The sequence below is a fragment of the Arachis hypogaea genome, chromosome 3 (genome assembly GCF_003086295.3).
Source record: "Arachis hypogaea cultivar Tifrunner chromosome 3, arahy.Tifrunner.gnm2.J5K5, whole genome shotgun sequence".
Lineage (NCBI taxonomy): Eukaryota > Viridiplantae > Streptophyta > Magnoliopsida > Fabales > Fabaceae > Arachis > Arachis hypogaea.
This window is the reverse complement of record NC_092038.1, coordinates 6578314-6649466: the sequence shown is the minus strand read 5'-3', so window position 1 is coordinate 6649466 and position 71153 is coordinate 6578314. Positions and strand designations below refer to the sequence as shown.

General features: G+C 31.6%; 7 protein-coding genes, 1 long non-coding RNA gene and 1 other non-coding gene across 11 annotated transcripts; 5 read left to right on the top strand and 4 right to left on the bottom strand.

The window, feature by feature from the left end:
- The first annotated feature begins 3472 nt into the window (after nt 1-3472).
- On the top strand, nt 3473-8196 carry LOC112789152 (D-ribulose kinase). 2 transcript variants are annotated; one of them, XM_072232283.1, is made up of 9 exons: nt 3473-3654; nt 3795-3979; nt 4123-4266; nt 4478-4730; nt 4808-4940; nt 5177-5265; nt 5521-5798; nt 7531-7600; nt 7742-8196. In XM_072232283.1, exons 3-9 carry the CDS (start codon nt 4169-4171, stop codon nt 7937-7939), a joined length of 1119 nt encoding a protein of 372 aa, XP_072088384.1. In that variant the 5' UTR covers nt 3473-3654; nt 3795-3979; nt 4123-4168; the 3' UTR covers nt 7940-8196. The 2 variants fall into 2 exon arrangements, with proteins under 2 accessions (XP_072088384.1, XP_025686708.1); XM_025830923.3 differs by having other exon boundaries at nt 3495-3654; nt 4127-4266.
- A 1189-nt stretch (nt 8197-9385) lies between these two features.
- Nucleotides 9386-11770, top strand: LOC112769408 (putative F-box/LRR-repeat protein 9). Its single transcript, XM_025813933.3, has 2 exons — nt 9386-9843; nt 10629-11770. Exons 1-2 carry the CDS (start codon nt 9455-9457, stop codon nt 11449-11451), a joined length of 1212 nt encoding a protein of 403 aa, XP_025669718.1. The 5' UTR covers nt 9386-9454; the 3' UTR covers nt 11452-11770.
- A 2460-nt stretch (nt 11771-14230) lies between these two features.
- LOC112769405 (putative F-box/LRR-repeat protein 9) lies at nt 14231-16370 on the top strand. Its single transcript, XM_025813923.3, has 2 exons — nt 14231-14616; nt 15407-16370. Exons 1-2 carry the CDS (start codon nt 14243-14245, stop codon nt 16227-16229), a joined length of 1197 nt encoding a protein of 398 aa, XP_025669708.1. The 5' UTR covers nt 14231-14242; the 3' UTR covers nt 16230-16370.
- Nucleotides 16371-32783: 16413 nt separating this feature from the next.
- TRNAP-CGG (transfer RNA proline (anticodon CGG)) lies at nt 32784-32855 on the bottom strand. Its single transcript has one exon. It is a non-coding gene; the product is annotated as a tRNA-Pro (tRNA).
- LOC112789151 (uncharacterized) lies at nt 32807-35192 on the top strand. 2 transcript variants are annotated; one of them, XM_025830922.3, is made up of 3 exons: nt 32807-33589; nt 34320-34526; nt 34794-35192. In XM_025830922.3, the coding sequence occupies exons 1-3, from the start codon at nt 32972-32974 to the stop codon at nt 34866-34868; spliced, it is 900 nt and encodes a 299-aa protein (XP_025686707.1). In that variant the 5' UTR covers nt 32807-32971; the 3' UTR covers nt 34869-35192. The 2 variants fall into 2 exon arrangements, with proteins under 2 accessions (XP_025686707.1, XP_072088383.1); XM_072232282.1 differs by having other exon boundaries at nt 32881-33589; nt 34320-34475.
- A 378-nt stretch (nt 35193-35570) lies between these two features.
- On the bottom strand, nt 35571-40275 carry LOC112789150 (protein DETOXIFICATION 46, chloroplastic). Its single transcript, XM_025830921.3, has 14 exons — nt 39462-40275; nt 38927-39021; nt 38736-38844; nt 38520-38575; nt 38209-38264; nt 37643-37781; nt 37416-37553; nt 37263-37331; nt 37056-37166; nt 36710-36838; nt 36470-36547; nt 36310-36381; nt 36124-36183; nt 35571-36000 (listed from the first exon to the last, which is right to left on the bottom strand). The coding sequence occupies exons 1-14, from the start codon at nt 39871-39873 to the stop codon at nt 35899-35901; spliced, it is 1626 nt and encodes a 541-aa protein (XP_025686706.1). The 5' UTR covers nt 39874-40275; the 3' UTR covers nt 35571-35898.
- Nucleotides 40276-47377: 7102 nt separating this feature from the next.
- On the top strand, nt 47378-55413 carry LOC112789149 (squalene synthase 2). The gene is made up of 13 exons (XM_025830919.3): nt 47378-47967; nt 48116-48158; nt 48776-48865; nt 49127-49202; nt 49747-49816; nt 50335-50478; nt 50565-50669; nt 51039-51185; nt 53938-54013; nt 54419-54507; nt 54676-54767; nt 54854-54896; nt 54983-55413. The coding sequence occupies exons 1-13, from the start codon at nt 47773-47775 to the stop codon at nt 55049-55051; spliced, it is 1239 nt and encodes a 412-aa protein (XP_025686704.1). The 5' UTR covers nt 47378-47772; the 3' UTR covers nt 55052-55413.
- LOC140183700 (uncharacterized) lies at nt 50107-51837 on the bottom strand. Its single transcript, XR_011879472.1, has 2 exons — nt 50812-51837; nt 50107-50496 (listed from the first exon to the last, which is right to left on the bottom strand). It is a non-coding gene; the product is annotated as an uncharacterized lncRNA (long non-coding RNA).
- A 1640-nt stretch (nt 55414-57053) lies between the features above and the next one.
- On the bottom strand, nt 57054-60657 carry LOC112789148 (SH3 domain-containing protein 2). Its single transcript, XM_025830918.3, has 10 exons — nt 60262-60657; nt 59592-59702; nt 59432-59501; nt 59174-59325; nt 58699-58800; nt 58363-58563; nt 58205-58267; nt 57889-58047; nt 57707-57781; nt 57054-57360 (listed from the first exon to the last, which is right to left on the bottom strand). The coding sequence occupies exons 1-10, from the start codon at nt 60319-60321 to the stop codon at nt 57244-57246; spliced, it is 1110 nt and encodes a 369-aa protein (XP_025686703.1). The 5' UTR covers nt 60322-60657; the 3' UTR covers nt 57054-57243.
- Nucleotides 60658-71153: the final 10496 nt, after the last annotated feature.

Sequence of the window (71153 nt, the reverse complement as noted above, 5' to 3'; positions counted from 1 at the left end):
CTATTAAACAGTGTCCTAATCATACACACACTTTTATTTAAGTGATTTCTTTACTGACTTAGGCGTCGGAATTTTTTTTGCAGGTACCACACTTGGGTCCGAGTTCACGAGGATATTCCCGGTTTAGCTCAAGTTATCAAGCACACTGAAATCAACGAAAAGCCGATATATAACTCGGGAAGAGTATCCTTACCCGACCTGCTTTTTAAAAGTTTGCATCTAATAATCTCCCTATATATATATATATATATATATTAAGTATCAACAAAGATGCTATAGTTAGGTACATAAACATTCATTCGTTTTCTATGGTGGTAATGGAAATTAGATAAAGATATGAGATAAGAAAAGGAGTTTGTACGGTGAATAGGGTAACAAACATTCTGGATGAGGGAAAGAGGCAAGCACTAGAAAAATGATTGATGATTTATTTATCATTTAAAAACAATCAATCATAATCCAGATGGTGATGTGATCATAAACTTAAAAATTAGTGAAAGAAGCAGTATAAAGTTGTGTGTAATTTTTTGGGTCGTCTCAAAGGGAAGCAATTAATTAAAACGATGGGTTGGTTTTAACTAACCAACTACCACCGTTCATGCTCCACTAACAAATTAAACGACAGAACATTAGTTATCGAGTTTATTATCTTTTGAAAAAGAAAGAATTAAAGAAGGGTGGATATTATAAGCAAAGACAACTGTGTTTTTCTTCCATAGATGTAAACTTTGTATCTTACAAAATTATAAATTCAACCCATACTTTAATTTTCACTGATTTTCTCCCGTTTTATATTTTTTTTTCCCTACATCTATAATCTGCAAAGTAGTAATTACTTATTAGGGAGCTAACTTTTCCAGTTAATCTTTAAATTATTTTTGTTTTAAATTTTACATTATAAATTAAAATTTAAAATTTAAAATTTTAATTTTAAAACTTACATTTTTAAAAATTAAAGGTTAGAAAAATAATTTTACAATAAAAATAGATATTAATTATCACTCTTATATTTTGATAACATCACTCATATAAATATATAATATAAAAACTTTATTTCTAAAGTGACATTATTATAAAAAGAGAAATTCGTTGAACCAGTAATTTTTAATATTTTTTATTATTATTTGACCAATACAAACATTAAATTATTATTAACAAATAAATTTTATTAATTCATATGTACAAACTTTTAAAAAATGTAAGTGTAAACTGTATTAATTTATGGATGTAAAATTTTAATAAATATAAGTACAAATTATATATATTTTATATATAACATTTTTATAAATATAAATATAAATTTTTATTGATTTAATAATAATAAAAAATAATTATATTTACTAGTTATGTAATATTACTCTTGTACAAAAAAAAAAATATGAGTAACATTGTCGTCTAAAAGAAAATGTTGACTAAATTCTAAGAGGAGGGTTGTACTAGATTATTGACAAATAACATGAAAAAAAATTGTCGAAATTTCATTATGGGTGATGTGATATATATACGAGCATATATTAAATTACATAAATTAAAAGGTCTGTCGAGACTTTACTTAGAAGAGCAGTTGGCGAATAGTCTTTAACAAAAAAGTAAAAAGAGGTCAGAGAAATATTTATGACATCTTATCGTTTAATTAATGTAACACATTATATATCTAGCGAAACAGCTTATAATTATTGATGCATGTTTGCATTGCATGTATGCATGGAAGAGTACAAGCAAAGAATAGATAGAATGAAGAGGAATTTTGTTTCCAATTGAATCCACCTTGTGTGGATGGATGTTATTACTAGCTTTATATATATATGGCACATGCATGAGATAACCTTTTCATTTTTGAAGTGGTCCTCTTAATTTCATTTTTTGATGCTTGTGAATTGTGACTGTGACGAGAAGCTAGCACTAGCTGTCACCTCTAAATATATCTCACAACATTTACTAGTTACTAGTGGCGACTCACATGCAACTGGGGACATACATATCTATTTTTGAGAGCTTAGGTAGTTAGTTATGTTCATTCCAACAATCATAATTTTCATTTTCCCTTGTTTGGACCCAAAAATTGAATAAACGAGTTACGTTTCATGCCACAACAGCACAGGTCCCTACTTAGTTCCTTCTACCATTTCCTAATTGTACCTTCTTGCACGATCCATAGGAGATGAGAGTTGATACTCTCAAAAACTCTTATATGGATTCTAAAGTCTAAAAGTGTTGATATTTCATATTTTCGTTAGAATTAGATACGTGCATTGTGGTATAGTATTTAATAGAGGTTCGATTAAATTCACCAATATTTATTTGGAAAAAATGTAGTGTCTAGTGGCATAACTTGACTACTTATGCATAATTTTCTCCCCCTATTTGTGTGCTTTTTGTCTTTTTGGACATATACCCCTTTTCTTTTTCTTTTTATGTCTATTTTTTACGGGTCTTACAATACCTTATATTTTTTTTTTGAGTTTAGGGTTTATGATTTAGGATAACCAGTGAAAGAAAAATTGGATGGTATCCAGTATTTAATCTAATTATTGATTATTTTTTTTATTTATTTCTGGTCCTACTTATAGAATCAAAAGTGAGAGATCACACTGTATTCTGTCAAGTGTTAAAAAAGCTGAAGAGAATCCATTTCCTTTTTTTTTTGTCTTATCATGCAAAAATCATTCGCAGCTTAAAAAATTGGTAAAACTATCGCAGATAAGTTATATTTAACAAAAATATCAAAGTATTTTTCTTCATTGAAAATGATAAAAATTTTTAAAATATCCTTATCTTTTTTATCATCTTCAACTTATGAAACCACCATCCATTTTTTCTAAATTAATAGTTTATATAAATCTCCACTATCACCACAATCACCATCTTAATCTCCTTTTCACACCATAACAACACCTATTTTAGACTTAGGATGGATAGACTTAGGATTAATCCATCGTAGATCTAACTTTCATTTAAAAGTTTGTTGTTAATCAATAGATTGTTGCATAATTTGAACTTCCGACATTTACTTAAAGAGACTAATGAACTAATTACTAGATCAATCCAAGTTGAGTTATCTTTAAAAAAATTTTGTTTTGGTGTACAGCTTATCTTTAGATTTTTTTTGGTGACTAGCTTATCTCTAGATTAATTTTTTTTTTTTTTTTTTTGGTCGATGGATTGGACAACCCCCAATCCTAGGTTACACAACACACACACCTACTCACACACACTAAAGGTTCTATCACTACCCAGCTATGGCTGGGATTCGAACCTGAGATGTGGCTTCTGTGAGGCCAACATATTAGCCATTGGAGCAATGCCTCGGCCACCTAGATTAATCTTTATACATCGATAATCGCCACACATATATATACCTAATGGGCTCTATTAGGTCCATATTTTCGAAGACCCAAACTGACTACTGAGAACATGGGCCTCCGGCTCTTCTACTATACAAATTCATTTAGACGTTTTCCTCATTCTGACAAAAAACTATTTTTCTTTTGAAACTTAAAAAATAAAAAATATGACTTTCTCACTTTCTGAGTACTTAGCTTCCTCCTCAAGTCCCTTATCCGGGACTGAGTGGGAAAAGAAAGCTAAGAGCAAAAATGTCAGGCGCAATTTCAGTAACCCACCTTGCACCTTGGACATCAATCCAGAAATTTGGTACTATAACCTTTCACTGTCACCAACTTATACTAGTGATGCTTTGAACATATTATTATTATTATTATTATTATTATTATTATTATTATTATTATTATTATTATTATTATTATTATTATTATTATTATTATTATTATCAGGAAATGGATCCTTTTCTAGTAAGTTAAGAAGACAAAGGGCAGTATCAATGTCTGTGGGTGTTGAAGAAGCAAGTGAAAGCCTCTATCTGGGGTTGGACTTTGGCACTTCTGGTGCCAGGTTTGCCATCATTGACAAGGGTGGCACAATTCAGGTTGAGGCAAAGAAAGAGTATCCTCTCTACAAGGTATTTGTTTTTCTTATTATAATGGAATGGAATGTTTGAAATTTATAGTATGGTTATAATCTTAGTATAGAGGTAGGGAAAATTGTTAATTGTTAGTGATTGTATATATTGATGCTATTAAGATTCCTGTTTCTCTTGTCTAGAAAGAATGGAGAGTCATATGATTGGGTACTCTCATGGAAGGAGACTATGTTCTTGCTACTTGAAGATGTCCCACTCGAGCTTCGCAAACATGTCGTTTCGATTTCTCTTGATGGCACTTCTGCAACTACAATCATTGTTGATAGGTGAATAATGATCATTCAGTAGCAATTTTTTTAATGTAATTGTTTAGAGAGTAAAGTGGAGCATCTAAACACTTGAAAAGTCCATGCATAACAACCCATGAATCTGAAAATATCATCTTTTCATCAACAATTCCGATACTGCCTGTTAGAGTAGCCGAATCCTGATGATGCATCTGAATTCTGAAGTAGAGATATGAATCTTGTGTTGCAGGGACACTGGAGAACCAATATGGAGACCTTTTCTTTACAATGAGAGTTGTCCTGATGCACTTCCATTGGTTAAATCCATTGCTCCTCCGAACCATACAGTTTGCACCGGCTCATCCACTCTATGTAAGCTCGTCGAATGGTGGATCAATGCCGGTTCAGATAAAAAATCAGCTCTTTTGTTGCACCAAGCAGATTGGCTTTTGTGGCTTCTTCATGGGAAGCTAGGAATTTCAGACTATAATAATGCTCTCAAGGTGTTATTTAATAATCTCTAGCATTTTGTGTTGCAATCTTTATGACAGGAAACTAACCATTGTTTTGTTTTTTGCAGGTTGGCTATGATCCTGAGGCGGAATCATATCCGCCGTGGCTAGTCTCTCAACCATATTCTCATCTTTTGCCTTCAGTTCTTGCTCCAGGAACTCCAATTGCTTCTTTAAAGGAGGAAATTGTAAATAAATATGGTATGTTTCAATGAGAATCCATACCTTCCAAACTTAAACTTCAAATGTCAGTTTTGGCACCTTTTTCTTATTCCTAGCTTTCTACTACTTCCACTTTGATTTATGCCACCTTGGTATTCTGTTCTCTTTGAATGAGTAAACATTTTGTTGTAATGCAACAAAAATTTGTACTTCCAGGGTTAAAAACCTTGCTGATGTAAAATTGAAAATAATTTTTGTTGTGTGAATCCTTTCAGGTTTTCAGAAAGACTGTGTTGTATGCACTGGAACAACTGATAGTATAGCTGCATTTCTTGCTGCACGTGCCAATCTGCCAGGTCAAGCAGTAAGTTTTTTAAACTTCATCTTTTCTTTAATCACAAGTATTCATTATCTGCCATACTCTCATTATAGACACAGCTTAATCTTGTTATATAAGAAACTTCAGCTTCAAGAATGTTAAATATGTTGTTCCATTATTCATCTATATCATTATTTTGCATCTAAATCTTTCTCCTAGGCCATTTGATTAGACATTCATTCATCCTATTCTCAATTATTAAACTAAAGCTTGTTTTTCAATCATATTCTTGTTGAATAGGTCACTTCTCTAGGTTCAACACTTGCTATTAAGCTATTGAGTAACACAAGAATTGAGGATTCAAGGTTTGGTGTGTATAGCCATCGCCTTGATGATAAATGGCTTGTTGGCGGTGCTTCAAACACTGGTGGGGCTGTTCTTAGACAGCTTTTCACTGATGATCAATTAGAGGAATTGAGTGAACATATTGATCCCTCAAAAACCTCTCTTCTAGACTACTATCCCCTTCCAAAAGCTGGTGAAAGATTTCCTGTGGCAGATCCAAACTTGGCTCCAAGGTACTTAATCCTTTATGATTGTTGTTAGAATACAGACTCTTTGAAATTTAGTTCCCATATAAATTTAGCTTTGATTGGATATTGTTTTCATATAATTCAGCTCAAAATTTGTTAGAATCTCACAGTTGTGGATTATTTTTCTTTTTAAGATTTTTCCTCCTATTCTGTTTCAGTATCACAGTATGCATTATAAATTAAAATTTTGCCATTGCTAAGGTTTAAACCTTAAAATTGAATAATATTAGATGTAATAAGTGTGTAATTATAAATGTTACATGTATGAAATTATAAATGTTAAGTTAAATAAGATAACTTTGAGTTATGGTTTATAAATTAAAATTTTGCCCTTGCAAAGGGTCAACTGGTTGTAATTGAGATTTGAGGGTGGTACCAGTTCTTAAGAAAAATAACAGTATTTGAGTATTTGACTATACATTGATTGCGGGCGGGACAACAATTTATTTCATTGTTAAAATATGCATTTAATTTCACTGTGTAGGACTTTATTTGATTGGCATCTTGTCTGCCCCTTATTACTGGCTATGTCTGAGCCAATATTTGGTAAGAAGAAAGGAGGTCTTAAATTCTACATATAGAATCGGCCTTAATGATTGCTTCATTTATTGTACTGTGAGTTGTGACAAAGCTCAATTTAGTTTGAGAAAGAAGAAAGTCTATCTCAACCATGCGTGTCAGACTGTCAGGACATACTATTTAATACTCTATTAAAGTGAATGAAATAACATTTTTAAACTTATTTGAAAACATTTGTGAAAAACTGAAAACGTAAGATTGAATTGTGAAAACATATTATATATTAAAGTGTCTTTTGCTTTTTTCGACCTCGACAGGAGGCGTCAACCAAGCTTGTATCAAAATTTTAATTCGAAGAGCAGATACGACTCTTTTTGCAGGTTGCTCTTAGGATTTAGAGATCATGCTCAATAGAAGTATAAAAACAAACAAATAAATAAATAATTATAAAAAGTAAGAAGTAAGAGAACAAGTACAAACAATAAAGAATTAAAAATTGCAAGATTTGTATTAAAATATACAAAAATTGACAAGAACTTGAAAGGAAATAACAGAAAGGAAATAACATAATTGAAATGACTTAAAGAGAAAATGGAGTCTCCCAATACTTATATGGACTCGTGATTCATGTTTCCAATGTGACTAGGAATTTTTAGAATGAATGGAAGCTCCCTCAGTTTATTGAAACTTATCCTATTTATAGAGAAAAAATCCTAAGCTAATTGATATAACTTAGATTTCAAGTAAACTTGCTCTTCAAGTAGTTTTGGACTTTAAGTAGTCTTAAGCCTCAAATAATCATGGACTTCAAGCAAACTTAGACCTCAAGTAGTCTTGAATTTCAAGTAAACTTGGGCACCAATTAAGTATAAGATAATTTGACCATGAAGCCTAACCCATTCTTATTTTCTTTAACCATGGTGTGCTTCATGCATATATAATTTTCGACTTTAACTGTCGAATTCTTTTCGACATCGACCATTTGGCACAACACATACCCTTATAGCTATGGATATTCGTATAACACTAAAAGTTGTAAGAGTAACTTGCTTTGCATTGTACACCTATCTTGTCTGCATATATCTTAGTTCATTTGATTTTGCAATTAACCTGTCAAAAAAAGCAACACATGCTGCACATTCCAAAGACTCTCCTCATTTCAATTATTATTTACCTAATTGAATTCATGTTTCCGTAGGCTACTACCACGTCCAGAGGATGATGTTGAGTACTTGCATGGGATATTGGAATCCATTGCACGTATAGAGGTAATAGTGTCTTTTGCTTCATATTTTCACATTTTTAAGGACCCTTTTGGATCCAAAAAATGTTTGGGGGTCTCAGACATCATTAAATTAACCAGAGCCTAATGTAAAGGACTCTCTTGTTTTGTGTGTTATTATTTTTAGGCCAAGGCATATTCGTTGCTGAAAGAGCTAGGGGCAACGGAGGTAGAAGAAGTTTTGACAGCAGGGGGAGGATCCAAAAATGAAAAGTGGACTAAGATTCGAGAGAGGGTGCTTGGTTTGCCTGTGAGGCGTGCAAATCAGACGGAGGCTGCATATGGTGCTGCTTTGTTGGCAGTAAAGGGTCATCAACAAAACTAAAATATTTAGAAACAAAAATAATTAGTAAAAAAAAAAAGCCAAAAATTATATTATTTAACATTTATTAATTATTATAATAATTAATAAATACTAAATAAGATAAATTTTTGTTGTTTTTCTTGTTTTCTTAACATTACTCTTACTTTGTTACTTTGTGTGTAAAGGTGACAAGGATCATTACAATGCAACATGTCAATCATGTATCCTCTGGTGTGAAAAGCCTTACCTTATTTTCTTATGTATTTGATTTGATCTAATGTTTATTTCTCTTTTTTTTTGTGTGTTTATTGTTGATTAAGAGGATGAGATTAAGTATAAAACATCTTATTAATTGATAATGTAGATTAACATGACATATATTGATATAGCAAAGTCTTATTGTGAAATTAATATATTACACGGCTTCCCATCACATACTATATACTTTGATTATTAAAATATTTAAACAAATTTTAATTATGAAATTAATTATTCTTTAAATTTTTATTTTGTTAGATAAATTAATTCCGATGCAGAATGTCCATCTATCTATTATATACAAGAAATATGAAAATTTGGTGTCCAAATTCCTTTTCCTAAAATGCCATAACTTATGAAGAAAAACATTTTTTGTTATTTCAAAAATTTGAATCTGAAATCTCTTAATTAAAATAATAAATATTTACCATATTGAGTAACTTTATTTTCGTTACAATTATACATGTTTAATTTATAAAAAGATATATATTTAATTTATAAAAAAAGCCGTGCTTATATGCACTATATAGGTAAAGGGATTGATATATGAGAATTTAAAAAAACTTAAAAAATTGTCATATCTTTATAAAATAATTATGATGAGAATTATTTTCTTTTTAGAATTTGACGAGATTGATTAAAAAAAAATGAGTTAACAATTAAAATACAATTATGCTCTATGTCTAACTAAAGTTAGTTACCAGCATAAAATATATATTAAAATATATATATATATATATATATATATATTAAAAATAAATTAAATCACACATAAATATATTAATAATTAATTTTGAAATGCGAATATCTTTTTTATTAAAATGTATTATGTTCCAATTAATATGTATTACTCTATTTTAATCTTGCATTTAACCCTAATAAAAATGAAAAAAGAACTATTTTAGTTGTCAGCAAAAAACCAAAAATCTTAAATAAAAAATATGAAAATTTAGTTAAATTAGTTAAATAATTTAATAATTTTTACTTATTACCTCTATGCGATTCTGCTCTAGTTTTTACCAAAATCTTTCCATTCCAAAATATTCAATGCACCGTGACGGTAAACGTTTCAAGAGAAAGTAACGGAAAATAGATGGAATCTTGAGGATTGAGGATTGCGGAACACGAAACACGATTTTAGCTCTCGCTACTCACTAATATTTTTTAATAAGCAGCTTCATGGCAAATTGCATGAAAGAGAAACCCTAATTCATTTGTTTTTTCCTTTTGTCAACAAATCAAAACCCTCACCAGTCACCATCATCTCTTTGTTCGTCAATGCCATGGGAAAACAATCTATTATTGCGACCCAAGAACAGAATCCGTTGGGACACGTATCCGTTGTTGCGTCCCAGATCAGCCTGCTCCACGGACACGAGGAACTGGCTGGATCTTCCATACGAAATGACTCTCCTCATCATGACGAAACTCGGCGCGTTCCATATCCTTACCAGTGGCCAGAAAGTGTGCAGGCTATGGCGTAGCATCTCCTTGGATCCATTCTTGTGGCGCACCATTGACATGTGCAACCTGGGGCGTGCAAAGCATGAGGCCTACGATTTGAGTAAGATGTGCCGCCACGCAGTTGATCGAAGTCGTGGCCAGTTGGTGGATTTTGAAGTCCAGTCTTTTGGTCCCAATGATCTTCTCAATTATATTCTTGATTCGTAAGTTCAAATACTTTTTTTTTGAATAATTTTTTTTCATGGTCTGTTTTGAAAACAATAAAACTAGTGATTTTCATCCATCCGAATTGGTCGATTGGTCAGTTCATTTATCTATTTATACAAGTGTATACAACCATCTTTGATACAAAAATCTAAAATTAATCACTAAATCAATCATTATATATTCATGGAAGGTAACTGTATTAGATGTATATTAAAATTAACCATAAAATTTACATGAGAATATAAATACATATTAAAAATGAGTTAAATTATACATATATTTATACATAAATATTAATGTATAAATAATATTTTTGTTGCTAACGAATGCATGTATTATTAATCTGATTTTTAACATATATTTTATATTTTAACATATATTTTACTGGTTGAATTTAGTAGCATGAATGTAAATAGTATTTATGTTTGAAAAGGATTTAAAAAATTCAAAGCCTAGCTAGATTAATTTGAATAATCTAAGCCTTTGTATGGGCGGTTTAGAATAGTAAGATGATATATAGTTGAAATTCTATTAGACATGTTTAATTAAACACACATTGATACGTTAGATGTTAAGATTTTAATTACATAAAAATTGTTCTTTTTAGACATGTTTAATTAAACACACTTTGATATATCAGATGTTCAGGTTTCAATTGTTTTGTGTGAGTAGTTATTTTCAGCTATTTGTTTAAATCAGTATCTTCTTTATCGTCACTTTTTCTTTATATAACTTTTTTCTAGCACACATTGTTGAGCATGTTTGTATTATCATTCTACAGGGGATGTCATCTGCGATGTCTATGTCTTGTTCAATGCAATTTGCGTTGGGAGTTTCCAGAATTAAGTAAGATGGCCCCAAAGCTTTCGGTACTAGAGGAACTTGATCTTACCTTTTGTCGTATATCTGTATTGCAATTGGAAACTATTGGTCAAAGTTGTCCTCTGTTAAGATCCTTGAAATGGAGGCGTGGGGGATCCATTTTTGGAGGAAACAAAGCAGCATATATTATTTCACGAAATATGCCCCTGTTACGCCATCTCGAACTTTATGATGACCCCTTAAATCATAAGGGCTTGTTTGCAATTCTTAAGGGTTGTCCTCATCTTGAATATCTAGATTTACAAAATTGTCATCATCTTAAGTTGCAAGGGAAATTAAGGAGAAAATGTGTTAGACGTATCAAGAATTTAAGATACTTAGATGCATCCACGCAAGACTACTATCGATTTAGTTCCGGAAGATTGCTTAACTCATCAAGAGATTATGCTGATATTGCATCTCGGTTATTATGGACATCAAATGATGCAGATCAAGATGAGAATGAAAACATGTTTAAAAAGGGTGAGGGTGAGGTACCAAAAGGTTCAACTGTGGAATATGATGAAATGCAAGATTATTGGGAGGATATAGATGCTATGTGGGCAATTGGGAAAAGTAAAAGATTGCATAAAGGAAAGAAGAATAAGCCTAAAGGGTTTCAAGGATATCATAGAGAAAAGAAGAACACTAAATCCAATGAGAAGAAACATGGAAGAAAGACAAAGACAGGGAGGAGGATTGAGCATGAAAGCATGATGTGTTTTGAAAAGGAATTTTGGTAAACAAAACCAGGATGTGGATGCGCACAGTTGCTGTTCTGAAAAAACAAAAAAGATACCAGTGAATTGAAGGGCAAAAGATGTTACGAAAGGGCAGTGAAGTGAAACTCAGTAATACAATACGTAAGCCAAGTTTATTACAAACTAGTTCTCATTTTTTTTCTTTTCCGGTTTCTAACCTTTTAAGAAATAAAATAAAAAGAATTATGTGGATCTATGATAGAATAGTAGTTAAAAAAAAGGCTAAGGTGGTTCTATAATAAATTATTGTAATTATAATTGAAGAAAATTCAAAGAGAAATTGGAGTCAAAAGGTTATTGATTTAAGGCTCAAGTTTATGATTATTTTTTACTTTCTATGTTAGTTTTAATTGCAATAAATATTTAGTGGATTTAAAAAAAATTGTCATTCATTTATCATTATAAAAGAGATTTTATTTTGTTTTTTTTTTTAAATAAAATCTAAAAAAGCAACATTAAGCAACATTAATTCTTACAACCCGAATATTTAAGTTGGTTCAGAGGTTGATTGGTGTTGGACTGGTGTGACTTCAAAGGTTTATGATGTTCGTAGTGGTTATTTGTGGTTCAGTAAGAATAGTTGGGAGAATAGGAGTAATTGGCTTTGGCTTTGGCATCAACATATTTCGGAAAAGCACAAATTTTTGGCCTGGCTATGTCTTCGGGAGGCTCTTTCTACTGCTACATTTCGTTTTAAGAGGGGCATTTCGCACACGGATAGCTGTCAACGATGTTTCTCGGGTTATGAATTAGTTTTACATTGTATTTGGGATTGTCCAAAAGTCCAACTAGTTTGACAAGCTTTAGAAATCTCCGATCAACCAGTGAATTTGATGAGTTAATTCTTACATAATAGCAAACAATGTCCCTTTAAATTCTTTTCTGGTCTCTGGTGGATTTGGGGTTTGAGGAATAACGAGATCTTTCATCCTCACGAGCGACTACAGATAGGGTGATTCGTATGGCTTTATCCTTGGAAAAAGAACTCCGAAATATTTTTGAGTTGCAACGACGGTCTATCCCTTCCACCATTAGTGGCTCTTAGATTTCCCCTCAGTGGGTATCTTTAAAATTAATTGTGATGCTAGCTATCCTTGCAATGATGCTCGGGTTAGTTTTGCTTGTGTTAGCAGAGAATGGAAGGGAAGGTGGTGGCAACGAGGCTGTCTGGAAACAATTGAGAGTCGTAGCATTTTGCAAGGAGAGTTGTTTGCTATTTGGAGAGTTTTTCTTTTAGCATGGGACTCGAGACAAAAAGACATTATATGTGAGACAGACTGTGCGGAGGCTTTTACTATTGTCAATAATTTACAGGATTACTCTGGGTTTATTGATCTTTTAGTGTTAAAAATCTGAAATATCATGTCTTGGCAATGGTGTGCTGATCTCGGTTGATTTTGAGAGATGCAAATATAGTAGCAGAAATCATGACAAAGGCTGCAATGGGATCCTTTCTTTCCAAGTGGAGCTTCCGTTAACTTGAAAGAAGTTTGGGAGTAATATTCAACGAGATTGTCTTTCTTAAACAGTTTCTTATTTTTTTCTCTTAATTGTTGTTGTTTATTTTCTTTTAAGTCATAAAAAAAAGATTTTATTTAGTTTTTTAAGTGGATTTTAAATGTTTAATGGTTGTTTTTAATATAGTTGAATAGTAAATGTTTAGTGGATTATTTAAAAAGTTTATCATCTATTCATAATTCAATACTATAAAAGAGATTTTATTTAATTTTTTAAAGTGAATTTTAAATGTTTAGTATTGTTTTTAATTTGATGTACGAATCGTGTATTAGCAAGCCTTTTGAACTATTTGTATTCAGTATTTATCCGGTTAACTCGTGTTGATGTTTCCGAAAAATTGTTTACACTGACCATTTTAATTTTTTGTTAAGGACAATAAAAACATTTATTAATATATTTATCGACAATTAATTATTAATTATTTTATATATCGTTATTAAAACATTTTTTAATAACCGCAAAAAATAGATAATGGTCAGGTAATATTAATTTAGTCACCCAAAACATTTAAAATATCTTTTTTGTCCAAAATATTATTTGTTCTATTAAAAGCAAGTGCCATCAACTTAATAAATAAAGAAAAGTTTCTCTATTTTATATTAAGTTTTTTCTTTGAATAAATATTAAAATAATTATTAAATTTGAATCTGAAATTTCTTAATTAAAATAATAAGTATTTACGATATTGAGTAACTTTATATTCGTTATTATAATTATACATATTTAATTTATAAAAAGATAAAAAGATATATATTTAATTTATAAAAAAAGCAGTGCCTATATGCATTATTATATATATAGGTAACGGGATTGATATACGAGAATTTTAAAAAACTTTAAAAAATTGTTATATCTTTATAAAATAATTACGATGAGAAATGACTTATTTTTTAGAATTTGACGAGATTGATAAAAAAAAAAAGAAAAGGAATGAGTCAACAATTAAAATGTGTTATGCTCCAACTAATATGTATTACTCTACTTTGATCTCGCATTTAACCATAATAAAAATGAAAAAGGAGCTATTTTAGTTGTCAGCAATGCACCGTAACGGTAACGTTTCAAGAGAAAGTAACGGAAAATAGATCGGATCTTGAGGATTGCGGAACACGAAACACGAATTTAGCCATCGCTACTCACTAATATTTTTTAATAAGAAGCTTCATGGCAAATTGCATGAAAGAGAAACCCTAATTCATTTGTTTTTTCAACAAATCAAAACCCTCACCAGTCACCATCATCTCTTTGTTCGTCAATGCCATGGGAAAACAATCTATTATGGCGACCAAAGAACAGAACCCGTTGGTACACGAATCCGTTGTTGCGTCCCAGAGCCTGCACCACGGGCACGAGGAACTGGCTGGATCTTCCATACGAAATGACTCTCCTCATCATGACGAAACTCGGCGCGTTCCATATCCTTACCAGTGCCCAGAAAGTGTGCAGGCTATGGCGTAGCATCTCCATGGATCCATTCTTGTGGCGCACCATTGACATGTGCAACCTGGGGCATGCAAAGCATGAGGCCTATGATTTGCGTAAGATATGCCGCCACGCAGTTGATCGAAGCCGTGGCCAGTTGGTGCAGTATTTTGGTCCCAATGATCTTCTCAATTATATTATTGATTCGTAAGTTCAAATACTTTTTTTTTGAATAATTTTTTTTCATGGTCTGTTTTGAAAACAATAAAACTAGTGATTTTCATCCATCCGAATTGGTTGATTGGTCAGTTTATTTATCTATTTATACAAGTGTATACAACCATCTTTGATACAAAAATCTAAAATCAATCACTAAATTAATCATTATATATTTATGGAAGGTAACTGTATTAGATGTATATTAAAATTAACCATAAAATTTACATGAGAATATAAATACATATTAAAAATGAGTTAAATTATACATATATTTATACATAAATATTAATGTATAAATAATATTTTTGTTGCTAATGAATGCATGTATTATTAATCTGATTTTTAACATTTATTTTATATTTTAACATATATTTTACTGGTTGAATTTAGTAGCATGAATGTAAATAGTATTTATGTTTGAAAAGGATTTAAAAAATTCAAAGCCTAGCTAGATTAATTTGACTAGATTTAAGCTTTTATATGTGCGGTTTAGAATAGTAAGATGATAGCTGAAATTCTATTAGGAATGTTTAATTAAACACACTTTGATAGTCAGTTGTTCAGATTTCAATTATTATTTTCACATAAAAATTGTTCTTTTTAGACATGTTTAATTAAACACACTTTGATATATCAGATGTTCAGGTTTCAATTGTTTTATGTGAGTAGTTATTTTCAGCTATTTGTTTAAATCAATATCTTCTTTATCATCAGTTTTTCTTTATATAACTTTTTACTAGCACACATTGTTGAGCATGTTTGTATTATCATTCTACAGGGGATGTCATCTGCGATGTCTATGTCTTGTTCAATGCAATGTGGATTGGGAGTTTCCAGAATTAAGTAACATGGCCCCAAAGCTTTCGGTACTAGAGGAACTTGATCTTACCTTTTGTCGTATATCTGTATTTGAATTGGAAGCAATTGGTCAAAGTTGTCCTCTGTTAAGATCCTTGAAGTTGAGGGGAGGCGGATCCATTTTTGGAGGAAACAAAGCAGCATATATTATTTCACGAAATATGCCCCTGTTACGCCATCTCGAACTTTATGAAGACTCCTTAAATCATAAGGGCTTGTTTGCAATTCTTAAGGGTTGTCCTCATCTTGAATATCTAGATTTACAACATTGTCGTCATCTTAAGTTGCAAGGGAAATTGAGGAGAAAATGTGTTAGACGCATCAAGAATTTAAGATACTTAGATGAATCCACGCAAGACTACTATCGATTTAGTTCTGGAAGATTGCTTAAGTCATCAAAAGATAATGCTGATATTTTGCCTCGATTATTATGGACATCATATGATGCAGATCACGATGAGAATGAAAACATGTTCAAAAAGGGTGAGGGTGAGGTACCAAAAGGGTCAACTGTGGAATATGATGAAATGCAAGATTATTGGGAGGATATAGATGCTATGTGGGCAATTGCGAAAAGTAAAAGATTGCATAAGGGAAAGAAGAATAAGCCTAAAGGGTTTCAAGGATATTATAGAGAAAAGAAGAACACTAAATCCAATGAGAAGAAACATGGAAGAAAGACAAAGACAGGGAGGAGGATTGAGCATGAAAGTATGATGTGTTTTGAAAAGGAATTTTGGTAAACAAAACCAGGATGTGGATGCGCACAGTTGCTGTTCTGAAAAAACAAAAAAGATACCAGTGAATTGAAGGGCAAAAGATGTTACGAAAGGGCAGTGAAGTGAAACTCAGTAATATAATACGTAAGCCAAGTTTATTACAAACTAGTTCTCTTTTTTTTTTCTTTTCCAGTTTCTAACTTTTTAAGAAATAAAATAAAAAGAATTAATAAAAAGTAAGCACGATAATGGTGTCTTATCCCTGTTTTTCTTTTATGTTATTAAAAATTTTAGTGTCTAAACGATGGAGTGTGTGTTTAGATTACAGTTTGCAAACTTCAGTTTGCATAAAATTGATTCCATAAAATTGATTTTGATAATAAGTAAGTTTGGGTTAACGTAATTTATGTTTGACAATTTTTAAAATCACTTTTAGATGAAAAATTACTAAAAAAGACATCAATTTAAATAATTTTTTTATATACCTGCAAAATCAAAACACTATCAAAAATAATATAAAAAATATTTATCATATAAATAAATAAATACAATAAAAAAAATATAAAAAAAGTATTATAAATTTTATAATGTCAGATAAAAAAAATATTCTATAATTTTTTTAGTTATGTCAATACTCTTTAATTTAATATTATTTTAGACTGTAAATTTTCATTATTTATGACTCTATTATTTCTTATAATTAATTTTTTATTTGTTTTGTCTTTTTTTATAGGATCATAATTTATATTATACAAAATTTTGATAATAAACATAGTATATAATAATAACAATTACAAATTTTACAAAGTCAGAATAAAAAAAATTAATACAAAATAAAAACAGAGTACATCAAAAAATAGAAAAAAAATCATACAGATAAGAAATAATAAAAATTTCATAAAACCAACAACATATATCATATAAACAAAAAAATAGCATAAAAAATAAATAAAATTCATATGAAAAAATAATAAAAATATCATATAAATTAATAAAATATCTAAAAAATTAGAGCACCATCAAAAATAAAAAAAGTCAACAATATTTGTCATATGAATAAAAAAATACAATAAAATAAATAAAAAATCATATAAATAAAGCCAACCAAAAATAAAAAAAATTATAAAAAATATACATATAAAAAATAATATAGTAGGAAGAACTACAAAGAACGATCTTGAAAGTAATAGTTACTGGTATCATTCTTATAGAAGAAAATGAAGGATAGAGTTAGTAAAGAAGAAATAAATTTTTTACCTAATTTCTAACAGCAGTCAGCAACCATAAACGTGAAACGCAGACGCTTCTGCTGAACGTGCGTTCAGAGGCAGAATTAATTTTGTGTTTAGAAAAATAAAAATTACCAAATATCAAAGTAAAACTTTCAAAAAGCTCAAACTGACTTCTCTCCTCCTTCTTAACGTGTTTGCCAAACACACCCGAAGTCACGACCAAATTTAATTTGATCATAGCAGGCACATTGATAGCATAATTGGGCTTAATCAATGGTAAAATATACAAGGATTATGTGGATCTATGATAGAATAGTACTATAGTAGTAAAAAAAAGGCTAAGGAGGTTCTATAATAAATTATTGTAATAATAATTGAAGAAAATTCAAAGAGAAATTGGAGTCAAAAGGTTATTGGTTTAAGGCTCAAGTTTATGATTATTTTTTACTTTCTATGTTAGTTTTAATTGTAATAAATATTTAGTGGATTTAAAAAAAATTGTCACTCATTTATCATTATAAAAGAGATTTTATTTAGTTTTTTAAGTGGATTTTAAATGTTTAATGGTTGTTTATGGTTGAATAATAAATGTTTAGTGGATTATTTAAAAAGTTTATCATCTATATTCATAATTCAATACTATAAAAGAGATTTTATTTAATTTTTAAAGTGAATTTTAAATGTTTAGTATTGTTTTTAATTTGATGTACTAAAGCAGCAAATGCTTAATGAATTATTTAATGAGTTGCTATCTACTCTGTGAGAATTATTCTCTTTGAATTTTTCATAAAATTCTTTGAACTTATTAAAGTTACTTATTTTTATAGTGTTTTTAGACTTAACAATCTTTTGATGGAAGCCTTTTGTTCCAAACAAGTATATTAATCTTTAATTAGTCTCGTTTATATCTTTAAAAATATAACTTAAAATTAGATGACTTGAATCTATTTTGTGATTTAGAACATATACTTATTTTTATAGTGTTTTTAGCCTTAACAATCTTTTGATGGAAGCCTTTTGTTCTAAATAAGTATATTAATCTTTAATTAGTCTCGTTTATATCTTTAAAAATATAACTTAAAATTAGATGATTTGAATCTATTTTGTGATTTAGAACATGAGTTTTCTTCTCATCATAAAATTATTGAATTTTGATATTTATAATATAATATACAATACATAGTTATTATAATAGAACTGATTAAACTATCGAATCATTAAATTATTAATTTAATTAGTGGGTCACGAATTGAATATAAATTAAACTTGTTAATTCAGTTATAATTAAATAATTTTATAAAATTTTATTTTTTTATTTTCATAGTAATTTTTTTTATTTTATGTTGTATTCAATTAATTGTTATTTTAAAATTTAATAACTCGTCAATTAGTTTATATATTTATTATACTCTTCAAATATTTATAAATTTATATTTATTATTTTCTTTAAGTATTATAAAAAATTTATTATTCTCTTTAAGTATTTATAAAAAAATAACAATCATAAAAATAAAAAATATATTATAATTAATAAAAAATTTTGAATGTATAAATATAATTTAATTTTATTAATGTAATACATTTAATAAAATATATTTTTTTTGTTTTAACTGAATTTGACCGAATTGGTTTAAATCAATTTTAAACGAATTTATCAGATTTTATCGAATTTAACTAAATTTGACTGAATTAATTGCTAATCAATTTAAATGATAATCCAAACCGAAGTTAACCATGAAGGGTGTGTTTGGTAAACCCGTTTGAAGAGAAAAGGCACGTTTAAACTTATTGAAAGTTTTAATTTTTTGTTTGACTAACTTTTGATTTGGCAAACGCAGAAGTGAGTGTAAAAAACTCAAATAAGCCAAGGGAATCAAAATTTTACACAAATCTGCCAAACCAAAATCTGCTTCGTGAATCCACTAATGCATATTTATATGTAGTTCGAATCAGCCTGATTCGAACTCCATTTCAACATAATTCGAACCAGCTGGGTTCGAATTATACACAAACACATGCACACACTAATTTGAACCAGCTTAGTTCGAATTATACACAAACACACGTACATACTAATTCGAACCAGCTGAGTTCGAATTATACACTTATTAAAAAAATTAATAATTTAAAAATTAAAAAATATATATATTATTTTATACATTAAAAAAAAGCTAACAAAATATTTAATTACGAGACTTCTTTAAAATATTAATGAACTATCAATTTGAATTCCATACAATACTCTTTTGTCTATTTTTAATAGCTCATGAATATTTTTTAATAAATTTTTTTAATAAATTTATTTAAATTATACTAAAAAAATATTTGATCCTATGCAAAACAATTTTTAAAAAATGGCTTAAAAAATGTTAGGAGTACTATAAAAATTTGTAATATCCTAATGACTTAGGACATTAAAGAAATACTCTACATAGTCAATAATAATTTAGAAATTAAAGAAAAAATATTTTTATCATGCATTTACCTAAATCACTAGAATATTACAAACTTTTATAGTACTCATAACATCTTTTAAGCCATTTTTTAAAATTATTTTGTATAGAATAAAATATTTTTTAATTATTTATATAGAATAAAATATTTTCTTTCATTTCTAAATTATTATTGACTATGTAGAGTATTTTATTTAAAATTTGAGTACATGCATGTATTTACCTAAGTTATTAGAACGTTACAAATTTTTATAGTACTCCTAACATTTTTTAAGCAATTTTTTAAAAATTATTTTGCATAGGATCAAATATTTTTTTGTAGTATAATTTAAATAAATTTATTAAAAAAAATTATTAAAAAAATATTCATGAGTTATTAAAAATGGACAAAAAGTATTGTATGTAATTCGAATTGATAGCTCATTAATATTTTAAAGAAGTTTCGTAATTAAATATTTTGTTAGCTTTTTTAATGTATAAAATAAAAAATATATTTTTTTAATTTTTAAATTATTAATTTTTTTAATAAGTATATAATTCGAACCCAGCTGGTTCAAATTAGTGTGTGCATATGTTTGTGTATAATTCGATATGTAGAAATGAAGTTCGAATCAGGTTGGTTCGAACTACATATAAATGTGCATTGGTGGATTTACGAAGCAGATTTTGGTTTAGTGGATTTGTGTAAAATTTTGCTCTCCTTTATTTATTATTGTGATTTGCCCCAGAAGTGATTTTGATGTCAAACCCAAGTTTGTCAGAAGCAACAATTTCACTAGCTTTTAGCCATTTACACTAAACATCTATTTTTTCTTTACCAATTTTATCCTTCATACATGTTATTGTATTATTTATGAAATTCTTATTATTTCTCCTGATATGAACTCTCTTTTTCTATTATTTATTATTTTTATTTTTTTTGTTAAATTTTTATTTGATATTATACACTCTTATAATTGTAATTTTTGTATATTATATTTATTATTATCTTTTCATAATATGATTTATTGATCACATTAGGTAAAGTAAATTAAACAAAAAATTAACCATAAATAATAATAATAGTAAAAAACTATAGGTACTAAAAAAGAGTACTAAAAGAACTAAAAATATACTATATAAAATACATCATCAAGAACTTTTAGATTTGTTTCAATCTCTGCTACGATAAATATTTAATTTTATTATTTTTAGTATTCTTTTATATAATTATAATTCTGGTATATACAATTTTTTATTGTAATTTTTTTATAATATAAATTATGATCCCACTAAAAAAAGATAAATTAAATAAAAAATTAATCATAGGTATTAATAAAATCATAAACGTTGGATTCCAAAATAATATTAAGAATAAGATTATTAAGAGTATTAAAATAAAAATACGATGTAAAAAAAATACTAAATTTACATTTTCACGTTAAAATTTAAAATTTGAAAAAATGTAATATATTTGATTAAATACTCTTATATATATAATTTATATATTTTATTTTTAATATAAAATATATTTTGCTAATTTTTATATGTTATTTTTATTTTAATAAATAAATATTAATTTTATTATAAAATTAATTAATAAAATTATTCAAATATATAAATTAAAATAACTGGATAATATAAAAAATATTTAAGTTGACGTCTATTTTAGTAATTTTTCATTTAAAAGTGATTTTGAATAGTGTGATCCAAATAATATTTATTTTACTATAATCCATTTTGATATAAAAATAACTAAACATAAATCATTTCAATACAAACTTACCTTTCATCAAAATTAAATTTGTAAAATTAATTTTATACAAATTCTCATTTATAAACTGTAATCCAAACACACATAAAGTAACTAGATTTTTCGATCTGTCCAACCGAATTTAATAATTATGATACAATGTCAAAATATGTAAAATTCAACTTTTTCCAATCTTGATAAATATTTTTTAAGTGATTTAATAAGGTTTGAATCATATCACTGAACATAATGCATAAATTGATTTTTTCGGTATACAAAAATTTATATAATATATTTCTAAAAAAAATTACACTGGAAAATGTACATCTATCTATTTAAAAAATATATTGAAAATTAATATTTAATAAGAGAAAATAAGTTAAAATTTGACTTTACATGATAAAATCACACACATTCATTCTTTATGTGAATCTATAAAATTGCATTAATAATCATATAAATTCCTATCGGTCATATATTCTTTCGGTAGTTATATTCCTCGGAGTCCTCTTCTCTGGCCTGTTTATACTTTATAGAACCGAAAAGCTACTTTAAGATAAAATTATAGAGAGATAGAGATTTACATATATGCACACAATTATGGTGCTATATATCATAGCTTCCGTCTATGATACGAATCGTGTATTAACAAGCCTTTTGAACTATTTGTATTCAGTATTTATCCGGTTAACTCGTCTTGATGTTTTTCAAATGAAAAAGCATAAGCAGAAAATAAAAATATTAAATAATATGAACAATAAATATATTAGATGTTCATTTTATTAGGTGTATGAATAGTTATTCTAATATTAAAATTTAGATAAATAATTTAGAGGTGTAATATATTTTTATTTTATTGATAATTATTTATATTATTTAAAAAAAAACCATTAGTTATCTAATATAATCCTTCCAAAAAAATTGTTTACACTGACAATTTTAATTTGTTGTTAATGACAATAAAAAAATTATTAATATATTTATCGATAATTAATTATTAATTATTTTATATATTGTTATTAAAACATTTTTTCAATAACCACAAAAAATAGATAATGGTCAGGTAATATTAATTTAGTCACCCAAAAAATTTAAAATATCTTTTTTGTCCAAAATATTATTTGTTCTATTAAAAGCAAGTGCCATCAATTTAATAAATAAAGAAAAGTTTCTCTATTTTATATTAAGTTTTTTTTTTAATTTTGAATAAATATTAAAATAATATTAAATTTTATTAAAAATATTAGCAATAAAAAAGACATAAATATCTTTAATATAATTTTCGGAGTTTCTTTTTTATTTAATAATAGATAAAAATAATTAATAACTCGTTAAAATTAAAAAATGATATTTAATTTGTAATAAAAAATACAAATAAAAATAAATAATTAATATTAAAAAAAGAGAATAGCATCAACTTCTAACTCTATTCTGTTGGATCTCCTTTCAGTGAAGGAAATGTGGATGGATTAGTATTATGTGGTAGTTGAAGAACATTTGGAAGCTAAAGAACAAAGGTGCCATTTGAACTATATACATCAAGTGATAAAACCAAATTGAAAATTTGAGGTTGCTCATAAGAAACTAATTTCAGGCTTTTGAATTAGGTGAATTAAAAGGCAATAGCTAACTAATTTGATAAGGTTTGACAATAGCTAACATTATGAATTGTAGAATTTGACCAAGGAATCACACAAATTAAAAGGCATCAAATTAAAAAGCTTAACAAGTTTAATCTTCTGCGGATGCTGAAGCTGAATGCTGATTTTCCTTTATTTTATGTTACTAAAAATAAAGAACTAAATATTTTACGTCTAAAATTAAATATATGCTATACAGAAAATAATAAATAATGATCATTTCTATTTATAACGTATACTTACTTATATGCGCAAAAAAAAAAATTATTTTTATAAGTTAGGTATATTTATTTTATATTTGTAATGCACACTTAATTTTATTTGTATAAAACATTTTAGTTCTATTAATTTTCAGTAGTTATGCATATTTATTTCTTTATATAATGAATATTTATTTTTATTTTTTCATGATGAAACTTTCAAACTTAAGTTCTATTTAAATTTTATAAGTCACATATTTTATTTAAAAAGATGATTGAAAAAGAAGAGCACAAAAACAAGAAAAAAAAGGCTAACTAGCAAGGTGAATACAAAAGCATAAAACAAAAATATATATACGTATAGAAGAACTTAAATTAAAAATATTAAATAATAATACTACATAATTAAAAATAAAATTGATTAAATTATCTATTTATTAATAAAAAATTATATTATATCCCACATATCGTATAAGCATGGAAAATGTATATGTCAATATAGAGTCAGCTATAGTGCATAGCCATCTTTTCAAGCTTGTCTCATTTGATTTGGAAAAACTGAAAAAGTCATTCTAAATTATGAATTGATTAAATTCCTATAAATTATGCCTATTTCTCCCTTCCATTCCAAAACCAAAGAGCTGCTGTCGGATTTTTTTTAAATAAAATAAATATTTTATTCGCTAAAATATACATTTTATACTTATTTTTATTAAAATTTAGCATATGTCTTGTCGTAAATAATATAAAATTATACATATTTTATTTATATTGTAAATGAAATAAGACATAAAATAACGTAACTATAGTATGATTATATACATATTGTATAAAGACTTATCTCATTTATGATACATGTAATTTTATTTTATTTATACCGTAGATAAAATAAGACTAAACACAACTTATATATACAATTTATTTACAACAACCTTGGAAGTTATTTTTTACCCATTTTTTAAATTTTCTCCAACAACTATAATAGTTTGTGTGTTTCAATTTTTTTTATTTTTTTAAATACAAATAAAATATTTAATTTGTGTACTTTTTATAATTTAAAAAAAATATAAAAAATCATAATATTAAAATATGTAACATTATAACTCATCTCACTACTCTAAAAAAAATTATCCTTCAGAAAGATTACTCTAGAACACAGTGACCTCTAATGGTAGCAGATGTCTCATGATGGGTAGGTGGGACCTTTCAAATCAACATATCCATCATTTTCATCTCATTCCTATCGAGACTCATAAGATCGGATGCATGCTCCCTAATCCCTACAAATCTTCGTCATCACCTTTTTCTATTTCCTATTGCACCCAAACGGAAACTGTTGTAAAAAATTATATATACATATATGAAGTTATTACAGAATTATGCATAGATTAATAATATATAGGAGCTGAATTATTGTACCTTATTACATGTAAATCTTAATCAATAATCAATATTATAATTTATAAGATACTAGCAAGTTTCAACCCACGGCAACCTTTTTTATTTTCAAATATTGATATAATTTATTAAATTATTTTAAAATTATTATTGAGATAATTGTGTTTTTTTATTATTTAATATTTTGTGCGATGAACTAATTTGTCTCAGAAAAAAAAATTACTGCGAGAGAAATTACCAAAAATTAATTATGTGAAGGAAACAAAACAACTTATTTATGCTTTATGAAAATAAAATTATTTTAGTGATAGGAAGAGAAAAGAAAATAAAAACTTTCTGATCATTCTAGATTAGTGTTTTTTGTCATCTCAGTGGACAGAAAATGAAGGACAAACCCTGAAATGAGAAAGTATCTGGTAAGAGATGTTGCCTACTTGCCTTGTTCGAGAGGATGCCCTAGCCGTCAAATTCATTACTTTTGCTGTTTTTTAAAATGCAAAAAATAAAAATACTAAACAATAGAAACAATAGATATCGGATTTTTATTTTACTAGATGTATTGATAATTATTCTAATATTAAAATTTAAATAAATAATTTAAAAATGTAGTATATTTTTATTTTATTGATAATTATTTATATTATTCAAAAAAATTATTAATTAACTAGCATAATAAAAAAAAAGTATCCTGTATAACTAGAGACTAGGGAGTATAGCTCATAATTTTATTAAAAAATAAAAAATAAAAAATACCCATAGAATCCATGCATTAAATGCAGTATCCATTTCACATAGTAGTAATCATTACCTTTTTTCTTATTTCTTTATTTGTTTACTTTCTCAGCACTTTCCATTTTTTGGGTCTATCATATCATTCTTCTGTTATGCATCTACATGCTCTGACTTACGTTTCCATAGTATGAGACTATGATTTTTAATTTTTAATTTTACAGGATTACCATCAAGTTATTATAATAAGCTTCATTTTTTAATATATAAAAGTAAGGAAAGTAATTAAATTTGTATAATTGGTAATGTTATTTAATTATTTACTGTATATTAGTTTAAATTAATTTTAATAAAAAAATTCTAAAAAATAAAATAATAAAAATGAAAAAAAATTAAAAAATTATAAAAGATGAAATGATATTACCAATTTTAAGAATGATATAAAATCATTTTTTAAATAGAAGTTTATATAAAAATTATAAAATTTTGAAGTTTTATTAGAAAATCATAAAATTAAGAAAAAAATAGAGAAAATACTAATTGTATAATTTAATTAAGAACACATATTTTCTTGAAAACATTTTATTTTAGAGAAGTTTAAGTGGTCAAATGTACAAAGTTATTTTTATTAATTATATCTTTCTATATTATTTACATTTAATAAGGTTGCTATCATTAATAAAAATAAAATCACTTAGTATTATCAATATGAATACTTTTTAATTATCTACGTAAAATTATAAAAATTGACAATTATTCAAGACTAGGGAAATAATATTTATTACTTATAACAATAATTTAATTTAAGATTTAAGACCTCATATATATTTTAATTTGAGGGAAATAATATTTCTTACTTAGAACAATATTATCTAAGAACTCTTATATATTACCTAAATTTCTCGCTACTAAATTATTTTTGGTAGTTCAATCTTGGCTTAAGGTTAAGAATAATTAACTTAAACAGGCTACTTTTTAAAAATAAATTTTCATATTATAATAATATTAAGAAGTGATATAGATAAGAATAATTTTGATGATAAAGTTTTCTCTTTTTTTGTTGTATTATCTAAATCAATGTTGCTCCCTTTTTCCTATTCTTTTACAGTCATCTTAAACTAGTTCATGCATAATTATAATATATAATTAAATATTTGTTGAATTTTGTAAATGAAAATATTGTTAAATTTTTATAAGTTCATATTTTTTACTGTGGTGAAAGGCATTAAGAACATATGTTAAAAAATAAGCTATTTTATTTGTATAATAAAAATTTTAAATTTTACAAAAGTGCTTATAGAAGTAGCTACTAATAAATCGATTTTGCATAAATTAATTTATAATGAAATGTCGTTTTTCTATTAAATCAATTTAAGTTAAAACGATTTATATAGTAAGGATAAATTAATTTAACTTAAAACGATTTATTATGAATACATATTAAATCGGTTTAGTTAGATCGATTTTTATAAAGATAATTTCAAAATAAAAGTTAAAACATGATAATTAAATATTATTAGCAACTAAGCAATTTATAACAGTGATTTATCCAAAAAAAACTCAAAGTTAAATAAATAATTTCGAACGTAATTTTGAAAGGAAAAAATAACATGATCTTGAAAAGAAGAGACAAAATATTCATTTTGTTGTTCTGATAAAATTTTGAGATATCCCAATATAAAAGAAATAATTATATTATGTATACCTTAAAATTAATTATTAAAATAAAATATTAATATAAAATATATATTAAAATATAAATATATATTAAAATTAAATTAAATTATATATATTTATATATTAATATATTAATAACTGATTTTATTAGTAAATTTTAGTACATGAATATCATTTAAGAGAAAACCCCACAACCTAATCTATTAATTTCCTCTTCTATTTTAATGAGTCAAGGCCTGTTTCTTGGACAAAATCTGAATACATTGCCTAAAAGAGCAAGGAAGTGAATGCAAGCATCCATGTCTTTATAATAGTAACAAATTTTAGAGAGATGTTATATGGTATCTTTTTGTTTATATTTTTCACTTTAATATTAAAAATAGTAAAAATAATAAACAAATAAAAAATAAAATATCTTTCTTTTATATTAATAATATATAAAATTTTTTTTAATGTTTATATAATTTTTTAATATAAAATTAATTATTAAAAATAATTAAACTATAATTTAATTAAATTTATTAAATTATATAATAATTTTCAATAATCAATTTCATATAAAAAAAGGTTGATGAGTGTTTATCGATGCATAAATATAAAAAATATTATTTATATATTAAAATTAATTATTAAAATTAATCATTAATATATTTATAATATAAATATATGTATAATTTAATTTATTCTCAATATATATTTATATTTCAGTATATATTTTATACTAGTGGCTGATTTTAGTGTACACGCGGTATAACTCCACAAATATTATCTTTGATTGATTGATTTATAATTTTTAATCCCATTGAGAATTGCTATAAAAACCACACACAATACTTCCCTCAACAAAATACGAAAAGCTGAAACAACTCAAACTCTTTTCTTTCTGCTGTGATCATCTCTCTTTCTCTCTCTCCAAACCTCTCAGTTCTCACCGCAAAGCAAAACAAAGGAATAGAAAGCACTCTCTCTTTCCCAAACTCTCTCCAAGCCTCTCAGTTCTAAGTTCTAACCCCAAAACACAAAGTAATAACTCCTTCACAAACACGCAAACATGGTTCCTCACGTGCCTCTTAATCCACAAGCCCCCGCGTTTGTCCCGGCTTATCAGAACACGTGGCCTTATACCGCCATTCCTACTGCACCACCACCACCACCACTGCCGCCGACAGAACCACCGTGTCAGCAAGGGGAGTTTCTCTCTCTTCCACCCAACTTTAGCCTGTATTTACCCACAGTGCCGTTACCCCTTTCTGATGGTACGAACAACACCTTCCTTTCATCACCACCAGAACCGTTTGTGGTGGTGAATGAAGAAGTTGCTGTTGCTGATTCACTGAAACAGCAGCGGCAGCTGCAGTTCAATCACCATGGATTCATGAACATCCGAGTTGGTCCGAGACGATCATATCGGCAGCAGCATCAGGCGCGAGTACTGTGGAAGCCAAAGAAAGTGAAGGAGGAAAAGGAAGATAGGAAGCAACAAGAGAAGCTCTATGGCTATGGCTATGGCTATGGAGGGAAGAGGGGGAGACAAGATTTTCGGCGCTCATCACAATATCATGGCTTGGATACTTCTTTCCCTAAAAAGAAGAATGATCCCTCCCGTGTTTCCCCAGTTCGTGAAAATGGAAATGAAACAACGGTTATGATAAAAAACATTCCTTCCAGATACACGTGCGTCTCTCTCCCTTCCTCGCGGTGCCTTATTTGGATACCCCTTTATTTTCCACTTTTCCCTTATTATATGTTTTTTATTTTAATGCACGTCAATGTTTTAATTTTTTTATTTGCAGGCGAGATGATCTGGTGAAGTTTTTGGAAAATCATTGCATGGTGGAGAACAGTAAAGTAGAGCAAGGATTTGAAAAGACTGATGTTTTGGCCTTTGATTTTGTTTATCTGCCGATTGATTTCAAGTATTGTACAAATCCCTACTTTACCATTAGGCTTTTGATGATTTTTTTAAATGCTTTTATTGGAAAAAAGGGAGAAATATTAAGATGTTTGTGTGGTGTTGTGTGCTTAGCTGATCCTGTTCATCATATGATTTCTGCCATTTTACTTGTTGGAATGCATAAAATATAATCCCTTTTTTCTTCAAACTTTCCATTTGAAAAAAAAAACGGTAATATTCAACATAAAATGAAGATATCATATCATTGTTCATTTGTTTGTGTTGTGTTGTGTGCAATGTTTGATCCTGGTAACTGTTGTTGGTTGTTGATTGTTGTCAGGACAGGATTCAACAAGGGCTACGCATTTGTGAATTTTACAACCTCAAAAGCAGCATGGAAATTCAACATAACAGCCTCGAACAGCAAATGGGAGATGTACCAATCCCAAAAGGTTCGGCAAGTTGCAAAAGCAAACATTCAGGTATATGCTCAATCGAATACTACACCTGATTAATCATCACTCAAACGTGTTTAGTTAACTTAGTGACATGTGAATGTTTTGTATCATTTGATATAATGTAGGGAAAAGAGAATCTGGAGAGGCATTTCGAGAATACGAATTTTCCATGCGAGTCTAAAGAGGTTTTGCCTGTTAGTTTTAGCGTGCCTCGTGATGGAAAGAACAAGAGTGGGGAACAGAAGACTTTGGGTGTTCTGCTGAAGCCTCGATACATTTGATGAACAAGTTTGAAAAACGAAGAAGATTTTGGATTTGACAGAGTTGATTTGACTAAGCAAAAGAAGCCTAATCCTCTGTGTGATGGTTTACCCAATGCAAGTTAGTTTCATCGCAATGTGGTGGTGTTGTAGTTATAGTCACATCGCTTGTTGTAGTTTTGTTTAGTTTAGTTTAGTTTATGGTTTGATGTTCTACTATTTTGGTAGAACTAGCTAGTTAGTTGTTGTTGTTGTAGGATTATGCTATGTTTCTCTACCATTTCCATGCATGGATGGGTTGAGCTTGCCACCTCCTTGTCAATGGGGCTAGGTGGTGGGGTCCACCCTTTTGTGGATATGGCTAAAGACCAAAGTAGTAGTATTTTGGATGCTGGGTTTGTAGCTTGTTCTAACTATAATATAATGGTAACAATAAAAAAAATTAAAAATATATACTTTAGTGTTGTGTCATTTTCTCGAATATTTGATGTGCTAATTTTGGTTTGGACAGTGCCTGAAAGGGGCTGTATTTATGTAAATGCCAAGGTCAAAGGTTGCAGTGTTGTTCTGGAATAATGGCAGCTATGAGAGTATCTCAGATGCTGTAGATTGTGCATGCTTTTTTTGAAGCATTAAGAATGTAATGGTCAAACAGTTTGGGTGTTATGGGTTCTTGGAAGCAATACTAAAATGGTGAAAAACGTTGACTGGTACTGAAGGTGACTGTTTTGTTTTGTATTTTGAAGGTAGAGCTTTTTTGTCTTCAACCTTATCCAAGTCTCAAATGAATATCTTAATTTATTTTTGGGGGCCGGGGTCGATTAAATTAAATGAACTCATTTTAAATTTTTTTATTTTATTGAATGTATGGGTTTGTGGAAGCAACTTTTCTGTTCGGATTCCTGGTACTGGCAGTATCATCAAGGGATGAACGTTCTGTGGGTCTGATGGATCAGCCATGAAAAAGGGAACTCCTAAACCGTCCTCATTTGCTGACTATATGTACCAAGTAGTGTGGCACTTATTAGTTAACTTTTCAAACGTTGGTGCTTGGCCGGTACGGCCGCACCCCAAAACCCCAGGTTTCTAGTGGTTATTTATTTATATATTTATTTTTGTTCATGGTATCATCTAATTCAACAGGCTAAAGAATAATGAGTTATGCTAGGGAATTAACCGGTCTTAACAAAGATAAGTTGATATACATGAATGGTCTTAACAAAGATAAGTTGATATACATGAATGTTTCTTCTGCTAAATATTATGATGTTTCTTTTTCATATTAATAAATATTTTTTAATGTATTTTTCAAATTTTTTGTGTTGCAAATGTAGATATTTCTATTTTTTTAAGAATTATATGTTTTTTTTAAACTCTAGTTGGACGTTTTTTTATTAAACATTAGGATGTTTTTTAATATTAAATGGATGTTTTTTTAGTATATTTTTGTAATTAACAACTCTTCAAACTGAACCGGATTGTACTTTCCGCAAAACTGTACCACCTTCATCAGCATCGCAAGGTCACTCCTCCGAGTCTTGACACGAGCTTTGTTTCATCGACCACCACAATGAACTTGTCGAAGAAGATGGCCTCCAGCAGGAAAGAGCGCTGCCGCAACTTTTTACAAGGTTGAGGTCGGGTCCACTTCATCGGCGTCGTCGATAACGAGATCGAGGCAGGAATTGTCGTCGAGGATAGAGAGCGAAATTCTGAGAGAACGTGCCTGTTCCTTAGTGCGCTTGGAGGTAGGGACGCTGATGATGTTGGAGTGTTGACCGATGAAGAGGAGATGACCGAACTTGGCAACGACGAAGCGGTAGTGGAGCCGGTGCCGAGGACCATGCCAGACTTGACGTACTCAACGGCTTTGTCGGCGGCGAACTTTTTAAAGGTCGTCTTGCATGAGGGCAGGGGTGGAGAGGGTCTGACGGTGAGAGAGAGAATTTGTGTGTATTGTTGTTGGGGTGTGCAGGTTAATATGAAAGAGAAGGAGAATGTTTTTATAGTTTTTAATTAGGTTTCATTAATGAGTTTTTAATTATTTAAATTTTGAATTTAAAAAATTTAAAATTAATTATTAATAATTATAATTAATTGAGTTATTTAATTATTGGTTGGTTACCCACTTAGTTTCCTATACTTTTTCAAAAATAATTTGTCACAAATCTAAACTTGATTTAAGACTTTGACATTTACTTAAGCGGATGTGTAAATTAATCACTCGAGAAATTTAAATTGGTTAAAATTAGTATTTAATTGGGTACGTTTTATTTCTTTGAACCAAAAAGATAGGGTTTATTTCGGCCTGCCGAGTTTTCTTCTACTATGGTTTCAAATGACTCACTCTATGATATGGGAAAGATATTTGATTTTCCCATTTATTCGATAATTTCTTAACATCCTGTGAGAAAGTTTTATTGATGATAATTATGTCTCGGATCATGTATGAATCTTGTTATCACTATGCCTCTTCCATTGAGATGGATTGCGAAATTGAGCACAAATAAGGTAATACCTTTTGATTATTGTGGTGAGAAACATATATTTCAACCAACAATAGTCAATAATTAATAGGCTTTTACATATATGTAACGAAATCTGTACTAAAACTGATTTTATGATAAAAATAGAAATGTAATAAACTAGCCAATGAAAACAAATAATATTTCCCTTGGCAAAGTAGCATTTTAATTGGCAAAGTCTTTTTATTGAATAATTTAAAATGCAAGACATGTGGCTTTGGCTTGAAAACACACCAGTTTATGGCAACTGATTAACACTCTTAAAAAAGAAAACTATAAATTGTGGCTATCGTAGCAATAAATAAACTTGGAGCATATGGTCTAATCTTAGTTTCTCTTTCGTTCCTTTCTTCATCAGCTAAGCAACAAAGTAAAAAGAAGGGGTGTTCCGAGAATCGAACTCAGGACCTCTCGCACCCGAAGCGAGAATCATACCACTAGACCAAACACCCAGCCTGATCAAGAATATCTCCTAATAATTTTATCACAAATAAATTCTCTGCTATCCCCAATCCTAAATTATACTTGAGAAACCCAGGAATCCAAACAACGAAGCAAAAATCTGAAAATGGCGTCTTCAGCAACTCACTTTCTCCATTTTCTTCGTTCACAACCACTGTCTTCTTCTTCTTCTTCTTCTTCTTCTTCTTCTTCTTCTTCATTCGTTTCGCTACTGAAACCGCTTCTTCTTTCCTCTCCCAATGTCTTATCCATGCATACTTCACCGCTTCTTCCACAAAACCTCTTCCCCTCCCTCACTCGCCACCACTTCTCTTCACCTTCCCTCTATCTTCCTCACGCGCCTCCCCCTTTTGTGGCTCTCACGGGTTCATCACAAAACTCGGAGGAGGAAGATGACTACTACAATGACGAAGACGACGAAACGGAGCTGTACGATGAAGAATCTGACGACGACGATGATTTGGAATCGGAAAGGAGCAGTTTTGAGGAGAATACACAGATAGGTTCAGAATCGAATTCAACTTCGTCGCCATTGGAGAGGAAGAGAGAGGAGAGGTTGAAGGTAGAGGTTCCGAGTCTCAGCGTGAAGGAAAGGAAAGAGCTTGCGTCTTACGCGCACAGTTTGGGGAAGAAGCTCAAGACCCAGTTGGTGGGAAAGTCCGGTGTTACCCCCAATGTTGCAACCTCTTTCATTGAGACACTTGAAGCCAATGAGCTTCTCAAGGTATCAATTTCAATTTCCCTGTTAATTGTGTTGTTATTGTTGTTGGAGGAACATGCTTGAGAGATTTTCTCGCTTCAGTATTGTTATGCTTGCCATGTGTTTGATGAATTTCCTGAGAGAGATGGGAAAGAGCGGAACTTGTTTTCCGTGTTTCCTATTCCCAATTCACAAGATTTAGGTAATTTTCCTCTTGGATTGCTTATGAAATTGGGTGTAAGCAGTTAGTTTTCTCATGTTTTGCATTTGCGATTGGTAGTATTTTTCCTTTCTTGAAGTTGTTACTTATATTAAACCATGGAAAACCATCAAATGAAATGCTTAAAAGGACTATGGCACGTAATGTTATTATATCATGGCATTGCATGCAAAACATGGATAAACTGTGTTGGACAGCTTTCCTTTGTCCCTTCGGTTTTCCATGTACTGCTTAAATTCTTCGAATTATTGAGTGGTTGGAAAGTGGAAATTGAGCTACTTTGCATGCTTATTGTGATCATTAATTATTGTAGACTGCAGAGAGGGTAATATTTGTAGGGCTTATACTTTATATCATGTGTCTACTGTGCTAAGATCTTATTCAGAGTGAGGTTAGTAGTTGTTATGCTGTTCAAACATTTTTGAACTTTATTGGCTTTTAGAAGTTATAATAGTTATGGTAAAAATGATCAGTTTCTGTACAAACACTTGGATTCTAATAATTTGTAGTTGCAATTTTGAATGGCATTTGCAGATTAAAATACATAGGAGTTGCCCTGGTGAGTTGGAAGATGTGGTGAAGCAGCTGGAAGAAGCAACCGGTTCAGTGGCAGTTGGCAAAATTGGTCGAACCCTGATTATATACAGGCCTAGTCTCACCAAATTGAAGGCCGAAGAAAAAAAGAAACAAGTTCGTCAACTCTTTCTTAAAAGACAATTAAAATACAGACAATTAAACAAGGTATTAATTTTAACCAAGTTGGGTTGGTCTAGTGGTTAGCTCACTAGTCCGCTTAAGCAAGTGTCGGGGGTTCGAATCTCGCCTTGTGCATGCAGCAACCCATTGGCCAGCGGCAAACCCTTAAATGGAGCTCAGTACCGCGACGGATTAGTCCTTGACCTGCCGGGTTGGGGGATACCGTGGGAAACAAAAAAAAAAAATTTATTTTATCGTTATCTTATCTTTCCTAATTACTAGTACTATTCGATATTGTTGTGAAAACTACAGAGTAGGGAACAAGTACCAAAATTATCACGGCGTGGTTCATCTTCATCGTGGAAAGTGAGGAGTAGTAGGTCATAATTAACACCTATTGGATTGGCTATTGTTAGTGGAATTATTTTCTTGAGGTTTGTCATGTCCCGTGGCCTAAACAAACTTGAGGATTTGCAATGATGGATTCCGGTGCTCGAGATGAAGGATCGTTTTCAACCAATTATGCTCTTGGTAATTAACACTTGTTAGTAAGTGCAGAAGTCAGTTGAAACGTTAGTATTTAGTAATGAATGCTTGTACTATATAATCAATGTTATGTGAGCAAAGCTACGGAGTGTGTGTAGAAGGGTAGAACGGTGCTTGGATTGAATTCTTTATTTTTGGAATATTTGTGCTTTCTTATTTGCAAAATATCTAAGCCCTTAATCTGTTAATTTTATTATGCATCCAAGAACAATTTTTTGTCATTTTAAGTTTTTAACTAAACTCTTTTTTAGAATTTGATTAAAATTGAAATGATTTATATGTTAAAAACATATAGTTATTTTTACCTTTTTGTGACACTACTATAAAAAAGAAAGATTTAAAGTAAGAAATAGGGGGGAAAAGTCCAACACCACCAATTGACCCTAACCAACTGCCTTGATCAACACAGATAGCCCCGGCTGAGTGCGTTGGATGACCCTGGCTAACCACCGGCCAACTGAACCAACAGAAGCAGGCCGCCCCTGCCAGCCGGCGCGATCAACCACACCAGCAGATTTCGACAGAATAAATAAAAAGTAAAAATACAAAATCAAATTATTTTATCAATTTTTAAATAAATCAATTCTTGTTTTGCATTTTGCATTACAATTTAAAGAATTATAAGCTACAGTACAGACAACATGCTTCCTTCCTTACAATATGTGACACTAACAAAAAAATAATACAACGGATAAAGAGTTTCTTTTTTTGGTAGAATAGTAGAAATCCTATAGAAGGGAATCTTGTCTGGCATTTGAGATCTCATAGAGGGTATGATTCTTTCAGTATTGGTTTCCATATCCATACTTGAACGAGACCATTAGTTAAAAGGAAAGAATATCCATGTGCTGGTAAAAATAGTATTTCTAACCTAGGTAGCCTTCAACTTTTGCAGCTCATGTTGGCTTAAATCTTCTGAGGACAGAACGCTACTGGGAGAGAGAAGGCGCAAAAGGGCAATTGAAAACCGAGCCTAATGATCATAAAAGAATTGCATGTCAGAATATTTGGAAAACAAATTATTAGTACAAACAACGTTACTCTTCAAAAAAGGTCATAGTCTGCATGTTATGCCAATTTGAGATCCAAGTCTTACCCACTGAAATCCGGCAAGGGCAAACCAACAGCCTTGCAAACCAAATCTACTGCTTAAGACCTGGCACATTGGTAGATTGTGTTTTGTTACAAATGCAGCATAATGGATCAAGCAGCTATTACTAATAATAGAAGTGATAATATCTATTCTCTAACAATCATAATAACAAAAGAGAGAAGTGGTTACTGATAGCACTAGTGCACCAAGACAAAAGCATCCACTCATTGACAAGCTTATGAATCTTAGATCCCGTCCAGCCTGATTAAGCAATGTGCAACGATGTTATAAACTTAAAAATACAGTTTTTATATAATGGATTGAACTGAATATCCAAGCAGGAACATACCAACAATGTTCCTTCCAAGCATACAGTAGGTGGTGTCACAGATAGCGCTATGAAATACGGTATCAGCACTTTATGCATCTGTACGGTCGCAAATGCAGCAAATTACCAACTTATGCTTACATTCTAAAACTACGTCTAGTTTATAAGAGTATATGCTTTTCTGCCTATATATCCTGCCAAACAATGTAGGAAAAGGAGATTGAGAATATATCTAAGCTAAATTGTAAAAGTTAAACTAACCCCTTGGATGACCATCTGATCAGGTGTAAAAAGATAAGGGAATAACCAAGGAATAGATGTTCCAACAATCCCCAACAACAATCCAAGTATAGCTCCAATACTTACAAGAGACCTTAGAAGCAACCAGGCCTGTTGAAAGTATAAATTCAGGGAATTTCAAATATCCAAAACAAAACAATATCTAGATAGAATCTGCAAAATAGATTAGTTAGGAGAATGGAGTGCCAGCTTATGAAGCAATCCTTCCCAACCAAAAGGAAAGATACAATTTCAAACTATGAGCAAAAGAGAGATTTAAAACAGGGGAGAGAGATCCTCTGAAACAGCAATTAAGAGCATCACAAACCTTTGCCAAATTCCGATTTATTCCATATATCAACCCAGGCATAAATGATTGAGCAGTTTGGGAGAGAGGTTCGCCCCAAACTGTACATGTCATGTAGATTTGAACCATAACCTGCAACAAGTGTTGAGTAATCAATTTAGTTCGCTGAAATGAGCAGATGGAAAGCAACGGAATGGAGTCACAAAATAAGAAGGGGGATAAACAAACTTGGTGAGCGGCCATTGTATGGGTACCCATTGAAGTAGCATTATATATAAGCAGCGAGTAGAAAGCCACCTAAGATCAGAACTTTCAGTTAGTTTTGAAGTCTCAGAATACAGCAAAGAGAGAACCACAAATATAACAAATACTGAATGCAACCTTTGACATCAGTGTTAAAAATACAGGAGCAGCAAGACCAAGTATATTCAGAAATTCTTTCCCTGAAGGAATGGATAAAGCAAGTGCATCGTATCCTTTCTTGTTTAGATTTTGAATCATCATATATGCAGAAAATACCTAGAACCAGAAACAGATAAAAAGGAAGTGAATACAGAGTTGAGTACACTATAAAAAATTAATGTATATCGAGAGTTTGTCGGGCACACTTGAGATATCATTGCAGCCCATGCAGCCCCTGCAATACCATATCCTAAGATGCGGCACAAAACTACAAGACCAATTCCATTTATAACGGTGGCAGCTGCCAAAGACTTCAAAGGTCCCCAGGAATCCTTCATGCCAAGACTGCAACAGAAAATTGTGAATATGAAGATAGGAAATTAAATTTACAAGCAGGTGTTTATCAATTATCATAATATCATACAAGCAAAGGTGAACCCAATATTAGCATATTACATTTACTTGGGATAAGAGAAACTTCAAAAAAGATTGCTCAAACAACTTAAAGAAAATTTATGAAAAAACATGAGATCTGAATTCAAGTTCCATTTAAAATATACAAAACATACAAATACCACTAACAAACAGTTAGACCCTTGATATCAGAGAAATGTCAAAGCAATAAGTTGTAGGATTGGTCGATAGTTTCCACAGTGAACATGAAATGACGCGAAATATGATGTCATGACTCGAGCAGTATGACAGATTTGATAAAAAAAATTTACAACCACTCATTTCAGAATCACACAAGAAATATATAGCATATTTGCACCTTGCACTCTGAGCAACCCATCCAGAAAGTAAAGCAGGCCATGCCAAGCTTCGAATCTAACACCAAAAGATACTCGGTGAAACTACATAAAACAGATAATGATATCTTTGCTTGATCATTAGCAAAAACAAATAAATGATTAAGAAAGGAGAGAGGTATCTTATTTGCAACTTTGAATATCTTTCTTAAAGAAAACGTCAGTACTGAACAATTTACTTCCCTCCACAAAATCTTTGATGATTTAGTGTGTTTATAGACATGAATCGTGATCTTCATCTAAATTGAAGGATATGTAATCAGAGGAAACAAACCTGAACATAAGTATTAGCAGCAGGTACAACATGTGCATTCTTTGGTCCAGTAAAAGCTGGAGAAAGTAGTAAAAAAGAGAAGAAAGAAAGGCATTAACAGAAAAATATCAGTCATGGAATTTGATATGCTAAATTTCCTCCATAAATGCATTATAGCTATACAAAATGCATTATTGGAGGAGCAGAAAAAGGTTTGAATCATTTCATAATTAATACCGGTGAGTATTGCTGCACCAAACACCTTTGTGAACAAAAGCATCGAGATGCCACAGGCTAAGCCAACAAAAAGTAAGACAGATATGTGATGCTGAACTTCTTCTCTATCCTACACAAACACATGCACTCAACAAAAGCAGCATACATATTCACTAATGTTTTATAGCAGAAGGGAAAAAGGGAAGCCTAACCTGGTTAGCAAGGGCAGTTGCAACCATATTGGAGGTAGCAATAGAGAGGAACATGAACATGTAGCTCATGTAATCACACACAACCGTGGCAGGACCTGCTCATGGGAAAATAAAACAATCTAATTCCACATTTGCCAATTGCCATTACTAAATGCGAATGACTTAAATGCACCAAGTTTAACTTGTGCATGATACAGTACACTGAGGTAATCTATCAGTGTGTGTATATATAATTAAACTGAAATCTACATAACTGTATTACCAATGGTGCATAGCATTGTTTTATATAGGACAATGCTGGTGTATCATCTACCAAGATAATCTAAATGGTATAAATTTAAACACAATTTTACATCAATAATTACTATTAAATCTACACTATTGGATTATTTTGGTGCATAAAGCAACAGATATTCATTCACTAGAGTCTACAAAATAACAGAACACAATTACTCTTTACTCATACAAGGTGGCTCATAAACAATCAATTTCCTTCAAATGATAATCAAAATTAAGCAGTGGAAATTTCCCATACCTAAGGCAGCAAGCTCAATTGAGCTACCGTGACCAATAACAGCAGTATCCATGAGGCTCATGATGGGCCCACACAACCAAAGCCCAGTAGCAGGCCCAGTAAACATCACAATCTCCTTCACCTGGCTCCATATACCCTGATCTGCAAGCTCCTTCTTCTCACCCTCTTCTTCCACCGCCACCACCATTCCATCGTTATCTTCGGAACTACCACTGAGCTCTTGTCCCTGAGCCACACGAGCCGGTCGGAACCCAAAGCGACGTCGTATTGACGCCGCATGGAACGATTTCGAAGGAAGAGCAGCGTTGTAGTTGCGAGCTGAGAGTGATGAAGGAAGTGAAATTAGGTTGGGGTTTCTGAGGGAAGGGGTGTGAATAGTACGAGGCAAAGGCAATGAAAGTTTCAGTGCCATTTTTCTCTTCTTTTGGTTGTTTTTTTTTTATTTTCTTTTATTTATTTATTTATTTTGGGTTGTGTTGTATTGAAGTGCAAGTAGAAAGGGAAGGGGGAGTGAGGGTTCAAATAAAATTGGACAGGAGAACGAAGAAAAAGGGAGTGGCTGGTAATGGTGACAAGACAGAGCCGAGTGAGTGAATGTGGATTGATATTGGCCGTTTAATAAAAGAACACGAGAATTTAAGAGGGAATTAGTTCGTTTTTTTTTTTGCGCCTTTTTGTAACTTGCTATTTTTCTGTCCCCCTATAATTCAATGATGTGTTGCCTTGTCGTCTCGGCATCTTCCTCAACTTGAGTTTTTCTTTCTGGCGAAGTTGACCTTTCAGTGGCAGTGACTCAATTCATCTCTTTGTTTTCAGTTTTTTTTGGCACAATCTTTTGGGGTCTTTTTATGCTACCACCACCAGTCAACTTTAACTGGGCTTCTTAGCCCAATAGTCTGATCTGATGAGGCAAGCCTGCCCAATATTAATGGATTTTGAATTTTTAAGACTTTTGTGGATAAAAAAAAATGTGTTGGGATATGAGACCCTGGGCCAGAAATATGGCTCAGGTTAATTTCGTAGATCTGAAACACACAAGGATATGAGAGCCTGTCTGGGCGCTATTTGGGTGAAAAATGTCATTACCAGTGTATGTAACTTTAATGAAATTCCTTGTCTGAGCCGTTATTTGGGAGGATGTTCACAAACTCAAGAAAAAAAAAAAAAGACAACTGAAAGATAGCCATAGAGAGATTTAAAGGGAAGCTTAAGGGATGGAAGACAAAATGCTTATCTATGGTGAGGAGAATCACATTAGTTCAATCAGTCATTAGCCCTTGTCTTAACTTTGATATGGCACGCACTAAGATTCCGATTGGAGTTTGCAAGGAAATAAAAAAGCTCCAAAAAAGCTTTATTTGAGGAGAAGAGAATAATAATAGAAAATTGCATGTTATTAGTAGGGAGAAAATGTGCAAGCCAAAAGTTTAAGGAGGATTGGGGATTTGAAAGTTCAGTTTGATGAATAGAGCATTCCTTATAAAAACTCTGTAGAGAATCTTGATAGAGGAAGAATTGTTGTGGATTAATTCGATTTATGCTAAATATGGCAGGGGTCAAAACCTTTTCAAGAACATCATAACTCACTCTTCGGACTCTCCTCTCCGAAAACAATTAGTTGAATTATGGGAGAGTATGAAAATTAATATAGGTTATGACATTGGTAACGGATGAAAAGCGAGGATTTGGAATAATTTTTGGATAAAGAGTGAAGACATACTCAAGATGAACAGACAATATAGTGGAAGCCAAAGTCCGTGATTTCGTCCTTTCAAATGGAGAGTGGAACACAAATCTCCTGAGGTAATTTCTCTCCAGTGACTCTATTAACAAAATAAGAGTATTATTACCTCCTAATGATGATATGGATAAAGACAAAATGTTTTGGAGAGAAACATGTGACGGAAACTTTACTATGGCAAGCGCTTACTTTATGCTTGATAATGATCGGAGAGGGGAGGATATAGCCTGAAAAATTATATGGAATTGGAGAAGTCTACAGCATATTAAATGCTTTATGTGGATGGTCCTACACAAGAGACTATTAACTGTTAGCTGAAGAGCTAAGCTTTTTGACAGTTGCCCAAACCGCTACCTCTGCAATGGATAACAAGAAACTCTCATCTACGTTTTAAGGAATTGTTCTGCTGCGTCCAATATGTGGACAGGTATGGTGAATCCCAACATATATATATATATATATATATATATATATATATATATATATATATATATATATATATATATATATATTAGATCTCCCTTTGATTTATGAATTAGATGGAACCGAAAATTAGCAACCCAAAAGATAAAATATGGATATCTTTTATCACAGTTACTTGCTAAAAGTTGTGGAATTGGAGAAACAAAGAAATATTTTTTCCTTTATACAAGAGGCCAGTCCATGCCAAGGATTCCATAATCTTCTTTGTACAAAGTATTCAAAAAATGTTCAAAAAGGACAAGTTGTTGTAGAGTCATCGGAGAAGAGATGAATGCCACATAAAATGAAAAACTCCTTCCTCGGGATGAAAAAAAAATCAATTCTGATGGACCTATCGTAAAAAATCTGGGCAAGGCAAGGTGTGGTGAACTATTAAGAAATGAACCAGAATGTTGGATAGCAGGTTACATGTAAAATATTAGAGACTGTACAGCATTCCAAGCAGAATTGTGGGGGGTTTTAAAGGGCTTGGAAACGGCTTGGGATTTAGGCCTAAAAATAATTGAATTGGAAGTAAATTCGAAGACTATTCTTTCAATTTTGAATAAACAGAACAGTTCTGTGCACCCAAATGCACTGGTGAAGAGAATCACTCAGTTCAAGCAGTGAGATTAGAAGTTGACCTTTATACATAACTATAAGGAAAGAAATCGGGCAATGGACCTTCTCGCTAGAAAAGTCTTAGCTTAAGCGAGGGATTTCATTTTGTTGATAAACCTGATCAGAAATTATGTAAATTATTGGTGAAGATGCTAGAGGTACTCATAACTCGAGAAATCTCGTCTCTATTATTTTTGGGTCTCGGTCCTGTCTGTCAACCGAAAAAAAAAGGACATGAGAGCCTGGAAGCTAATCAGCTAGAATTCTGGAGCATAATTGTTGAACAACCAAATTATCTAAACCGCCAAACTACAATTTTAGAAAAACCTAAATGGCAAAAAATCATGACAGTTATAAACAATAACAAACAAGACAAACATAAAAAATGAGGAATTAATAGTTTAATTTTGATGTATGAACGACGTAAAATATTTTATATATTTATCGTATCAAATATAACTCCGCCTATGTTACATTTGCGGTACATAGCCGGTCCCAAACCCGGATAAAGGAGGAGAGTTGTGTTAGGTCTTCGGAAACCAACATAAAAATATAGCCGAACCCTCTATGACATGAATCAAAGACATTATTGCGCTAAAGCTAGGTCGTTGCCCGAAAGCAACGCATCGTATGACTTGAGTATGGTGTCAAAGCAAGAGCCGCTGCATCGGTGTCCGGATATAGTGTTAAATGAGCAAGAGTTTTCGTGTTTTCGTGAACGGACGAGGGTAAATAAGCTAGTTCACAAAGTAAAAGGTAAAGGTCGAAACAACAGAAGGTTGAGATTTGGGACATGGAACATAGGCACTCTAACAGGAAAGTCTATGGAGGTGGTGGACACCATGACAAGGAGGAAGATTAACATTATGTGCCTACAAGAAACGAAATGGGTTGGTGCAAAGGCTAGGGAATTGGATACTTCTGGTTTCAAACTTTGGTATACATGAAAGATGAAGAATAGGAATAGGGTTGGAATAATTGTGGATAAGCAGTGGAAGAAGTACGTAGTAGATGTCAAGAGGGTGGGAGATCGGATCATCTCTATCAAACTTGTGGTGGAGGGAGGTGCTTTCCATGTGATTAGCGCCTATGCACCGCAAGTGGGTTCGGACGAACAACACAAGATAAGGTTTTGGGAGGATCTAGAGAGTTTGGTTTAAGGCATACTTTTGGGAGATAAGATTTTCTTAGGAGGAGATTTAAATGGCCATGTTGGGAGAGAAGTGATTAGATATGGGAGTATTCACGGAGGCCATGGTTTCGGGGTGATCAATGCCGAGGGTAAAACTATTTTGGACTTTTCCTCAACCTTTGATCTTCTCATCGCAAATACATGTTTTAAAAAGAGAGACGAACATCTTATAACCTATAAGAGTGGCATGACAAGCTCTCAAATCGACTTCTTCTTGTTGAGGAGAGTCGACCGAAAATTTTGCATTAACTGTAAAATTATCCCGGGAGAGAGTTTGACAACACAACATAGGGTGCTCGTCATGGATTTTCGCGTTGAGCAAAAGTTGAGGAAAAGACATCATACGAAGAACCCAAGGACGAGGTGGTGGCGGATGAAAGGTGAGGAACAAAGAAGCTTCCTAAGACGGGTAGGAGAAGAGGCAAAGTGGGATGGGAATGGAAGCGCGGAAGAGATGTGGAGGGAGATGGCAAAAGTTATTAGAAGAACAGCAAAAGAAAGTTTTGGTGAATCTAAAGGAATAGGACCAAGAGACAAGGAGTCTTGGTGGTGGAATCCGAGTATACAAGAAAAGATAAAGATAAAAAGTAAATGCTTTAAAGAGTGGTCTTTATGCCGCAGTGCAGATAACTGGGAAAAATATAAGGCGGCTAAGAAAGAGACAAAAGTGGCTGTAAGTGAAGCAAAAACAAGAGCATATGAGGGTCTCTACCTATCTTTGGGTACGAAAGAAGGAGAAAAAGGTATATATAGAGTCGCAAAGAGTCGGGAAAGAAGAACGAGAGATTTTGATCAGGTTAAGTGCATAAAGGATAAGGATGGAGAGGTGTTGGCTTAAGAGGAGAAGATTAATGAAAGGTGGAAGAGCTACTTCTATGAGTTATTTAATGAGGGACAAAAGACTCTTCCGAGCCTTGGTCGATTATGCACAAGGGAAGAAGATCAAAACTTTGACTACTATCGAAAGATTCGAGACTTTGAGGTAAAAGAGGCTCTAAAGCAGATGAAAAATGGCAGGGCAATAGGACCTGATAATATCCCGATTGAGGTTTTGAAGGGTCTTGGAGAAAAAGGCATCAACTAGTTAACCAAGCTTTTTAATGAGATTTTAAGGTCAAAGAAGATGTCTGATGAGTGGAGAGAGAGCACCTTGGTACCTATCTACAAGAATAATGGGGATATACAAAGTTGCGGAAACTATAAAGGGATTAAGCTTATGAGTCATACTATGAAGTTATGGGAAAGGGTGATAGAACGGAGGTTGAGAAAAGAGACACAAGTAACAGAAAACCAATTTGGATTTATGCCAGAAGGATCTACCACTGAAGTGATATACCTATTAAGAAGGATGATGGAGAGGTATCATAGTAATAAAAGGGATCTACATATGGTGTTTATTGATTTGGAAAAAGCGTATGATAGGGTACCAAGGGAGGTCTTATGGAAGGTTTTAGAAAAGAGGAGAGTAAGGATCGCATATATTCGGGCAATTAAAGACATGTATGATGGGGCCACAACTAGTGTGAAGACTCAAGGTGGTATGACGGAGGAATTCCCTATTGGTATAGGATTACACCATGGATCATCCTTAAGTCCATACCTTTTTACATTAGTCTTGGAAGTACTCACAGAGCACATCCAAGAGCCTGTGCCATGGTGCATGCTTTTTGCCGATGATATCGTCCTTATGGGAGAGTCAAGGAAAGACCTAAATAAGAAGTTGGAGTCATAGTTGTCAGAACCGAACCGGTGATCGAACCGATGAGATTACTGGGTCACTGAGTCACTGGTTCAACCGGTGGGTCACTGGTCGAACCGGTTAACTCGGTATAATTAAATAATTATATAAAATTTAATTATTTTTTATCATTTGTATTTTTATTTTTGTTTTTATAAAAATAATTATCATTTTTAAATTTTAATGCTTTATGAATTAGTTTATATTCATTTTTTTATTATATTATTATAGGTGAAAAGTCACGTAAAATTATTTTTTTGTGAAGTTGATATTTAAGAATCGTTAGATGATTTGACTAGTTTAACTAAATATCATCTAACGATTTTTAACTATCAACTTCATACGAAGACAAAAAACAAAATAATATATTAAAACAATAATATTAATAGATATCATATAATCATGAAAAGAAAAAATAAATTGTGATTAATTAATTTTTTTATTTATCTTTTTAATTTGTATATATTTAATAAAATTTATAGTTAAATAAAATGTAATTGATTTAAAAATGAGAGACTTTGAAATTAAAATAAATTGAATATAAGTGAAAAGCAAAAATGCTATATGTATTATAATTTGTATACTAATTAATGAGAATCACTCCAGCTTGGTGGTAGAAGCATGCCAGCTTCGAACCCCATTGGAAGCATTTTGGAGAATTTTTCAAAAATCATCACAAGCTGACACTTGGCAGTGCTGGAGGGTATGGTGTATGGTGGAGTTGCAGATTGCTGGTCTATTGTACATTCACCTTCAATATTGACCGATTGGCTCGGACCGGTCCAGTTTTCGCCGGTTTTCACCGGTTCACACCGGGTTAGACCGGTTCATACCGGTTCTTTGCCTGAAACGGTCGCAAGCTTGGACCGGACCGATATTAGGTCCGGTTTACTGGATTTCCGGTCGAACCGACCGGTCCGGTCCGGTTCTGACAACTATGGTTGGAGTTATAGAGAGAAGCTTCAGAAGTGTATGGTATGCGCATAAGTCGTAGCAAGACAGAATATATGGAATGTAAGTTCAGTCTGAGAAGGGAAAACCCCAATATAGAGGTGAAGATTGGAGAAAAGTTAAAAGTTTTAAGTATCTTGGGTGCATCATACAGGATAATGGAGAGATTGAACAGGATGTTAATCATAGGATCCAAGCAGGTTGGTCAAAATGACGGAGTGCATCTGGTTTTATATTCGACAAAAAAGTGCCTTTAAAACTTAAAGGTAAATTCTATCGCACCGCTATTAGACCGGCTATGCTGTATGGTACAGAGTGTTGGGCGGCTAAAGGGGAGAACGAACATAAGCTGAGTGTGGCAGAGATGAAGATGTTGAGATGGATGAGTGGTTATACGCTATTGGATAAAATAAGGAATGAAGATATAAGGGAGAGAGTTGGAGTAGCACCCATTGTAGAAAAGATGGTTGAATCGCGTCCTAGGTGGTTTGGACATATGAGAAGAAGACCGATAGAACATCCAGTTAGGAGGGTGGATGAGATGGAAGATGGACAAAGGGCGAAAGGCAGAGGAAGACCTAAGAAGACCATCCATGAGGTGGTCAAACGAGATCTACATATAAACGGTCTCTCTGTAGATATGATACATGACAGAGTACAATGACATCGTTTGATTCATGTAGTCGACCCCACTTAGTGGGACAAAGCTTTGTTATTGTTGTTATTGTTGTATCGTATCAAATATATGTATTTAGATATTATTTAAATAATAAAATTAAAAATTAATTATTTCAATGGGCTAAAATATTTTTATACTAATTATCCTGAAAAAATATGTAAAAATTAATGTCTAATGATAAATTGCAGTTAGATACTTAGATGTATAATCATTTCACGTAATACAAGATTGAGAAAAAACCACACCTATAAAATATAAGTAAATTATATAGTAAAAATGTAAATTTACATGGAATAAAAGAGATATAGAAAAAAATAGGACTTATATTTTGAATAATAATAAAATAATAAAAAATAATTATAAAAAAATATATTTTCTTTTTCTATACTACTTTATCCCTAAAATATATTATAGGCAACAAATTCTAACAATAAAAGTAGAACTAAAATTTATTTTAGACATATAAACTCTAATCAAATTAAACATCAACATCATTTTAGAAACTTTAAAAAATACTATGAATAAAAAAATATATTTTATTCAAAATAACGGAAAAACAAACAAACCAACCTCAGCATGGTAGCATTAGCATATACACCTCACACCTGGTACAGGCTAGCAATAGCATACGCAATGGAAAATGAAATGTAACCAATAACTAACCAGTGACTGTGTACGAGTAAATCCACAGATAATAAGTTCAAATCCGTCCATAAGCATGAAGTGAGTGACCATTGTTTTCCAACCTCAAATTGAAACCAACTTCCAAAATCATATTTAAGAGTTAAGAGTAAGACCCACGCCTCGCCATAGCGAAACTCTCCATTCTCCCTAAGAAACTCAGATAGAAGACGAAGACGAAGCACGTAAACCAAACGGCGTCGTTTCTAATTTTCAATTAGATTCAGAAATACGTAGAGAGAGAGAATGGGGAGTTTAGGAGCGATTATGAAGCATCCAGATGATTTGTATCCGTTGCTGAAGCTGAAAATGGCGGCGAAGAAGGCCGAGAAGCAGATCCCGTCGGAGCCGCACTGGAGATTCTGCTACACCATGCTCCACAAGGTTTCTAGAAGCTTTGCACTCGTCATTCAGCAGCTCGGTACCGAGCTTCGCAACGCCGTGAGTTTACCTTCGCGTTTTGTTTTCGTCTGCGATTTCCGATTTTCGTTTGCATCTGGATTTGATTTATGCCGTTATTTTATTTTAATATTTTCTGAATCGAGTTGTTTCTTATTCGAATCTGATACCTATGCATCTTTATTTGCAGGTTTGCATATTTTATTTGGTTCTTCGAGCGTTGGATACCGTTGGTACGCTTTCATTTCTTGAACGATCACGATATTGCTTGTTGTGTCTCGTAGTTTATGATCATGATAAATTGATAATGATGTATTCTTTCATTTTACGGCATGTTATGATGTTCAATTTCTATTTTGGCTTCGTTTCGGTTTTTTCTTGTTTCTTTTCTATATATGTAATGATAATTTATTTATTTATTTATTGTTAGTGTATTTTTAAGTATTGAATGTGAAGCAGGGCTTGTCAACATACTATTTGGAAAATTCTAGTTATTGATACGTTGACGATTTATTTCTGGCCATTAAATTTGAAATTATAAGCAAATTATATCTGGACTTGTTTAGGATGTGGAAATTCTGTGGATTTGGAAACTGTGTTAAGTCTCAGATTGATCTACTGCACATATTGCGGCTGTTGCCATTGACCATTTCTTTAGAAGGAATGTGACATTTCTGAGAAATTATGGTTGCATCTTTAGACTAAGCATGCTTGGTTTAGAGTGTGTTCAATGTTTGATGTCAACAGACATTCATTAGAATGTGCATTCCCCTTGTTGGTGACTTGATGTTAGGTAAGACGCAAATCACGATTGTTGCCCTAAAACTTTTTGTTTTTGTTCTCTTGACAGAGGATGATACCAGCATAGATACAGATGTCAAGGTGCCAATACTAATAGCTTTTCATAATCGCATATATGATCGTGATTGGCACTTTTCATGTAAGTGTCTTTTATTTTGCTCCTCTTTTTAGGTAAAAGTTAATGCCATGGAGAATAAGGTCCATTCTTATATAATCAACTTTCTTCCATCATGTTGTTTCCTTCAATTTAACCATATCAAACTTTTCTATATCAGAAATAGTCCAATCCAATTGGTTATAATAAAGGCAACCTTTATCTAACTTTGGAAAATTGGGGATATATTTACACCTCAAATTTTGTTGATGCTGAACTACTTATAATTTTTTTGTATGTAACAAGGTGGCACAAACAACTACAAAGTTCTAATGGACCAGTTTCATCATGTTTCAACTGCTTTTCTGGAACTTGGAAAGGGGTTAGTTCTTCTCCTTTAATATTCTGTGGTACTTGGGTTCCACTTGTTTCTGTTTATCTCCATCATTTTCCAATCAGCAGCAGCACTTTGGTTTTATTTTCAATTTTCTGGCCATTGTTTTTTATTACTTTTGTGGCATGCTGTTGCTGTGGACTGTGGAGATTGTCAAGGTCTTACATCTTTAGAATAGCTACCTAATATATAAACGGTATGTGGCTGATGAATACAGTCAATTGTTCCTACTTACATTGACTGCAGAGGTTTCTGCACTTGTATATTCTTTTCTCTGCTACAATTACAAAACATTTGTCGTCATCTGAGTAATATTCATCTAATGATGCTACCATTACATGCAAAATATCTTAGACTTAAGGAGGGTCTAATTCCATAATTTGTCTGTGATTGTATTTTCAAGTTAAATAAGTGAACTGGGGATTGTGAGATGTGTGCTATATGGACTGTAAATTCACTGTCTTTTATCAGCTTTTCATCAGTGTATATGTGACTGACTGACTGGAGTTTTGCGATACATTCTACTATGCAGCTACCAAGAAGCAATTGAGGATATTACGAAAAGGATGGGTGCAGGAATGGCCAAATTTATTTGCAAGGAGGTCTGGCATACATGTCTTCTATAGTTCTATTATTTAAACTATAAAGTGGGTTTAAAATAGTTTAAACTATTTTATTCCTTCGGATGGTTGCCTCATAGTTTCTGAATTTTACTGTTATCAAACTTTATAGATTTTTGCCTCCAGTTATATTATCTAGATATTTTCCCCCCGGTTGACAAAAGTTCACACATTGTATAATGAAGGTCGGGAAGCAGATAATGTAGATATGTTTTACTTAATGATAATTATTTTTTTTGACAATAGTATATTATTAAGGTATGGCTAACACGTTTTAAAGTTTTTTCTTCAATAAATGCATTCAAAAACATAAAATTTGCGTTTTCCTTGAAAAAATATATACATCAGTAACCTTAACAAGTGTTAGCTAAACCCTTATTATTATTATAGCATCTATCCCAGAAAATCTGATATACAGAGCTCTGCTTCACCGGGTTTAGGGTTTAGAAAGATTATCTCGATTGAGTCCAAGAGATTTTATTTTTCCCCTTAATTTGCAGGTAGAAACAATTGATGACTACGATGAGTATTGTCACTATGTGGCAGGACTTGTTGGGTTAGGTTTATCAAAGCTTTTCCATGCCTCTGGTTCAGAAGATCTTGCTCCAGATGACCTCTCCAATTCAATGGGCTTGTTTCTGCAGGTATGATGGTAGTACTATCTAGTAAAACAGTATGTAAACAATCAGTCAATCATTATGCTTCAGTTAAGAACCTTTTGATATTGCAGAAAGCAAACATTATTCGAGATTATTTGGAAGACATCAATGAGATCCCCAAGTCACGAATGTTTTGGCCTCGGCAGATCTGGAGTAAATATGTTAACAAACTTGAGGTCTGTCTCCCTAAGAACTTATATTTATTCTATGACGGTTAGAATCTTCTCCTATTACACAATAATATGAAACAGTCACATTATGTGTGTGTGTGTGTGTGAGAGAGAGAGAGAGAGAGAGAGAGAGAGAGAGAGAGAGTACCTTCAACCCTATTGTGTTGCTTTATCATTTGTGAGTACTATGAGTAATGAGTGGATGTCGATTCTTTATTTATAATCGATAACATTCTTATCACTGGTTTGTACGGGTGAAAACAACATTTGCTGTCAGACTAGTTTGTTCTGCACTCACGAATGCCTTTCTTCTGTCTTAATGTGCACGTGTAAGATTCTCTTCTTTCTTACTCCAGTTTAAATTTTGTTATCCAGGAGCTGAAATATCCGGAGAATTCCATCAAGGCAGTGCAATGCTTAAATGACATGGTCACTAACGCTCTGATGCATGCCGAAGATTCTTTAAAGTACATGTCTGCATTACGAGACCTGGCTATATTTCGCTTTTGTGCTATTCCCCAGGTTCGGTTAAGTTGCTTAATTAATTTTGATGTTGGGTAATTTGTCTTGCAAATCTATATTAGATTTCAATAAAAGCTTCTCACTCTAGTTAAGATAAAATAAATAAATAAAAATCATGCAACATTACAATCTATTATATCCATGAGGTGTTTTGCAAACTCTAGCGATGGAACTTGCAGCGGAATCACAATTTCATGTACAATTAACGTGATAGATCTTCCATTGGCTGATTGATTTTCTAGGTTAGGAGTGTCAACTTTTTACGGTGTAACCTTGCTGGTTTGATTTGGTTAATATTATAATATGAAAAAGTCTAAGGGGCCAGCAATTTTATTACATTTTGGCCAGCATGTAACCAGTCATTGGATGAAATCTCACACCAATCTCACACCATCAAATCATTATTGATGACTAGTTGATGGCTACCAATTACAAATATTGCTGGCCCCCTAGCATTACTCTTATAATATTACTAGTATTTTTACTCTTAATAACATTACGGGAATATAAATCTTTTAAAATTACGTCGGTTTTGCACTGACATTATAGATTGTGAATTTGTGGCACACAAAAAAAATTATAGAATCAAACTATTTTTACAAAAAGGTCGTAGAAGACAAAAGTTTCCGTCGACTAAAAAGACCAGGGTCTCCGTAAATAAATAAAAATCAAATAATAAGATTTTTAGTTATTATTTTCATGTAAAAGAGTTTAATTTTTTACTAATAATTAATTTTAACATTACTTATCTAAAGTTTGAAAGAATCTAACGTATATACTTTTATATTTGATTAGGTGTTAAGTTTGTTGCACAAATAGAAATAATTAATTTTTATACTTGTTATTTAAAATAATATTTTTCTCTCTATGTATATAAAAATATAATTAGATATTAGTATAAAAAATTTATATTGATAGTTATAAAATTAACTCAAAGTCAATATTTTTTTAAACAATTGAATCTTGGTTCTAACATTTAATCACAACATTAGTATTCTTCCCAAATTATATGTAATAAATATTTGAAGGAAGAAAAATGAAAATATATATTAGAAAGATAAGCGGTAAAAATTTAAAACTAAATAAAAACTTTAAAAATATGTATACAATAATAATAATAATAATAATAATAATAATAATAATAATAATAATAATAATAATAATAATAATATCTTTTATTTAAATTATATTATTTTGTTAATTTTATTTTTCGTAGAACAGAAAAGTAGAGAAAAATAGAGATGAGAGAAAAGAAAGAGAAGATAAAGAAGAAGAATGAGAGATGGAGTTTGTTAATTTTGGAAGAAAAATTTTTATTTTTATTTTAATGAAAAAATATTTGGTGACATATTTTGATTTGTCAAATTACTAATATAGAATATAAATAAATTATAAATTATATATAATTATATAGAGTCGGAAGGATAGAGACAAATAGAAAAAGGGAGAGAAGTAGATAAGAGAATGTAGAAAGAGAGTTTATTAATTTTAGAGAAAAATATTTCCTCTCAAATTTTAATAAGAGAGTGTCATATCACACATTTTTATTATTAAATTAGTAATATATAATATAGATATATTTCAGTTTTAATATTTCAATTTTAATTTTAATGCAATTAGAGAATGTGTAAGTATAATACCCACAACTAATTGGCCCTAGGATCACTCACTCATATAAATGACACTATCATATTTTTCATCTCTCAAACTCACTAACACTCATAAAACAAAGGAGAGAATTTTCACATTTCAAAACATACACATTTCATTATAGAACACACAAAATACATAAGGCATATATGCCTTTATATAGGCAAAGTTTCATACTAAAAGTTCATGATTCTACTAACTTCTTAATACACATACTTATCCAACTTTGCTTCTTCCTTTGACTATTCAAATAAGTAATTTCTAGCACATCTTGAAAATTCTTCATTAAGCTTAGTCATCAATCTTGAACCTTTCAATGCACTTCATGATTCTTCTAGTATGGAGGTGATGAGTGCAACTTCCTTTCAATTCCAATTCAATTTGATTTTGAACTTCTTCATTGTTGTAGAATGTTGTAGTTATACTACTCTCTTGAATGTTCTTGGTTATTCTCCAAATTTCCAACATCTTCTAGTAAATTAATGATTATTGTTTTCAATTCAAACTTTTCTTCTTCAATTCTTTAACCATGTTTCATGAAGATTCTAGTCCATGCAAGTTGATTTAAAATTTTAATCAACAGAATGTCATGTTACATATTTTGATTGTCAAATTTGTAATTAGTTATTGATAATAATATATAAGAGAGATAGAATGAGTGAAGGAATAAGAAAGATAGAGAAAGAGAGAGGAAGGAAGGCAATACTCTTTAATTTTAAAGGAAAAAATTTGATTTTAATTGCAATGAGGAAATGATGTGACATATTTTAGTTGTAAAATTAGTAATAGATAATAGATATAGAATAAGTCTTTTTCTTCTAGTTTCAAATGTTCATGAAGCAGGAGGCACTTAGGTCACACTGTCTTGGGGGGTTGACCTCTCAGTTATCTTAAAACAAGTTGGAGGTTCAACCTTTAAATATATGGATATTATCATGTTAATCTTATCTTTAGAGTTCATTTCTTGGTTACTTTATAGTTTCTATCATTTCTTGATGATATGCATATTATGCTTGATAAATCTGCATATGACAATAGCTACCTTTCACACCTTTTTTTTTCCATAGCAAGTTGGATGTTTATTTGACAATTTTTGTGATAGATAATGGCAATTGGGACAATTGCATTGTGCTATAACAACATCGAAGTCTTCAGAGGTGTAGTAAAAATGAGGCGTGGTAAGTTAAACATTTCAATGCCAATATCCTTTTGAAGTCTTCCACTTAACGCATGCTGGAATATAAAGATAAAATTGGTATAAAATAGTGGGGCAAAGATATATGGAAGTCCAATGAATAAGTGAACTGCTGCAATTTGCTCTAGGTAACTGTGTGTAGAAAGAATCTTCTTAAAACTATATCTTGGATTCTCTTTACTATCGGATTAACATATACAACCAGTGCCAATTGTGTAGTCATTTGTTACGGTTTCCTCCTCTCTTTACATCATGATGATGATTATTATTATTATTATTATTATTATTATTATTATTATTATTATTTAAAGGCGATTTTTCCTTTGATGGTCTTTTAAATAAAGATTAAATAAGCTGTTTACAAACGCTTTTTGGTTATGATTTATAGGTTTAACTGCCAAAGTGATTGACCGAACAAAGACAATGGCTGATGTTTATGGTGCATTCTTTGATTTTGCTTGTATATTGGAGTCCAAGGTATGAAGAATTCATGCTTCTTAACAAATTATGATTACGTTTGCAACACAAGAATGTGGATGCACTACTTTTGTTTATCCTAATCGAACTCAAGCTGTCTTTCAGTTTCAAGGATTTTCTTAGAGCTCACATTTTCCAACTAAGAAAGTTTGGCATTTTTCATTGTAGGTTGACAAAAATGATCCCAATGCTACAAAAACATTGAGCAGGCTGCAATCTATACAGAAGACTTGCAGAGAATCTGGTCTCCTAAGTAAAAGGCAGACAACTATCTTAGTACCTTCAAAACTCAAAAGCTACCCTTTTTACATTAACAATTTAACAAACCTTCAATTTATTTGAACAGGAAATCTTACATTGTGAATGGGAACGGATATAGCTCCACCATGGCAAGTTTTTTTCTTTTTCCTCTTTTAACTATGCATTTCTTAATTATATTTATATACCGATGTTAATGCAAATTGTTCCCTTGCAGATCTTCATCCTGATCATCACGTTTTCCATCCTTTTTGCATATCTCTCTGCTAACCGCCAAAACATTTAGTGAACGTTCTATTGTTGGTTCTAATGTACTGTATATATGTAACAAATTAAAAATATAACCACTTATATTTTCTAATAATTGTTCACTTCTTTTATTTTTGTAGTATTTTAAGCCTTCTTGCCTTTCTGTCTTTCTGACCTTGGATGGCATTCCTCATCCGACACAATGTGAAGCCTTGCAGGCAGTAGTTTAATGGCTAAAGTAATTTGTCGTGTGTTGTAGTAACTGAAAATGAACAGTGTAATATATAGTTCCTGTAGGCTTGTGATAGATTTAAGTTTAACTTTACGAAAACTGTCGTTAATACGTCTTGAACTCTTGATATACTTGCATAGAGTTGGAATGCCAAATCATTTCAGATATATTTATAATTTTATATACTAACCTTTCCTTCTTTTCCTGTTTAAGAAAAACAGGTTCAGGTATCGAACTTTCGGCATAGCTGTCAAGAATACGGGTAAGGATATTCGGGGGCAGTTTATATCGGTTTTGAAAGAAAAATTAATTAGATTGAAAATATATAATTTATTTATTTTTAAATTTAATTCAATTCGATCTAAACTACTACGATTAAAATGGAATCGATTTATTCTAGTTTTAAAAAATAAAATTGTTATTTTATTATTAAAAATAGAAATAAGTAAATTTGATTTTACATTTACAAAATACTTACCAAACAATAATAATACATGACTAAGATAAAAATGTAACAAATTAAATATATTGTAAATTAAATTTTGAATTTAATAGTAGAACAATGGTATCATATTGCATTGTCCAATTTGCATTGTGCAATTTGAATTGAATTAGACCGTTGTTGACTTTGAGAAATAAATAATTTGATCCAATCATGCAATTTGCTAGAAAATGAAATTGAATCAAATTCAAATTAATGTGATTTTGATTAATTGGATGAATGATTTTATTTGGAACGATGGGTTTTTTTTTTGTAAATTTGATTTTTATAAAAAAAAATTAAGAGTAATGGTAATATTCAAAAATTGCTAAAGGGATAATTTAATATAGAATCATTATAAATAAAGTGATGAAATCATTCAGCTTTGGGATAAAAGTGTAGGATCACATTTCTATCAAAGTTATTTTATTTTGATCTCAATCAAAATAAAAATTTACAATGTTTACAGTTTACAAGAATTAAAAAATAAAAATGCTTTTTTAAATATAAAATAATCAATTGTGCATTTTTACTTGAAAAATAAATATAACAATATAATATTAAATTAAATGAATATTTAATTTTTGGGTAATGGAAGAATTTTTCGTTATGCTTTGCCAAGTTTCTAATTAAAGACTCAAGTGGGGAAAAAAACCAAGGTTCTAAACGTCTAACCGTTCTAAACGTCTAACCAGTAATTGAATTAGTAGAATCAGAAATTCAAAACTTTAAACTTTAAAAAATTCAAATGAAATTCAATTGGAATTTAACCAATTAGAATAAAATAATATTTATATAAAATATATATTCTTTTAGAAAAAATTTAATTCTTTTTTATTTTGTTATTTTAAACCAATTAATCACTAAAAGTTAGACCGGTTTAACAAATAATCAATTTTTTTATCAGTTTATAACCAATCAAATTTTTGTTTAAATCGAATCGATTTACTGACTGATTTTCAATTAACCCGATTGAGCCTTTCTATTCGGTCCTGTTTTCAAAACACCAAGAATACATTATTACTATAATTTAGAATGTAGGAATAGTTAAGAAATCTAACATTTTTAATAATAGATATTTATATTAACCAAAATATAATTAAAAATAATTGTGCTACAATATGCAATTAAAAAAGCAATTTTGAACATTAAAATGCTAATAATGGCACTAAATACTAGGTTTTTAGCTTCGTCTAATTCAACCCTCATCCTTGCACAATATCCCTTAACCGCATATAAGTGAACTGAAGATGCAATAAAATTTTGGCAGAAATAGCACAAAACCAAGCTATGAAAGATAAAAAGAAACAGACTGAGGCAACTAAATAGCAAATAGCAAAAGATGACAACATATTTATACATTATATAATTGGTAACCACAAGGGAATAGCTGGCATTTTCTATCATAAATCATTTTTTTCTATTGCTAAGAACACATTATCCACCATAAGTACAAAACATCACACACACATAAAAATACCCCGGGTTAAGAAAACCAAACCCAACAGGAGAAAGTTCAAAACACTTCAGCCACCTTGCTAGCAAGAACCCGTTCCCTTCTTTCAATGTAACTAAATGGAAACCAACCTGCTTTTCCTTTGCATTCACCCTCGGCCCAGCCATTATTTGTTACCTGTGAAAATCACAGCAATCATACCGGGGGAACAGAAAAATGGGACCCGTTTGGTATGGAAGGAAACAGAAAGGGGGACCAGTTTGGTATGGAAGGAAACAGAAAATTGTGAACCATAACTGCTTGAGTTGGGACACAAGGCACATCATAAAAGATGACAAAACAATCATTGTATGTTGAATCAGTTATAACATACTCATATTCTGACTGCATAATTATTGATATATCAGTGCTAAAGAAATTCAAGTCAAATGCCTCCCCACGAATGTAATGCCATGTCTAAGCCCTTATTTGGTTCGAAGAGTTAAAGAAAGCTAGTTATATTTAGATACAGCACAATACTAACCTTTCGGACAACAACATAATCACCAACTGAAAGATTCAACTCCACTTCAGACACAGCAGAGTACGGAAACAAAACCTGCAAGAATAGTAGAAATTATAAATAGCACATCAGCATTCCTTTTCAATATTAGACCTGTAAGTGTAACCCTTTGTAGTTCGTATAAGGAACAGTCTCCTACTAACCTCGCCTAAGAAGTAACCCATGCTATCAGTTGATCCATTACTTGCCTGAGAAGCATAGACACCATTAGCTTCCTCGTATGACGGTGGTGGTGGCATACTCTCATCCACACTAGGAGCAGGAGCAGGAGCAGCTTCAATTCGATGACGTTCAGATATCATCTATTGTTGAATATACATATGAAGGGCAGCCCGGCGCACAAACATCCCGCGTTAACGCAGATGTTTATAATAAATGAAAATGACCTATTTTTCAGATGGCATATTTGACATCTACAAGGCAAATAGAAAAAAATGACATAATGATATGGTTTCTTACCTCACCCTCAAGCTGATCAAGAATTTGTAGGACTATTTGATGATATGCACGCTCTGCTTCAACCTTGAGAACCGGAAATTGATTGCATTTATCATAACTCAGATACAATATTTCCTTAAATTGGAGAGTTGCATAATCATAAAGTAAAAATTTAATACCATAGCTATAAGTCGCTGAAGTGTTAACCTCTGTTGCTGTGCTTCAACAGCAGCCAATGCAGCAGCAGCTTCCTTCCCCAATATTCCCATGTTTGTCTTCAGGTCATGCAGTTTTGCTTCAGCTGCTTCAAATTTCATGGCATTGTCAGCATTGCCTGGTGTTTCTCTTACTTTTGCCTGGCGCTTGGAAACTTCAATAGCCTGTCTAGGTTCAAAAGGCAGTATTTACAAGTCAAAATAGGAAAATAAAATCATTAATTAATCATGCACTTAGACAAAGGAGATGAGAAACACCAAAAAAGGCAGGTGGCAAACGAAAGATAAATTCTAAAATACCTGGGCTTCAGCTTCCTGTCGCATTCTGTCATAGCGTTGAGCTAGATGCCGGGCATCCTCCAATGGAGCTCCCACCACCATTGCTCTTAAGGGCTCTGCAACCTACTCAGCAATAAGCAAGACTTCAGTCACAGACTTTTAGGTCTAGTTGGAAGTATGCAGTGCATAAACAAACAATTGAGTCAGAATTATAAATAGAGCAACTAAGTAGATGGATCTTATGTATTAAAACTTAAAAAGTTTTATTCAAGATTGACCTCCCACCTAGTCTGCATATTTGTTTTCCATGAGATTTAGGTTCTCAAATCACATTCATATCTGGTGGAGCAGTTTATTTGGAAAAACTATACCATCACTGATGTGTCATATTTGAACTTAGCAATATATCAACAGAAGTACTTGCTTGATGAACAGAAACATAAATTTCCATACATACACATACATACAAACAAACATATTGACACGCAATATGTACCTGTGTTCCAAAAGCTTTCAGTAAGTTTCCATGTTCCTTCTCCATTTGAGCTCGGGCTCTTGCGAAATTTAGTGCAGCTCTAGATAATGTATTGCCACTCGTACATGTATTTTCTGCACCATATTTCCTACTATCTTCTGATAGCTTTGCCCCTGTCAAAATAAGATGTTTCGGAGTTGAATAACAATATCTTTCCATAAACTAACAACATTGAACTTCAATGAAACTTAAAAAGTTTCACTAACCAACATTACCTACCAATTTCAACTTGCTTTGATCCGGTAACAATATAACCTTCTACACCACGTACAATATCTCTTTGATAGTGCTGAAAAACACAAGGAGATTTCATTATTAGCGGAGGATGAAGAGCATTAACTGAGATGCAAACAGAGAGTTAGCGTTGGGGAAACAAAACCTTTCCCGCACGTGTCGATATATAAAGCTTCTCAAGTCTCTGATGTAGCTGGAGTTCTGCCTCATCAGCGACCAAATTATCTGAACCGCCATACCACTGTTTCAGAACAGCCTAAATAGCAAGAAATCATGAGAGTTATAAAGAATAACAAGCGAGGCAAGCATAAACAACGAGCAATTGAGAAAGTGAGAACGCAAGCATAAACAACGAGCAATTGAGAAAGTGAGAACAAGACAGAAAGGAAAATGAATTAATAGAAACTTAATCATAACAATTAATTGTACTGAAAAGTATACAACGCACAGTGATTTTGAAATCTACTGCTGAATTGAATGCAAATGTAACGGTGCCAGCTCAAAATTCAAATTACTTCAACGAGATTTCTTAATTGAGTTCCACAATGCAATAGCGCGATTCGAATAGATCCAAAACATGAGGTTAATCTATTAATGAGAATGATAATTACAATCTCGCAACGAAAATCAGAGTCGAACATCGTCGCGATGAGAGGAATAACGAATGAGATTCATTACAAATCGCATCGAGTGCGAGAAACAACGCGAACAAAACGAAACGAAACGAAATAAGATTCTCAGATTCAGATAGCGAATGGAAGGATCTAAACGAATTGATCGGAGAAAAGATCTGGTAAAGAACAGTGAAATAGAACCTGTTGTTGGCGAGCGACTTGTTCTCGAAGCTTCGAAGCTTGCTTTCTAATAGCATCCATTCAGATGCGAAAATGGAATTGAAATGAATCTCGGTTTCGTTTTCCGGCGCTGCAACAAACAATAACAAAAACAATCACTCTCCACCACGACGCTAAACAGTTTTGTTTGTTTAGAGCAGAAGAGAGAAGACAGAGAGCAGAAGCTTTTTCAAATTTCTCAACCACCAACACTATTTTTTTCTTTCTATTGGTCTGTGTCTTAAGTTGCTTATTTCGAGAACGATAACTTTTATATGCAATCATAATTATATGGTGGTGAGTTATATGGTGTAGAAAGAAAAAAATTTCTACACCTATAGATATGTGTTGGTTCATTGGAGAGTTTGACAAGTGTTTAAAGAAGGAGACAAAGTTTATACTCTTTATAGGAATGATATAAAAAAATTCTCTTTTTTATATAGAATTTAAGTGAGTAATTATTTTCATTATGACTAATTATGTTGACATAATAATAGACCTCATCATAAATTGGATTTCTGTTTTATTATTGTTCGAAAAATAACGACTCAATTTAAGCTATTAACCATTTAATCTAAATTTATTTTTTATTTACAAAATATATATTAAATTATTTTATATAGCAATATTGTTTAAAAATAAAGGGTTGTATGATATCTAATAAAAAAAATATTTGTGTCATAAGTTTTATATTATTAAATTGTCTTAAAAATATGTTTACCGTCATAAAATTTAAAAATTGTAAATAACAATATAATAAATAATATTTTTTATTGTTAACTTTTAATTTAATTAAACGTATTTAGTGAATTTAGATGCTAGCAAAAATTAGTGTAATTTATTTTATTTTAATAATAAAAAGATCATTAAGTATGTATTGCTCATAATATAAAAAAAATTAATTACAAATGGATATTATTAGTATGACTAATTATGTAATATGTGAGTCATATTTCTGGAATACATTACAATTGTATTTTGTCTTACAATATAACACAATGAATATATTTTTTATTTGGAGCTTATTTATTCCATTGATTTCTATAATTTTATAAAATTTTTAATTAAGTTTTTATATTTTTTTTAATTGAGTCTTTGTTCTAAAGTTTTTTTAATTGAGTCTCTATACGGTAAAAAAGGACCTAATTAAAAAAAATTAATGCAGAAACCAAATTAAAAAAATATAAAGACCTAATTGAAAATTTTACAAAATTATAGAAACCAACAAAATAATTAAACTTTTATTTGGATTTAACAAAGTTTATTATAATAGTAATAACAATAATAAATATGGATTAAAAATAAAAATAATAAGTTAGTTTATTAAAAGATTAAAATGATTCAAAGTTCAAACAAAATAAAATATATAAACTGAAGCCTTTTATTGTAGTTGTTAAAGATCGATAAAAAAATAATTTTGTGGTGAGGTTTATCATCTTACTAAATTTAATTTTAATTAGTATAATTAGTCAATCAAAATTTTGACCTAACCACTTGCAGAAAAAACAAGGCCCTTGTACTTCTCCTGCAAAGAGTACAGATTTTGTCCCCCTTTAAACACTTGTCAAGCTCTCTAATGAACCAACACATATCTATAGGTATAGAAATTTTTTTCTTTCTACACCATAAAACTCACCTTATATGGTTCATAGACAGGAGACATGGGTGAGGTTAGTAGAGACTCCAGACGAGTAAGAATATTAGTTTGGGTTGGGAAAACTTTTTCATTTTATTTTTTTATAAAATTTTAAATAAAAAATATTTTACAAACAAAATAAATTTACCTTTAATTTTTTTTAAATATAGTTTTTTTCCTAATGTTTATGATTTTTTTTAAATACTTATAACATTTAATTTTATCTCAATTTATTTAATTTTATTTTTAACATTTTTAATTTATTTCGAAATTATCTATGGATATTTTTAATTTTGTCTTTAACCTTAACGTTTAAAGATCATTTTCATGCAAATAAAAAATTATTAAAAATAAAATAATATAATTAACCGTTAGAAGTATTTTAAAAAAATTACAAAAATTAAGAATAAAAACCATATTTTTTTTCAAATTATGAAGGTGAAAATAAAATTAGAGTCACGGAACAAAAAACAATAGATTTTTTTTTTAAGAGAAAACTAAAAAATATTGATCTAACTTTTTAAAATTATTTCGGTAATAACATTTTTAGATTTTCGTATTGTCTCATTTTAACAGTTAAGTAAGATAATTTTTTGTTCCATGAACAAAATCTAATAGTTTAGTGCTACATTCCTTCTAACAACAGAGTAAATCATTTCTCCTTGACAAAAGGACATCATTTCGTCCCCTTCTTTGACTAGTTGCTTACCAAAGAAAAGCATAATCGGTGACTGTCAATTTTGTTGGACTTTATTCTTCGAAAAATAGATTCATACACTAATAATCTACTTATAATTATCTAGTAACTTATCAAAATTGTTCATACCATAATTCAAACTTTGAATGCAATTGATTTATAGCAAAGATTATATACACGTCTTGATGAACAATAATAATAAAGTCAAGCCTACCAAATGAACTGAACAGCATGAATTAGTGTATTTCTCAGCTAATAACAATAAGGGCTCAAAATTTTTTCATAGTTATTCACGACAGCAGAACTACCATGACTAATTTTTTTTTTTCAGTGATCGTGCATAAGATAGAATATAATAACTATATACATGAACTTATATATTATTATGTCACCTAAATAATGGCGTTTGTCGTCAAAATATCTCGTACAAAACTGTAATGTTTGCTAGTTTTTTCCTCGCCCGAAGTGTTTTTTTACAGACAGGCACAGATTGCTTGAAAAGAGAACAATGTTATTATAATTGAAAAATAAAAAGCATTTGATAGCCACAAAGCAATATAACTTTGTGCCTCTTATATCTATGGGGGGTCTACGATGTCTAAAAATGTTCACATTAGCAAGTACTAGCTAGCATTACCCTTTGGAGGAAACAACTGTGGTGATAGAATATATAGATGTTACCTCGTTTGGATCAATAATGTTTGCAATGGCATATCATATAAGCAACAAATAATCACAGTCATATCGTTTGTCCCTATTCCATTTATTCCCAATTTCCAATTCAACGCTTTTAGTTTCATCCATCCACATACCTCAAAAGAGATGCGATGGTGAAAGCATATTAGTCTGTAAACTGATAATTAAATAGTATATATATCCGTCTCTTAATTCCTCCAATAAATAAAGAACACCAATAACACGATCACTTACATGAGGATTCCAAGAACTAAGATACATAAACTAATAATGAGGTCAAAACTCAAAAGCTAGTAAGGTTGGTATGAGCCCGCCAATGTGAAAGTGAGTTATTAGGATGTGCGTGGTGGAATAGTTACTGTACTACTCAGTGGGGTTAATTTTTTTTATATTCATACCTTCAAATAAAAACAGTACCACATAGGCACATACAATTCAGTATCTATAACTTGGTATAGATAGTGCTGATTTTGAATGCTCGTTATTCTTGGTTTCTCTCCCTCAAGGCACTTGCTTGGAACTTAGGCATTTTTTTCGTGCTTCTTGTTTTTGCACCAATCTTGTTTATTAGGGGTTTTCATAAAAAAACCAATAAATTAGTTAACCGATTAAAAAACTTTAACCAAATTTTAACCGGTTTTTTAAAATAGTTGATAAATTATAACCAATATTATTGCATATGGAGTTTGGATTTTGTAACAATATTTTGATATTGTGCAGATGCACTTTAATTGAAGAACCATTAATTAGTGAACCTGAAGCATTTCATATTGTATAGTTCTTAAGAACTTAATAAGTATAGACACTGTCTGCATGGTGATACCCTTGATAACACTATTAGTTTGATACTCTGACCTTTCTATGTCTTACCAAAATCAGAAATAAATGAAAAGGTGATACGAACAAAGGCCAATAGAAGTGGTGCAGCCCAATATCGAAAGGGTCAGAAAGCCACCCTTATGGATGCGGAGGGACTACCACATGTGAATGGGGATACAAGCAGGGGAACAAAAAATTTGATAGTGAAAACTGAAAAGAGAAAAGGTTTGTTACGTGGTTATGATTAGCAAGTTTGTTAAATAGGGAAGGAGCACAGTATTAAAAGGCATGTACGGTATACACATTGTAATTGAGAGGAGTCAATTCCCTACTTGAAAGGGAATATTGCTCTAATACACATTTTTATTTTTTGGTTAACTTCTATTCTTTATTCTCATATTCTTATTCTTCTGCATTATCTGAATTCTTGCCAATTATTCTACTCTTTTTTGGTTTATTCTTTTGGTTCTGTAATTGTTACATGGGTTGAAGGATTAAGTGGTGGTGCTACCAAAAGGACTTTTGTATGACCATTGATTAGCACTTAGAAACCTTTTTTTTTTTTTTCTGTTCTGTCGTGGTATCTGTTCGGTGTATTATATTTTCGATCTTCCAATTTCCAACCTTGTTGTGATAAGGGAACTAGTAACTTCATACAGCTGCAAGATCAAGCCAGAAAAAGGTACCTACAAAACACCCTAATAAAACGTTGAGAAAATATGGAAAAATAATGACTTGAATGAACCATGTGAATAATGATTTAAAATCAGTTATAATTAAAATTTAGATTTTTAAATTAATTATCTAATTATAAAATTTTAAAATTTTAAAAATTAAGATTTTCATTTCCACTTTAGACAGTTACTCTTTATACTTTTGTTTCTTCCTAATCTCTGGTATTCCCTCTTGCCGCCGAGCCTCATCTGTGCCGTTGCGACCACCGCTCCCGGCAGAAAATTTCAACGTCCGCATTGTCTCCCACCGATGCTGCCGCGGTCCCCCGCACACACACACCACTGCCACCTCAAATTGTGCCCCTTGTTATTCCGCATTCCCGTGACCTCCGATCCCCCTCTTCTTGGCACGTTTCCTCCGGCGCCCTGGCAACCTCCGGCCGGCAAGAATCCCAGTCACCACCGCAGCAGATTCCGTTGACGCACCACCGCCACACTCCAACAACTTCTTCAATCTTAGCGTCAACGCCACTTCGTTTTCCTTCTCTTGCTATCATACTTGTCAATTTACGACCAATGTCAGTGTATTGATTGGATTTCCAAGAATAACACCAGCAGCAACGTAATGCTACCCCTCTGAATGAATAATGGAGATGGTTGTGGTTGCAAATGGATTCGGCGAAGAAATAGAGGGAGGGTTATTATTATTGCATTTCAGTGTGTGCGACTGAGGTACGTAAAACTTTTAATACCGTAACCATTATCCGTAATCCTACATCAATAGCTAGTTTAGAATGGTTAGTAGTTATATGAATAATTATTTTAATTTTTATATGGATAATTATTTTGATTGAATTGGATTAATTAGTTATATATAATTAAAATAAATTGAATATTTAATTCATTATGTATATAGATGATTATTTTTATTTTGGGTAAAGTATACTTTTTGTCCCTGAAGTTTACTAAAAGTTTTAAAATTATCCCTAAGTTTCAATTTGTTTCAATTTTATCCCAAAAGTTTTCGAATTGCATCAATTTTACCCCTGAACGTTAACAGCGTTGAAATCACTAACAGACGTTAATGACGTGGCAACAAGGAGTTCCATGTGGCAACTATGTGTGTGACTCATTTGTAAAACGTTTTTTTAAATAATTTTTAATTTTTGTTTAAAAATTTATATTAAAAAAATAAAATAGGTAAAAATCCCATCATGAAACCCTAAAATTAACTTCTTCATTTACGTCTGCGTCTTCGTCTTCTTCATTCTCTGTAAGAATCAGAAACCCTAAGGAATGGCTTCCCAAGGCTCTGTATCATCACAAAAAAGTAGTCGGCGACGACGAACGCTGACGTGCAACTGTGGTGAACCCCCTGTACTGAGATGGTCGAAGACACCAGACAATCCCGGCCGGAGATTTTGGGGCTGTGTATACTTTGATGTAAGTTTGAGTGCTTTCTCATTTTGATGTCTTCCTGAGTATCTTCAATTTCTTTTTTTTTTTTTTGTTTATGTTGCAGATTGGGAAGGAGTGCACATTTTTTTCCTGGGCGGATGGAATTGCAGAGATAGAAGAGGCTGAGGTTGCAAGGTTGAAGATGAAGATTTCCACCTTGAAGGCTAAATTAGTTTATGCCAAATGCAAACTGTTGGTGGCTATAATTTTTGGTGTGTTGGGTTGGTTTATGGTGATTCTAATGGTTTATCTGTGGGTGAAGAATGGAACCCATTTGAGGTTAGGGTACTAATGCGTTTGGGACAGATGAAAATAGCAGAGTAAGAATAGGATGGCTGTTTGTAAACAGTTATGAAACTGTACTCAAATCGAAAACTTGTTAATGTTGTTGTCCTTGAAGTTTAATTTATGTTTCAAAAGTATCCCTAAAAAGATTAAAATAGTTTGGCACTAAAATTGGCATTAAAAACCTGTTGTGACAAAGACAAACTCTAATTAAAATTTGCATGACATAAGTTGTTAATCATAAGCAAAATAACATAAGTTGTTAATCAACATAATCTCCAATTAACATAAGTCAACCAAAGTAAAAACTGAATTACATAATCTCCAATTAACATAAGTCATAATCAAAGTAAAAACTGAATTACATAATTCGTAAGCAAAATAATTCAGCAACAAAGAAAGAGTTGGAGTCATAGGTCATAAGTCATAATACAAAATGCCAACATTGTTCAAGCTTTCAAAAGAAACACCAATTACAAGATTTGACACAACTAAGACCCTGTGAGAGTACTCTGAGTTTGACTCCCTTGTGATGAGGGTTGTCCATGTGCAGTTGAAGTGGAGTTGCTCCTAAGGATTCTAGTTGGTCTTGGTGGCTGGAATTTTTTGTGTGCAGTTGGTTGGGTATTAGGCCTTGCTGCAACATTGGCCAACCTGGTCCTCTTATGCGCCGAGCCAGTAGATCCAGCTTTCTTAGCAGTGCTGTGCTGGGATGGTGATGATGTAGCAGTTCCAGCATTATTGTTTTGGGCCGACGATGTAGCAGCAGTAGTTTCCTATGATGGACATGAACAAAAAATAGCCAGTTACAGTTTAAAAAAGGTAAATAGCATTAGAAACAGTCTTATGTATGGAAAAGGGAACAATAGACAAGTACTTACGGTTGGTCTTCTAAGAGGGCAACCTCGCTTGTTGTGACCCAATTTTAGACAATGAGAGCATTTTTGTTGTAACCCCAGCCTAGAAGTGCTTGAGCCGTGTGGTTCTTCACCCTCCCCTCTTGCTCTTTTCTTCTTAGGCCTCCCAATTGGCACTCTGTGTGGTGGAGGAACCACATCTGGATGAATAGTTCTCTCCCACAGATGAACCAGGATTCGTGCGCAGCAACTCATGGCAATAGTCATAAAGTCTTCTATACTGCTCCCTAAACGTTCCATTAATATCAACCAGTGCAATCTGCTTGGCCCGAAATGCCTTTGCTCTTGAAATCTGCACATTCCACTTCCTAAGGGTCCTACTTTGTATGGTGCCCAGCTTCAACTTCGGATTCTCTTCTACTTTCCTCCTGAAGACCTTCGCCAGCCACTTCGACTTCATCACTTTTATGTCAAATACAGTGTTACAAGAATGATGATCATTAACAGTTCTTAGCTGCCAACTATCTTCATTGGCCATCTTCACCGCATATGCAAACCATTCACACCCATCTCCACACTTAGCCCTCACCCGGACATTGTCCACCACTGGAAATTTTATGTTTCTCCCAGTATGAACAGCATATGATGTCACAGCTTTCTTGAACTCCTCTCTTGTTGCATAGAGAGTTCCAGACTCCCACTTATACATGCTCATATCCTTCAACTCCTTGTGAACGGGAAATTTCTTCTTGCTGGCTTCGTCATCCTCACTCGATACCTCCTCCAACTCATCACTGTTCAAACCTTCATCATCGCTTAAACGAGAGCTCTTTCTCTTTCCAACAGACACCTTTTGAGTTTTCTTTAACTTGTCTACAACACTCTTACTTTTTTTAGACTTTCTTATATCTTGATGCATCTCTCCAAGAGTTATATCAACATCAAACAGCCCATCATCACCACAATAATCATCTTCACTATCACTAAAATGAAGATCAGAATCAGCCTCATAATCTGGGTCATCAGAGTCATCCTCTTCTTCACTATTGTCCCCATCACCAACATTCTGTAGCACTTCTTCAGCATTTAAATGGACATCAACTAATCCCTGCATTTGGGCCTCCATATCCACCCCTTCACATTGGGCTTCTACTTCAATATTTTGGGCCTGTCTATTATCACTTGGCCCACTATCAGCATCCACACACTCTTCCTCAACAACCTTGCTGCCACCCCCAACATCTAAATACCCAATGTCGTAATAAAAATCATCAGGGATTGAAGCCTTATGCACCACATACAAATCAACCACCTTTTTTTCAACTCCTATATTTGCCATTTCCATTGCTTCTTCATCACCTTTCAACAACTTCAATCCTTCTAATCCTAATTCAGTATCTTTATACCACAGTACCCCAATGTTCTCAGCAATGTACCCAAGTTTTCCAACCACATCATAAGCCTCTATAACACTCCATCTATCTCTGTCACACCAGTCAACCGTTGTCACCTCACCATCAACATACTCAGTTTTACCCTTATCACTACAAAACCTACCCCTGTGATGAACTCTAACACTGAAATCATCCATCCTGCCGTTATAAAAACATTTTCAGACCAAAAAAGAGAGTAACTAATAGTTCGAAAATATAGACCACGTAAAAGTTATATTTTTCACAAAAACTCAACAGAAATCCCTCAATCCCTGAATGTAATAGAACCCTAATAGCAATCAAGACTGATAAAGAAAAACCCTAAATCCTAATTGTTCAAACATGCAGTAGCAAGATTGATCAGAATCATGGCCTACCTCGTCGGAAACGTTGATCAGAATGGCGCTACCCCAGACTGAATTGTTGATGACTGAATGCTATCCCAGACTCCTCCCTCAGTCTCGACGGCGTCGCAGCATGCGCCGTCCTGCCCCTCGTCGCGGCAGACTCAAGAAAACGGTGCGTCGTCTGACCACCCAGCAAGCTTCTTCGACTGATTCTGTTTTCCTGGCTGTGTTCCTTCGTGCCACAGGGAAGATAAAAGGCTTATGTTTGAACAAGGAAGCCAATTCGTTTACTGGGATTACTCAGCCATGGGTATTTTGGGGGTTTCACCTTTCTTGCCACATCACATGCTTCACTTTGCCATATCACTAACGTCTGTTACTAATTTAAACGGCGTCAACTTAAAGGATAAAATTGATGCAATTCGAAAACTTCTGGGATAAAATTGAAACAAATTGAAACTTAGGGGTAATTTTGAAACTTTTAGTAAACTTCAGGGACAAAAAGTATACTTTACCCTTTTATTTTTAAGTGAGTGATTATTTTTATTAAGGGTGAGTGATATCGGCGTATTGTTAATGAAGATGGGGTAATAGTCAGTTAAAAAGTGAGATAATTATTGATGAATGTGAAAGTAACAATCCATTAAAAAAATATTTAAATAAAATATTTTGATAAATTAAGATTTGGAATAATTATTTTTTTAGAATTTTGATTATTTCTTTTCCATGAACCATTTTTTTATAATATAATTTTGAGACCTTTTAATATCATATCCTTGTAAGTTTTGTTTTTGTTAGACAATTTAATCGACAAATAAGCCCTTTGATGGTTTCAGTGGCTAAGAGAAGGGGGGGTTGAATCTTAGCCCCCTTTTTGCTTGCTAACACTTGCTAAACTTATAAGAAACTTTTCTGTTTTTAGCTCGTCCCTAGCCACGAGACATTTTCATTTTGTCTCGTCACTTGACATGAGACATTTTTTATTTTTCATCTGAACAGTAAAAACAGAATTGAAGTAGGAAGAGAGAGAGGGAAGATTACACCCAGATATATATCCTGGTTCACCTGCTAAGTGCAGTGCAGCCTACATCCAGTCTCCATCACAACAATGATGGAATTTCACTATAATCATCCAGATTACAAATTGTAAAGTGCTAACCCAACTTACAAGGGGATTCCCACAGAATTATGAAACACAACACAGATGTACAAAGGAACTCTAAGACATCTATGGCTTTTTCTTTTAATTTTGCACTCTCTGCCTTTTTCCGCTCTATGGCTTTTTTATACAAACCTCACTGTTTGCCTTTTTTCCATGAGACTCAAGACATGACAAAATTAAACAGAAAAATACTAAACAGAATACATTGAAGGAGAAGAAAAATCTGTTAGCTCAGGTAGCTCTGAGAACTCTGTGCCTTGCACTCTCAAATTTTCTCCTTGCTCCAAACAGTGGCTGTTCTCTCTTTTTAAAGAAGAGGGAAGCCTCCACACTTGAAGCCAACACCTAAACCAACTTCTTTCTCCTTCAAGAAACAGAACCGGTTCGGCCACATAGAGAGAGAAGAGATAACCCTGCAAAACCCAACATGCAATTACCTCTGGTTCTTTCTTGATCATCACTCTTCATCAATCCGAGCTCTCCATCCTTGGCTTGCTCTCCAAGATGAATTTCTGGCCCTTGATGCTTTATGATGATGATGACTTCATCTGCTTCAATCTCTGCCTCAACCATCACTTCGCCACTCTAGCTACTTCCTATGGTGGTTGAGCAGAATCAAAGACAAGTCATGCCTCAAGAATCTCCCTTGCTGGCCGAATCTTCTTCCTTCTTTTTGAGTATGAAGGATCCGAGATTACCTCACCAAATCTTACCACATTTGGTGATTATCTCATCCACAACATACTTTTGGTTTTTTTTTCTTGCCATCATTAACTTGATGGCATTGAAGCATGCAACTTCTTCTTTTTC

Excerpts from the sequence above, each read along its gene's own strand:
- LOC112789152 (XM_025830923.3), top strand. The coding sequence starts at position 3,597 with ATGTCAGGCGCAATTTCAGTAACCCACCTTGCACCTTGGACATCAATC. Across the intron at positions 3,980-4,126 it reads AAGAGTATCCTCTCTACAAG|AATGGAGAGTCATATGATTG; the intron begins GTATTTGTTTTT and ends TTGTCTAGAAAG. Across the intron at positions 5,799-7,530 it reads GATCCAAACTTGGCTCCAAG|GCTACTACCACGTCCAGAGG; the intron begins GTACTTAATCCT and ends ATGTTTCCGTAG.
- LOC112769408 (XM_025813933.3), top strand. The coding sequence starts at position 9,455 with ATGCCATGGGAAAACAATCTATTATTGCGACCCAAGAACAGAATCCGT. Across the intron at positions 9,844-10,628 it reads CTCAATTATATTCTTGATTC|GGGATGTCATCTGCGATGTC; the intron begins GTAAGTTCAAAT and ends ATCATTCTACAG.
- LOC112769405 (XM_025813923.3), top strand. The coding sequence starts at position 14,243 with ATGCCATGGGAAAACAATCTATTATGGCGACCAAAGAACAGAACCCGT. Across the intron at positions 14,617-15,406 it reads CTCAATTATATTATTGATTC|GGGATGTCATCTGCGATGTC; the intron begins GTAAGTTCAAAT and ends ATCATTCTACAG.
- LOC112789151 (XM_025830922.3), top strand. The coding sequence starts at position 32,972 with ATGGCGTCTTCAGCAACTCACTTTCTCCATTTTCTTCGTTCACAACCA. Across the intron at positions 33,590-34,319 it reads AAGCCAATGAGCTTCTCAAG|ATTAAAATACATAGGAGTTG; the intron begins GTATCAATTTCA and ends TGGCATTTGCAG. Across the intron at positions 34,527-34,793 it reads AATACAGACAATTAAACAAG|AGTAGGGAACAAGTACCAAA; the intron begins GTATTAATTTTA and ends TGAAAACTACAG.
- LOC112789150 (XM_025830921.3), bottom strand. The coding sequence starts at position 39,873 with ATGGCACTGAAACTTTCATTGCCTTTGCCTCGTACTATTCACACCCCT. Across the intron at positions 37,782-38,208 it reads TGGGTTGCTCAGAGTGCAAG|TCTTGGCATGAAGGATTCCT; the intron begins GTGCAAATATGC and ends TTTCTGTTGCAG. Across the intron at positions 36,184-36,309 it reads TTGGTGCACTAGTGCTATCA|GTCTTAAGCAGTAGATTTGG; the intron begins GTAACCACTTCT and ends CCAATGTGCCAG.
- LOC112789149 (XM_025830919.3), top strand. The coding sequence starts at position 47,773 with ATGGGGAGTTTAGGAGCGATTATGAAGCATCCAGATGATTTGTATCCG. Across the intron at positions 47,968-48,115 it reads GTACCGAGCTTCGCAACGCC|GTTTGCATATTTTATTTGGT; the intron begins GTGAGTTTACCT and ends CTTTATTTGCAG. Across the intron at positions 54,014-54,418 it reads TGTAGTAAAAATGAGGCGTG|GTTTAACTGCCAAAGTGATT; the intron begins GTAAGTTAAACA and ends TATGATTTATAG.
- LOC112789148 (XM_025830918.3), bottom strand. The coding sequence starts at position 60,321 with ATGGATGCTATTAGAAAGCAAGCTTCGAAGCTTCGAGAACAAGTCGCT. Across the intron at positions 58,564-58,698 it reads GACAGGAAGCTGAAGCCCAG|GCTATTGAAGTTTCCAAGCG; the intron begins GTATTTTAGAAT and ends GAACCTAGACAG. Across the intron at positions 57,361-57,706 it reads ATTATGTTGTTGTCCGAAAG|GTAACAAATAATGGCTGGGC; the intron begins GTTAGTATTGTG and ends TGATTTTCACAG.